Raw genomic sequence first — 60,948 nt, 5'->3', positions numbered from 1 at the left:
TTCTTAAAATTGCTTTCTTTGTTCCAAAGCAACTTAATTTACAGCTTTCTATATTTACAGTGTTTCATAAAAAGAAACTGTGTTTGGCTTTCTTGAATAAAAGCTTAACAGCTTGAAGTGAGGTATTTTCAAAGTAACAAGAATATTGTGCAAATACTTCAGAAAATCAAATAAAATAATCATAATCAAATGTTGCTCAATTGTATTTGGATCCTACAAGCTAAACTCTGATCAGACGTTTCAAGCAAAATGCTGCAAAAGCTGGGATGGGTTTACTGGTGTTCTCTCTTCTGGACCAAAATTGTAGAGATTTGTATTCCAGCTAGAATCATTCCAAGAACTTTGTGAACAAATTTAATCAAGTCTGCTTTTGATGCTACTATAAAAAAAAATATTTATTTAAAGTTAGGCTTTCATATCTTAGCTTTAGAAAGGTTGAACTGCCTTGTTAGTACTCATGGTTATGATTGCTCAGCTTCGTGTTACTACTTTTTATTGGCAGCCCCTTACATTTAGTGTTGTTTTTCATGATGCACTGTTTCACATTGCTAAGAATCTCATCTTTTGAGAAAAATGTAGGGGAAAGAGAAGACCAGTATGTCTTCTGAAAAATTATAGGCATTAGAATATTTTGGTATTAGCATTTCTGCTGTAAATTCTGTATTGTTAGAAAGAGACTCACTTTTGATTTACATTTCTCTGGGAAAGGTATGTTTCTGCTTCTTCTGTATTCCCTTTCTGACACAGGTGTGTTGTCTTCAAAGATCATCTTTTTTCATCTTCATCATTGGACTGTGATGGTTTGTGTGTGGAGGACACATGATACAGGACAAGACACTTTTTCATGTTGGTGTTCTTTTTCTTTCTGTTCTTTTCTGCTTAGACTATCCTGAAGTTTTTTCTGTGTGCTGAAGTTTCACCCAAAGGAAACAAGGTATGCCATTTTCGTCAGCATCCTGGACTAGAAAAATTGATAATACAATCTCATATCTCCTCTGTGTTGCACTAGATGCTCTGGTTAAAAGAGGGGCTTTCAAGAATGAACATGCTGTCGAGAGTGGTCAGAGACTTGTAGCCAAGGAGCAAGGGCTGAAAGGGTGAACTTGGCCCGTCCACTAATGCTTTGAAATCTGTAGGACTGAGAGGTGAATTTTGATATCTCTTCATGAGGAGAGCCACTTGCAAATGTACCCTCTCACAGTGCTCTAGTGCTTCCTTCTCTATGAAGAGCAGGCCAGTCTATATTAGTGAACATAACAGCAGAGTTATTAGGATAGTTTTTCTTCTAGTCTTTATTATTCTGTAAAGAAGTTTCAACATTAAGGGCGCAATTTTGCTTTAGAGACATTCTATAATTTTAGTGTTTATTGATACTTGTGTCTTGCATGATTAAAATGATACATTTTACTAAGGATTTAATTTCAATAAATACTTTGACCATTTCATAAAGCATAAGGTAAACAGGATAATTTCTTTTAAGTGATCTTGCTAGACTCAGAATTTATACTATTTTTTAATCTTACAAATGGTTCCGTGCGGAACTAGCTGAAAAAATCCATAGAGTTATAGTATGTATTTAAAGCTGCATGTGTTTATCTGGTTATAGACGAATAGAAAACTTGAATAATAATTCAGTTCAAAAAAAAAAAAAGAATCCAGAAGTTACTACAGTTTAGAATTTCGTATAATAGGAAAACTCCTTAAAGTTGTAGGAGCGGAACATAAAGTATTCTTAGTTACTAAATTTTTTTTTCTTTTTCTTTTTTTCAAATCCCATAGTTTAAGATCAAAACTGGGGTTCACATCTGAATCTTAAAATGTCTTCCTCTCCAGTGGGCCACACTATCCATGTATGACCTCCCATGTGGTGAAGTTTAGACACAGCTAAACCTTCTGGAGCCCTGATCCTCTCCTGACTGTAACGATATGGGTGAGCCAGCAAGGTGCCATTTGTATTTCAGTCTTGACTTTACTCGTATTACTGCACAGAGCTGCAGAGAACTAGAAGGATTTTATGACAATGTGGGTGACGTTGCCTTTGGGACTGGTCAGTGCACACACTCCTCTGCTCTGAAGGTGCTGTAGCCACCAGGATCAAGCTGCCTTGGTTTCCTAGTCCTACACTTCCGTTGGAATGACTGATGGACCTATCCATTCGATTTGCACCGTTCTTGGCCCTGCTCCTGCAAATCACTCAGCTCAAGAAGGAAGCAGGTTAAGATGAAATTCTAAATAATTGCTATTGGAAGGACACCTTTCATGTCTTACTAAGAAAGAGCATGGCATATGCAGGTAGGAGATGTTTTTCTTCATTCTAAGCCCTGCATAAACAAAATTACTTCTCTCTTTGTTCACTGGCTCCTGTGGGGCTACTCATTTGATTTAGGAAAGTAGAGTTTTGCCCATATGGAATTTGAGTCTTAGGAGTGACCTCCTTCTGATTTAAAAGTATTACAGTCCATCTGAGTGTATTTACAGTTCCAACTAATTCTTTGCAGGTTCTTTAAACTATATTATGTAATGTGTGTTTTTACTTTTATTGCTCTTCCTGAAACTCTAATGTTCTTGTTATTGCTGTTCTGAAAATAAAACATCTATGTAAGAAGACTATCATATTTTACATTTTTTGGGACAGTCTCAAATTTAAAAAGCATGTCAAGGTGAATTGCATAATAGAATGAGGAATGCAGACCTTCCTCATTGTCCTCATGGGAAGAAGATAATCATGATGCCTAATCTGAAGCCAACTGAAGTGATCTTGGAAAGGGAAGGGGAAGCTTTTCCACTGGCTACAGATCCATTGTGTTCTATATTAGAACAGTTTGAAAGCTGATTGCTTTCATCAACATCACTTCAAATTGTGTATTGAAATCTCAAGTCACATGTGGGAATGCAAAATTTCTTATAGTATGTCACTAAAGTAATTTCTGAGAAAACATATTCTGATTTTGGAACAATGTGTCCTGGATAAAGAAGATCTGGAATCCTTGGAGGTGCCTGGGGAGTTAATTGACTGAATTTTGAGTTAGTACCCCAGGAACTGCATGAATAATGGCACAGAGTCAAACTCCAGGAACCAGATGAACTTTACATAAGTTAGTTGTGAATTGCCAGAATGAATCACTGCAATGGTCATCCAGTCTTCTATATTTGCCGTTTTTATTGGCCTTTTTATAGAAAAGGAAAAGAAATTGGGCTTTTGTCCTGGTTTTTAGGGGTCAGTGCTGAAGCTACTACAGAAAAAGAAAATGAAAAAGAACAGAATAAGCCAACAACAGACAGATTGCAGGCATACACACAAGATTTCTCCATGGCCAGGAGGACTTACGATTTCCTTTTATGATTTTTTGGCTGCTGCCAGAAGAGAGAACATGTTTTGATATTTGAAGAAGTGCATAAATTCTATTAAAACTATTCCAAGAGTCAGAGAACACAAAATGGCTGTCATTCATTGACAAAATGATCATCAGATTGTATTACATTTTTTTTTTTAAATTTCCTGTTGTTAATGATAAATCTGTCCAAACTAAGATAGAGGTACTTCAACGTTATTGAAAACCTCATGCTGAGTATTTTGTGTAAGTTTGTCCCTCTATTTATCTACAGGGTGAGTGTTACAGTTCCTGATCACAAAACTGGGGCTCTCCACATCCAGTTGCTACAATCTGTAGTTTGGGATTTCAAGGTCATCTCTTTGAGGGTTTTTTTGTTGTTAATTTTTCTTACTTCTTTTAAAGTAACAACTATAGCTGAACATAAGAGAGATTATTAAATACTCAGTCTTAATCATGTGTGAGCTGTTGTCAAAATGTGGCTTCTCAGGCTTCATTCAGTTGCTTCTTACAGCACCAATCATTTCCAGAGTGTTCTGTAATTATACAGTGCCTGTGAAGTCACACTACAAAAATCATCTCTCTCTGTCTTCAAAGTCCTCTTCCATCACTTACCCTACCACTTACCATTTTGGAGTGATAGGCTCAAAGAAACATCCCCAGGAATCTAGAGCCCAGGAATTAAATTTAAGTTCTTATTTAATTCTATCTTACTTCCAGGCCCATCAGAAAAACTGATAATTGTTTTTTAAAAAACCTTAGTTTTTAAAAATCCACCTTATGGTTCATCCTTTTTTTTTCTTCAGGTTTTTTTTTTTCCCCCTCTCTGGAGATATTCTATTCTGGTTGTGTGCAGGGATGACAAAATAGAGGTAAGACAATAGCATATGCTTGACTCTGTGGTTCAGTTATAGTAGTTTTAATTTTAATAATTCTAGCTGGACCTAGTGAGAATGAAGCCATGTACAGTGCAGAAAGAGTTGAAGTATAGACTGTCAAATACATGTTTTGGTTAGCATATGCTGAACTTTACACCATTGTTTCTGCTGTGTGAATAGACATAAAAGTTAAATCCCAAAGTCTATTAAATTCTGGAATCCACTTCACCTTATCAGTATGAACTTTTGGATAACCCTTTTTATGCTTACAGAAAAAAAGTCTAATTGACTTAAAGCTTATTAAAATGTATAGCAGTTCTTTTTTTTCATAAGCAAAAAGATTATGTAACACCACAATGGACAACTCCTGCCTTCCTGCTCCAGTTAAAAGACTTACCAACTTCAGCAGTGCCTTATCTTAATAAAGGTTAGGCAAGTTTTGCTGGAAGTACTGCCAAATAGATGATGCACATTTTTTTTCTACTACATAGAATAGTTTGAGTATAAAAGACATACATCTCAATCTTTATTAAAAATAAAGGATGAGGATTTCATCCTCTTCTCAGGAACATCATGGACTGAAAAATTTCAAATAACATTAAAGACTTTCAATGCAAATCAGTCATTTTATGGTGAAGAAGTAATGGTAGTGACACTACATTGAGGAGTTCCTATTTATCTTCTGAATGCAGAGATACATGTCTGTATACACCTGCTTGAGAAACCTGCACTAAACTGACCACAAACAAGTGAATAAATTTGAGATGCCTCATGCAATACATGCTATTGCTTTTTGTTGTAAAACTAAAGGAAATCTGAGTCAGTGCAATCTTAGAATGTAATGCCAGACAAATGAGAACCAGACCACAAGCAATGAAGCCAAGTACATCATTATAGGTTGAGTAATGTGAACAACTTACATAAACTATGGCTGAAACTCAAGATTTAGCAAAAGACCATCACCCTTAATTGCGTAAGAACAATTAAAAACTCATTAGTCTGCAAGCTGTCCATCAGGAATAAGAATCTCATCAATTGAAGTCATAAATATTTAAGGAGGGCAATTTTTCATTTTGGTTTAGCTTTTTATCTTACCTTTCTTATGCTATGAATTGCCTTTCATTTATCCAAATGCTTCTCCAAAAAGGGGAAAAACTGCACTTTTTCTTCACCTAGTCTCCATTTCTAGCAAGCTTTTCCAGAAAGATTTTCCAGCAAGTTTTTCAGCCCAGGATTTTTTAATGAATTCCTCTGTCTCTCTGAAGACCTTTCTTGTTTTACTGACAGTGCTCTGTCAGGAGCTTAGTGTTAGGTTCCTCCTTTGCTGATCCATTGATTACATATAATAATAGTTCAGGTGATCCTAACATGCTCTTGAAAAAAAAAGTGTTATGGCTAGCAGTAAGGTCCACAGGACTTGTGATAACTTTGTTTCTACTCTTCATTTAAAAAAAAGGATAAAAATCACTTATCAACCAGGTCCTGTTAACGCTAGCTAACACCACTTCTGCTGTCTGCACTGGAAGTCATTCACTAAGAGGCACCATTTATAAGATGCACACCCACATGATGAAATAAACCACAGATTATCAAAGGCTTTAGGAGTTTTAGAAGACTTTGGATGAGACTGTGAAGAGACAAGGCATCAAACTGAGCACAAAATTTAAGTCCTGCAAGACAGTGTTGTAACATCTCCAGTGTGCTGTCACACAGCCACATTAAGAAACTCTCACTTCTTAAGTTGCCTCAAAGACCATGGAAATTATCTGATGGCAGGAGGTACCAGACACTGAAGTCTTACTAAGAGCAAATGCATCAGGGATTTTTCTAATGTACATTTGAAGTGGTTCTCCATGTGATCTAAATGTGTGGAGGCAGACCATCCCATAAGACATTTGAGTGTGGTAAACACTCTTGCTGGAGTCAGCTTAAGGGTTACTAAGATTTTCGAGAGATAATCCTAAAAATGTGAAAAGTCCACTGATTTATGAGCTCATGATGTTCCTAACAACAACAGCAAATGGCAAGAGATGATTTACAGGGGTGTAAGTACATTTGAAATGTACTAATTTCAACAAGTAATGTCCAGAGAGTTGAAGAAAAGAGAGCCTTTTAAAGAGTGAGCCACACTAAATTAAATCTGGCAATTGTGTCGTGAAAACATTCCTTGGATTTCATAATCATAGGAGAACTCATCATCAGAATTAATGCAGAGAAGAATTTGTTTGCTGCCATCATGGATAATAAGCAGAACAGAACAAACAGTCTCAAAGCAGTAGCTAGTTCAACTTTCTGCAGCTCAAGTTTTCCAGTTCCCATTTTAAATACCTTGAGCAGCAACAAATCTAATCTTACTTCTGAATTTTCTTCCTAACAAAATTTCTCATAACAACCACCACAGCATTTGAGTGGGAGGCAAGAGATAGGGATTTGTTGGCACCTGCTGAAGAGATATCTGGTGGAAGTGACATACTTTACAGGCTTGTTACAGCAGCTATTTTTCTTTAGTGTCCTTCCACCTGCTTTATTGTAGACGGATTACCTGGTTTTGGAAGAGAATTCAAATCTTGACTTACTCTTTGATGTAAAACAGAAGCTCTTAACCTAGTTCAGGGAGTCTAGAATCCAACTCAAAGAAAAAGCTCAAGGCTTAAAACCATTTTACTCTATTTGAAGGAGTGAAGCAGAATGAGCTTAGAGGCTAAAAGTGTATACACGTGTATGATTGCCACTGAGATATATGCGAAGTCATCTTATCTGAAGGTAAGAGGGATTCCCCACATAAAATCATCCGATCAATGTCAGTACTAACTTGGATGAAGAATACTTGAATGAACAACTTGTGCCCTTGTAAGCAACTCTTGCTGAAACATGCCTTGATAAATCCTGCTAGATTAAATATGCTGCTGAAAGTTTCTGCTCTAGTGAATATTGAGAAACTGGGCATTTGCTTTTCTTCTGTAACTGGTTCTTGATAACACTTGGTTTAGTATGTTCTCTCTGGGTTTCAACAGGAAGAAGATTTGATACTATTGATTAATTTCTCTGAATTCCAGACATAGCACAAACTGAAATATTAGAAAGTAAAAACCTAAACATACGATTTAAGGTTGAGGTAGCAAGGCATTTTATTTTCTACAATGAGTGTTATTTGGTCTACTTGAAGGGCCAAATGTATTTTTAAATCTGACAAAAATAAACTTTGAGTTTAAGTTAAAATACAAAAAAGGATTTCATTATGTCATTCTGATTTCAGTCATTTTCCAAAAATTACAGACATATAAAATTTTCTGGTTTAATTGCCTGTCGCTCTTCCAGAGATGGATGACACCAACCTGCTTTTCCGATTGAATTGCAAAAGAAATACTCAAAACTAATAACTATGTCAACTTTATCCAATGTCATTATTTTTTCTAGATATTCTGTGACATATACTTCTGACCCCTTCTTGTGTTTCTTGGCAATGAAGAGCTGCAAAGAGTTAAAGAGAATCAAGATATTTTCTGGGGTACTTCTGTATTCTTAACAGACAGCAAAGGTTTGTGAATCAGATAAAATGGCTTGTGCTATCTTGGACTTGACAATCATATATATCAAGATTTTTCCCAGAGTTTTTTGGTTTAGTTCCAGTTTTTTGTTTTGTTTTTGGTTTGGTTTGGCTTTCTTCTTTAATTTATAGTATTATCATTATTATTAATATTTCTACTGTCTTGCATTATATCTTCTTTCGATTGTAGTGTATGTGTCTGTCTGCCATACTATAGATTTTACAGTCCAGTTCTTAGAAATATAAATGGGGTATAGATTAAGCAGAGATCAGCCAAAGCACAGAGCCAGCATGCATGCTGATTCTGGAAAGACAGAGAATTTGGCATAAATCCAAAGAAGTTAACAAGTTAGTTAAGCACTATTTTTGGAATGCACCTGAAACACCATTATAAAATTAATGAAAGCCCACTTAGTGACTCATGGCTGCATGATCTTTGATCTAGAACAAGAAGCCTTCAGATTTCATTGTGTCATTCAACAGCAATCAAAACTGTGCCTTCAAATGGCTATTGCCCTGTAAAGATTATATATTTGTAGACTTACAAGTGAATTTTTTAAGTATATCTCGTCTAACCTAAAGTATTCACAAAAGATTACAATATTTATCCCAACTTTATAAATACAACATAAACATCAAAATATGATCATAAATGCAAAGACATTCTCAAGTGGCAGTGGAAAGCATTCAGAACTAGGCTTTCTTAACACCTAACAACACTTATTGTTAAAAATATTTGTCACTCAAAAAATTCCACTAAGTGTATCTGAAATGGGAACTAAATTCCAAAGACACTTAGTGACTGTAAAGAAGGACATAAGGGAGTGTGACTATTCTTTATCACCAAGCCAAAATACTTCATAACTCAGTGAATTCCTTAGTTCACCCATCTAAAACTGAGAGTCTGCAATGCAGATCAGCTTTTGTTTGTCCCTCTATTAAAGTAAAGCAACTCTTCTCCCAGGTAACAGGTGAAAGGACATGAGGATGTGGCTTTGAGTTGTGACAGGAGAGGTTTACACTGGGTAATAGGAAAAATTAAATCAGTGAAAGTGTGGTTAGGCATTGGAACAGGCTGCCCAGGAAGTGATGGAATCATCATCCCTGGAAGTGTTCTAAAGGTTGTGAATACGGCATTTGGGGATATGGTTTAGAGGTGAACACTATGGTTTAGTGGTTCTGGGTTAACAGCTGGACAGAATGATTTTGGAGCGCTCGTTCAACCTTAATTGTTCTATGACTCTATCTTCACATCATCTTTTGTTCATGGCCAAGTGTTTCAGATTCTTTTACTACTTTCTTAAATAAAGTCTAACACACCCTCACCTCTCATGGGTTCAGCTGATTGTCAGCTGAGAGCCACCCCACCCAGGGCTAACTAGCACAGTCCTATTTTTCGTAGGTTGGATATCCGATGCTATAGTCTCCCATAATGATGTAAATTTGTAGTAGTTTTTTTCTCAAATAAAAATACCAAGATTTTTGTTTTATATACAAATCTAATCCAAAGATTTCACAGAGATTTACAACATTAGTCAAGAAAACTTGCACCATCATTCTTTATCAGAGACTGATTTTTTGACTCAGGTCAATTTGCTTTTTATGTATATTAGTTCTTTTTCACAGTATATGTCATCACTAGTGTTCAGTTTGGCACCTTCATCCTCATGTTTCTCTGTTCCCCTAAATCCTACACCTATGCTTCAGTTACAGTAGCTGTTTGTAACTTCTATCATCTCTAGTTTCATATCCTGGACTAGCAGCTCTTCATCCATTTTTTCTCCCAGGTTCCTTGTGTCCATACAATAAAGGTTTCAGGTGTGTTGTATTAATCATGCCTAAAATTTCAGGAGAGCAAGTTTCCCACACACATTTGTTCTATGCAGACTTGGCTTCTAGTTTCATTTTAACAAGAATAGGTCTTTGTTCTTTTCCCTAAGTGTCATCAGACCATAAGCTATTTTTTGTACAGCAAACATAGCACAAAATCAAATAACATTCTAGGAGTATAGACAGGGCTATGACAACTGCAGTAGGAATAAAATTCAAGTGTCACTGAACCTATTTATTGAAAGACAGTATTATTCAGTTTTGGGTTAATTAAAATTAGACCTGGATTGAGAAGAAATGAAATTTTTATTCCAAGTCATAAAAAACCTCCAAAATTCTTATCTCTTAAATTAATTTTAAATACAAGGACTGCTCTATACTTGCTGTCTTACTGCCCTACAGCAGAATATGGAAGACTGGAAATATGCACTCACAGGTAGCAGGCAAGGCCAGGAAGCTCAGCCAAAAAGGGGCTGAACAGGGGACCTTGAGCAAGGGCCCTGCCTTGTTTGAAGGCTGCCAGCCTCCAAGGCTCTCCAGACTCCCAGTGCTGGAAGCCTTTCTTTCCTGCTACTTTCCGTATACTCCCCAGAACAATTTGCAAAGTCATAAATTACCATTTTCATCTTAACAACTGAAATTTTCTACAATCAAAATATAAACTCCTGCTTGAAAAAAAAATTCTGAAAGAAAATTCCAAAATAGCTCTGGAATACAAATTCCATTCAGAAATGTCCCTCTTGTATAGAAGTCTTAAACCTGCATTATATTTGTGAGTACTTCAAATCCATCACTTTGGCCCACAACTGGGGAAATAAGGACTATTTAACTTGCATTAATTGAAGATTTTAATTCCGATAAGGCCTGAAAGCATTTCGCCTTCCTGGAACATCTCTCCCGGAGCCATTAAGTTTCAGAGACAACCACCTGCAGCAGGTGCAAATGCAGCTTGCTCAGTTCATCTACCCTATATATCAGAGTACAATGAGACTTTATTTATTTTAATAATTTCCAAAGAGTGATAGCTGAAAGAGACTTCTAGATCCATAGGAAAAGGAATAGATCTGAATGTTAGCTGGGATCTCAGCTCAGGAAAGAGTTAATAATTTTGTTGATTATATGAAAGTCTGGCTCTAAACCTTGGTACAGTGCCCAAAAGCAAAAGCTATGACCTGAATTGGCTTTATGTGTCTGTGAAAGAAATTAGTAGCTAGTTAACAAAGTGATTATGAAATTCTGACTGCTGGCAATATGTCTCTTAAAGGTTTAAAGGCCATGGGTTTAATAGCTGCAGTTTCATAATTAAATTCATATCAATAATTAAAATACTCACTGTACTAATACAATCACAATTGTTTACAATGTTACCATGATTTTTACCTAAATACTAAGTTACTATTCACTCCTTAGTTGTCAAACAAGTGCAGTGAAAAACAATCCACTGAGTATTTTCAATGATTTTTTTAAAAAGTTGGGCAGATTTTTTATTAGAAGAGATGGAAAACCAATTCTGCTCTTCATTACAATGAAAATACTTAATTCATGTTTTAGTATAATTGAATTTTAGCAGTTGTAATTATTGTACATTAATAACACATTTTAACATCTGTGGTTTTAGTGATACTATATAAATGTAACAAAGACTAAAAAATTAGGTTATACCTAGTGCAAACTTTTCCAGCAAGGATCATATTACAAGTAGGAAGTCCCAGTAAAGTTGGAAGAACATTCCATAAATACCTACCTGTTGAACAGCACACATTTGTTCCCCTTCTAAATAAATAATTGCAAAATGAAAAATTTTATACTATATCTATAATTCTCATAATGTTATTTTTAGAATTTATGATATGATTTTGTAAAATCCATAAACTAATTTATTTTATAACATATATCAGTAAGATATTTATGAACATGATTTTATTTTTAAAAAAATGTATTTTCTAAAATAATATTATGGAATTGTGACATTAAATATTAATTTCCTGTCATCCTGTTAGACACATATAGAAAAGATACAAACCATAGACAACTGACCAGATGCAAAAGATTTGCCAACACCATAACATATTAATTTTCAATTTTTCAAAACTTTCTTACAGATGACCTATCGTTGGTAGAGCCTCCCTCTCCTATCAGTCAGTAAATAAGAGCACCCTTCTTAAGAAAATCACCATACTCCCACTTGCATCTGCTTGAGTTTGAGTAGGTGGTCTTTGAGGTCCTTTAGACTGGGCAGATAGTGTCACTGACCACACCAGGCTGGATGATTGCAGATTTAGCAAGGCAGAGTAGAAATAAAGGGCTGCAATTGCTTACCTTATGCTCGCTCGTGGCTGAAATTGGTGGAGTGACTCTTCAGTAGGGTGACCACTGAAGCTGATGACTGACAATGGTCTGTAGCTCAGAAAGAAAGTCGAGGAGGTAGCATTGATGTCCTTCTCCCCACTTCCTGAGGGGGTTGGAGCATGCTGAAGTCTTCTCTGAGGGACAGTTGATGCTGCAAGTACAGGTCATCCACCATGGGCTGCACTCAACTGCTGAGAAGCTGTAGCTCACAAATTAGAGGAAAGAGCCTTTCTGGAAATGAATGCATGTTCCTGCAACCACATTTAAAATTAATTTGTTAAAATCTATTATGAAAAAAACTAAATTATACCTTTCTATTTGTTGTTGGTCTTGCTTCTTCTCTATAGGGACTCCTGATCTAACTTCATGTTGCTCAACTACCAAGGCTGGTGGACACAGCAATGTGTGTCTTTGTCATTTAAACATGTCAGAATATGGACAGAGGGCTCCAACTTTTGTAAAAGTCTCAACAAATTAGTGATTATTTTGCTGACAGCCACTCTAGGTCACCTGCCAGGAATGATAAACGTTTATGGTGAATCTGATATTGATTTGGGCAGTTGTATTTGCCTTCACGGTCAAAACAGGTTTGGACAATGTATTAAGCAGGAACTAAAAAGTATTAATCTGTTCCTCGACAGGCATTCCTATGTGCTTAGGTAGATTCAGATTAAGGGTTTTGGCACAAATGAATGAAAAAATGAGCGCAGGAAAATTCAGTTTAATGACTGAGCTCTCTTGGGTAATCATCCAGCAGTTACAATATATGCCAGGTTTGGTAACAGGACGTAATGCTGCAAACAAGATACTTTAATATAAACTTAGTTATATCACTTTTTCCTGTTTACTAAGGTTCTGGCCTTAAGATAACTCAAATAACTGTACTTGAGACAATTGCTTATGATGAGCCAACTCTGTTGAAATAAAGAGCTTTTGAAATTTCCACTTGCTTTCCCTAGGGATTTCTGCTGTAAAAATGGATTATGATACGACTCTAAGAAAACTTGGTATAGCAGGAGCTTTAAAGCCAAGAAAAATTATGGGTTTTTGGTAAAATAACAATTTGAGAAGGAATTATGGACGAGGCAGTTATATTACAAATATTCACTGTATGTCCAGGATAACCAATTGCATTATTTTACAGTATAGATTTTAGTTAGTCATAAAACCTGTATTTTTGTTGGGATGCAAACTGAGAACTGTCCTAGTTCTTTGTTTTCACATGTTTACTGTGTAAAATGTGCTGAAATGTCCCATGTTAGGATCTCAGCCAAAGGAAACCTAAAGGAGTTTTATCACTTTTTTTTTAAAAAAAATCCTCTCACTAATAAATTTTACTTTTAGTGGAGTTACCAACCCTTTGCTATATAAAATAAAATACTAAATGCCTACAGATTATAAACATGCTTGAGTATTTTATCCCAGTTCCTTTGTGATTACTGGATTGGAAAATTTCTACTTTGTCACAACCTGTCTGACATCCTCAGATGTCTGAATTTTCTGCTACTGTAATAATGACTGAAACAAAGTTGAGAAATCCTTGCTGAATGCCATCGGCATCCAAGAAAGGTAAAAAAACCTGATAATGAAAACCACTATTCTTCCTAGCCACAGAAATGGGCTCTTACTAACTCATCTTTTTCTAATTGTGAACTATGTCTGTGACAGTTCCAGCGAGGATTTGTTGGACTGATCCTAGAGAAAGTACATTGTGATCTTCTAGACCCTGCACTCTTTCTTGATTCCTGAAATTCAGAGTCTTAGTCTAACACTGTGGCTGAAATGATTTAAACTCCTTCCACTCTTAGTGCTAAACCTCACATATATGGGCTGACTCCAAACCTACCAAAAAGTCTCTCTCTGCAGCACAGATCATTTTATTGCAGGAAGCATAATTTTAATTTCATGATTTACCACTGTTCTGTATTTCATGTTTGGTATTATAGTTATGCTTTGTATGTTATTTGTTTCCTATCTGGAGCTCACTAAAAACTGGTCATTACAATTGACGGTTTCTCTGCAAGACTCCATTATTTTAATATTTTTCTGTTACTATGGGTATGTTTGTTACAGTAGATACAAATAAACACTGATGGAATATTAAGTGTGAAACTGGGGCCTTAAGATCCCCTGTGTCTGTGAGGGGGAAAAAAAGCGACACTTTATTTATAACTGATTAAACTTTTTATTATATAAAGTGGTCTAACTTAGGCATATTTTTCAAAAGAAGAGGTTGTAGTTTTGGACTCTTACCAATTTTTTTCGGAGAAAGAGACTAATGAATAATATGGTTCCAAAACACTGGCACTATAAATCCCTGAAACAATTGTATATTTAAAATACTCCTTTTCCTTCTTCCACTTGCTCTTTTGCTGAACAAGCCAGTTTTAACTTTTCAAGACTTTTCAGAAAGAATTTAACCTCATTAGCGGCAGCCTCATCAGAAAGCCATAAATATGTGATTATGTTTCCAAATCAGTTTTCAAAGGGTAATAAAGTACAGCTTCTTCCATTTTAGCTGTTCTGGATAGACTTGACACACTGCAGGCAACTTATATCAGGCTGTGCTGGGAAGTTAGACAATGACTCATATTGTAGCTAACTAGTTGAAATAATGAAGTCAGTCATCTCTATTTTAGTGATCTCTGCTCTGGTAGTACTGCAGAGAATATTTTAAGTATAGATCAAAAATATACTAAAAGGGAAAAACACCATAAAGATAGAATTTGTAACACAGTTGATAACCTGGCAAGATCAGGTAGCAATAGGTCTGGTGAGGGCCCTTTGTAAAAGCTCTCTTCCTGCCAGAGAAAACAGTGCTGGCAGAAGCAGAAAAACCTTGGCTCACCACCCCAGGTAGGATGTGTGTTCTCCTAAGAGGGGTCTGTTCTTGCAATCTGGTGCTGGACTCTCCAGGAAATACATTATTTTAGTGTCTGTGCTCTGATAATGGGCTTACCAACATATAACCTGAAATTACGTGATGCAGTTTTACTCTGTTGCTTGTTTTGGCTACCAGAAACTGCATTTTCCTTCTCAATCACATTTAATGTACTCTTGTAAGAGTTACTAATGTAACTCTTACATTACTATACACTAGCCTACTCACTGATTTTTGATTGCAACTGAAGCTATTAATTAGTGGCAGCAAGTAAACTCTGTAATGGAGCTCGGAAGTTACTTGAATATTGACCAATTACCCAAATTGGTTTGAAATGGTTCACAGTGAAGCTGGCAGTTAATTTGTTTTTATTTTTTATGGGCTGGGGTAGCTGTAGTGAAATCTAGGTACTTCAGGTAGCTGGCCCATGTGCAACTGTGGAAAAACCTCTGGGCTTCCTGATGCAATCTCAGTCCCAAATCTCAACCAATTCCTCCCAGACCCATCTTCTGGACACCACCCTACAAGGCATGTGCCTAAGGGATAAGCCTCCACAGGCTTGAGAACAAATAATCCTCCCCCCTGGAGGGCATCTGGAGTCCAGGTGGGAAAGGCCTAGGAAGCTGAAAGATAAATTTCTTCTAATCCACTTCGCTCCGACTCTGAGGGAAGTTTGATGTGCCAGGGTGGGTGTGATAATGTGTCTGAGGCCATCACCGTAACCAGACCTACTCTGAATACTTCATAGCTCAAAACTGATTCTGGCTCTTTTTAAGGCATACTGCAGCTGTGGAAGACTGCTACCTGCTTAGGATGCTTTACAGAGTACTCACAGTACACCAGATACAACTTGGTTTTTCTTTTGTTGTCATGGATCTCAAATATACACTCCGATTAGTGATCTGCACATAATGCTTGTGTGCACCCACATTTCTCTCTCTTAAATGTGACTGTAGACATTTTCAAAGCTAAGAGCTCTAAACCAAGTCAGAGGTGCACATTCCAGAGACTCCAGCTGAGCCCTAAAAATGATAATGGTGTTTTATACAAATAATAAGAGAACAGAATTTCACCCTGGGAGTTTTCTGCTATGAGTACCACAAAAGTGGAACAGATGTTTTTGTCAAAAAACTATGCTCTGGAAAAGTATGATCTTGTATTTTAGATTTGACCAAAGGTGTTGTTTAATCACACTTGTGCTTGTGTAAATATGGAACAATTCACTTAAAACTGATGTAGTAGTCCTGGCGTAATTTCATGTAAGACAGATAATTTTCAGTTGCAATCAACTGCACACGCTTTTTTAAGTGTGGCTGTCTCAAGAAGCATAATTTTTCTTGAGATGTGATGTTTTTTCTTAACCTTCTCACCTGTTTTCCAGTGTGATACTATGTTTAAAAATTACTTCCTTCACTGGTAAAATTTACTGTTTCTTTTCAATCTAAATACAGTAAATTTCCCCAAATTTGAAAAAAAAAATCAAACCAAACCAAACCAAAGGAAACCAGTGCAGTGGGGTTATACTAGTGTAAGAATGAATCTTATGCCACAGCTTCATGTCTGAGAAGAACTCAAGTCACATCATTTGATCCAGATGTGGGTCTAAAACATCCTCAATCCAGACTCAGGAAACACTAAAATTTAAGACTGTTTCCACAGTGTTTACTTGGCCAAGTCATACACGTGTTATTTTCTATTCCTGGTTTCCTTATTAAATGGAAACCTTAATGTATCATTTTGTTATTTATGGTCTACCATAAAAACTACAGGATATACAACGTGAAGAGTTAAAACTAAGGAAGTTAAAGCTTAGCATTTGGCTTTCCTGACTTTGCATGAACGTTGCTTTATTTGTGTTAGCTCACATGTATTTTCTTACATAAATTTACTTGCTTTATGGAAATTGTAAGAGCTGCAAGGCCGCTTTTGGCTCTCTCAGAACGGTTAGTCTGTTACCTCCTTGCTCTTTAGAAATGATTTCATGTCTGTTTACGGCACGTCCCAGATGTGAATTCTGACCAAACGGTTAAATAAACAGTGATTATTCTATTTGACTAGTATGAAATCTACTATGAGGACAAGGCGAAAGTAATTATTCAGTTTAAACCATTGCTTGCTTTAAATCCCCGTTTTGATTCTGTAATAGACGGGACGGGACTTCTCCGCGCAAACCTGTTCCGCACGTATTGCTGCGTCCCTGAACTGCGCTGGGCAGCTCCGGAGGCCCTGGAGAAGGAGAGCTGTGCGCTCCCTCTGCCGGCATCCAGGATCGGCTCCTCCTGCTCGGGGAGGGGGGGATCAGCGGCTCGGGGAACCCCTCCTGCTCCCGCCTGCTCGCGCCTCTCCTCGGGCTCTGGCCCTGGTCCGCACCTCAGCCCTGCCGCTGTGATTCAGAAAGAACAGAGAAAAAGAGAGCGAAAGAGGAAGGAAGGAAGGGAGAGGGAGGGAGGGACAGAGGAGGAGAGAAGGAAAAAAGGAAGGGAAGAAGGGAGGAAATAGAAACACAAAAAGAGAAGAAGAAAAAAGAGAAAAAAGAAAAAGGAGGAGAAAGAAAACCTTGCTAGTGCAAAGGCGGGGGGGGGGGGGGGTTGTAGGGGTGGAAAGAAATAGCTGGTGGTAGAAAAGAGGAAGCAAGATTGCTTTTTCTGACAACCGTTTATGATTAGATCAGTTTAGTGGTAACATCAAGCTGCATCCTTAGATAAGAGCAGGACAGTGTAACTTTAGCTGCATGTTAAACTTATAAAAAGGGTGAAAAGTTACTTGTCAGAAGGAAACTAACAAGGTGCAGGGAAATGCTAATTTCCAGTTACTAAAAGAATCACTAGCAGTAATTCCAATATAGATATGAGGTATATACTTGAGAGTGCTAGAAAAGAGCACTATCTTCGCTGTCCTTGACTGGAGTTGGCTTTTGTGTGACCAAACTGCAAATGGAATGTCTGCTTTAGATATCAAGTCATTTAATTTATTCATTCCTGGTGTAACTCCAAAACATATTATTTATCAGAGAACATCTTCCATTTTGCTGTTCTACTGCATTCCTCTCTTCAAGCACTAATACAATGCGGAGGGAAACAGAAAACCCTAAAGCAAGGGGGTAGAAACTGCAAGACAAAATAGCCCTGAAAAAAATATTCATGCATCTAAACTAGGCTGAGTTTTGGTAGGACTGCTGTTTATGCTTCCATCCTGATAGACCCAGATTGACATTCTTGGATGATGGGTACAGTTCTAGCATGCAGAGTTAACTAAATTAATATGTTCTGCCCTCTCCATGACTCTATTTCTTTCCTCATCACTCTCCTTGCTTCTTCTCTTTGCTTGGGGAAAACCAAGAGAGCAACCCTTCCTGTCTGGATCTACTGTAGTTTTTTTCTTTCCTGGCTCACCTTGTTTCAGTCCCTTAGTGCCTCTCTTTTGCAGCTAGATGTCATTTCTCTCTCTGGGATAATTGTTAAACTGATATTAAAATTAGCAAGGTGTTTCCAAAGCAGATTGTGGAGCATAGCAAGGATAAAATGCAGGCTTTCAGGAATGAAATCAAGTACTGTGTAAAACAGACATAAATTATAGCACTGTTACACTGCTACTTACGGTATACAGTGATTTATGTTGTTTTTCTGGTTTCATGTTCTGTCCAATGTAATGCAAAACATATTGCTGAAAATTACCTATTTTGCTGTTATTTCAAACAGGCCTAAGATTTGTATTCACTTACTGCTCATAGAGCTACATTTTATATCGGTGCTGCAGAAATGGAAAAAAAGATCTTTTGGAGGACAGCTCTATTGTGAGCTTTGCTAGATTTTTTTTTTATTTTTTCTGGGACTCTTCTAATTTACATACCTTACAGGTGTGCCTGAAAATCAGTGTAGTGATCAGATACCTAAATCAGATACCTAAATGTATCTGATTAGGGGGCAAAAAATTATGCTCAGACTAGTCTAAACAGGAAAGAAAAAGTTAGGAGGAATCAACCTGAGGTAATGCATAAAATATTAATGGATTTACCTATTATTTGAGACCTCTTACAGAAATAAAGATGCTTTTATTTATTTAGTATAGGATTAGCTTAAACTCAAATAAAACCACCGTGGCCTTCAATGTGGCAGTCTAAAGGGAAAAAAAATCTTAATGCACCTGCACATTAAATTAATAATTTCAATTGATTTGCCCTATATTTCCTAAGAATACTTGTCTCGAAAAGATCTTTGTGATGCTCAGTGCACATACTACTTATACAAGCTATTCTCAAATTTCCATGACTTCTGAATTATTAACTAAACTATAATTAGTGTTGCACAGGAGTCACTGGAACGTGTCTTGATTCTTTATGCCAGCTTGGGAAATTATGTGGGAAAATGAGAAAAGAAGTGAACATTTTATATATTAAAATTCTTCCGGCAGTTGTCTTTTCCTCAGGCTGACTCATAGCAAGTTAACAATGTATTTTATTAGTATCCAACAGGTATCACTCAGTTAACAGTGTTCATTTTCCCGAATAAACTTGCCTAGAGGCCTGGGTTAGCAAGGCTGTCAACAGTGTTCTCTTCTGTTCCCATTTTGCAGGTTCAGTCCTTATTTAGGTCTATGCTTGCTCTGCAAGCAAAGCCTCTCCAACTTAGAATAGACTAACATCTCAAGTCTAGTAAATTTAGAGGGCTAAATCCATATCTGATTTAAAATACTTCTGTGAAAAGGTACCAGGATTGTATTAGACATGGAAATTAGTAATTTCCCTTAAATCTGTATAAGTGTGGGTGTAGGTGTTATGTCTACACACACACATGAAATATATGTTAGAAGTTATATAAGATCTGTTTGGTAAATATTTGTTGGTCACTTTTGCTTAAGCTATATGAATGAGAATTGCATTTAAATTTTTATTAAAAATACTTCTGGCACTACATCACTTATGGCAAAGTTAAAGGTAGCAGGGAACCATCAGAGGAGCTGTATTCTCTGCACCCTTGTCTTTGTTTGACTAGGTTTCAACGCTTGCCTAGTCTTAATTGTTTCCTATACTCAAAGCTCGCAATACACTAAGAAGTTACCTCCTCCCTGTAATCTAAACAATGAGCAATTACGTACCTTATGCTCTAACCCAAATAAATCAAAATTTCTTAGAGATTATGTTCTACAAAAACTTGTGCTTGTTGCCTCAGCATTTCCTCTCTACTCTCAAATATATTTAAATCTAAACTCTGTGAATGGCTTGGCTTAATATCTTGTTGCAGTGGGAGTTGTTTGTTTGTTTATATTTCTGTTTTGGTCTGGTTTGGTTTTCTTTTGTTTTGCTCCAGATCAGTTTGGATTAAACTAAAAGAAAAAATGATCCACGTGGCTTTTTTTTTTGCAGCAATGCAACAACATTATATCTTCAGCAACACAGAAAGTTTAATGAGGATCTAAATTCCTTGACACTGGGTTATTTTCTTTTTGGCTAGTACAACATACAGAAATGATATGAACAAAGACATTGTGTATAAATTTAATAATGAATAATGCAAGTCTTAAAGTAATACCTTAGGTATTGTCTCTGAAGTGTTTTGTGCTTCACTGAAAAATCTGCAAAAGCTGGCTTTCTATAACAAGGTGCACTCTACAATCTTGTTTGCAGGAAGCTACAGCTACATCTGTTCATACCAGACATATACCTTACTCTGGAAACATATAGAACTTTACATGAAGACAAAAGTTGAAAACAAGGTTCTAAGAAACTCAGTTGCACAAATGAAGTGATGAAATAAACGTAAATAGTAGGGTATTGAAATATTTTTTAAAGTGCATTCAATCACCCTCCTTAATGCTTGGGTTAGATGAGAAAGATTTGGTTTTTCTCAAGAACTAGTAGTTTGACTGTTGACCTACTCCACTTAATTCCATTCCACATTCCATAAGATAATGATAAATGTAATTGGAAAATAATTAGAAATTCTAGATTGGTTTTGTGGGATATCTGATCTGCTGCTTAATTCAACCTAAGTTACATTCAAATGTTTAAAATCTGAATATCTTTTACTCTTTCACATACTAAGGAGCTAACACAGCATCCATAAAAATTATGTGCTGCATAGAGATGACAAAAGTAATTTCATACATGTTTGCAGCACTTCTGATGGAACAGAAGTGTCTTTCTTTTGGAAGAAATAGAGGCATAAGCAGTAATGCATTAACTACTTTGTTTCATACTGGATTAACATTATCTCCTGTTTCAAGTCTTAACTTTAATGGAGATATACAATGTTTCTAATTTATAAAAGTTGCCTTTTGAATGCACTTGGTTTAGGTGCATACAAGGAAGAAGAGGGGGCCAGAATGACATCCTGTGTAGGATGGTGCTAATGTGTGAGGAATCAAGCTACACCAACCTGTCTTCTGCAACCAGCTGATGACCCATCATGCCAATATTCCACACTTAACTATCCTGCAGCTATGATTCAGGAACAGGAAGTAAGCCTTGGCAGAGCCAGACCACATGTTATGCCATGAACTCTATGAAATACAGACACGTTTATGCCCCAAACACACTCAGGCCTGAATGATGAACGCTTTCCTCAGCTGGCCTTCCTAGTAGTTTTCCTAATATTGTCCAGATACTAGTATTTTGTGCCAAATCAGCAAAACATTAATTTAGCTTCCACTCTACAGCAATCTCATTACAGCAGATTTAATAAAAATTAAAATAATAAAAGTACTGCTAACTACCACTGATAGGCCTCCTCATATACATATAGGGTTTTTTTCCATGGTTTAATACCTCAGATATGGCTCTGTATATAATTCTTGCTACTGAGTAGACAGAGCACAGATTTATGCCAGCTTGCAGGAAAGAAGCTATCTTATAAACAGCTGGACAAGTGTTATAAAAGCAAGTTGTATGACCACAAGATAAAGTATCTTCTTTAGCCTGAGTGATGAAAAAAGATTTTATTTTTGTAGGACTATATTTTTTGCCTGCAAAAAAGACTCAAGTAGAAACTGTACTTCTGGAAACCATTTTAACCAATAGTTCAGCTGAATGTTATTGGGGCAATCAACAAACCATGTAATTTCTCACAATAATAGTTGGCTGTTTTCTGAACTCTAGATATTCATGGTGTGTTCATGAATCTTTGAAAAACAGATCTCTGCAGTGGCAAAAGAAGTTATGTCAAAATAACCATAGCATATGGTAAAGTTTCAGTATTTCTAGATTAATTTCCTTTTTATATTTGTTCTATGAGAAGAAATTATAGTTTGAACAGCTGTGCTAAAATACTGAGAAATAATTTTTGATGGAAAATTGACAGCAATCTTGAAGTGGATATCAGTTAGGTCTAACATATGAATTAAATAAAAATAATAGCTGGACTGAAAATTGCATTGGACCACAGTTCAGTTTGTCTTTGAAGCAATCCTATGTATTGCTTCTTTGATTTCTACAAAATCTTTTAGTTGGTATAGTTACAGCACATAAATTTTATGCATGCCTCTGACAATATAGAAACAGGTAATAATGAGTTTTTTCTACATTCACAAGGAATTGGTCTTCAGACTCTGTGTCCTAAAACTCCTCGTGTCCTATCTTTGCAGTTCCAAGCTTTCTACATGAAATGTTCATATTTCCTTTATTTCCAGAGATCAGAGTTAACTGCTGGGAATTGCCTGCAGTCAGTTGGTTGGTTTTGTTGATTTTTTTCAATTCTGCAGTGTTTTTTCTAAGATCCATTGCCCTAAAGCTTCTTAACTTTCATCTCTAGTGCAAGATAGAAGTGCCTTTCCCTTTCTTCCTGTATTGGTATTCAGACACCACTGACCTGATCAAGTGTAGAAGCACCAGATACTGAGGAAGTCAACATGACTTCCATGGTTGCCAACATGACATCAACAGGAGTTTCGGTAGTATCATAAACTTTTACAGTCAGATTTCTTGTGTGAGGTTCTTAAAATCTTTCTGTTTACAATGTCAGTGGAGGCTTTTCTGTTTGATGAATAGGGTGTAAAAATGCTTTCCACATGAGGGTATGCACTGTTACAATAGGCAGTCAAAAGATGCCTTTCTTATGCCATTATTTCAACACTGAAGTACTTAGTCAGGCTCCACCCATGGTACATGGTATGTGTCTTCACAGTCTCAAGTTTGGCAGTAATTCATCCTGTGCAGACAATGCACCCTTCTGGTCATGGAAAGGATTTTTAAGTGAAGAACATTTCCTATTAACAATATTTGGATAAGCCCATAAACTAAACCTGAGTACCTTCTTGAGAAAGCAAATGTAACTTTGATTCAGCTGCACAAGTGTTTGCTATAATAGTGAATGATTACCTAAATAAGCTGAACCACACGGGGCTGTCTCCTGACTGTGTCTCAGAGGTCAATGTTTAGAGACCTGGATCTGAGGAGATTCTTTTTCCTGTTACTCCCTGCCTCCATTGTGACCTGTGTATACTGTTGGGGTGAGATTATATTCACCAAAACGTACTCTGTGGTGACAGTTTTGTTGACTGCGCAGTGATCTAAAGGAGTCAAGGAAGCAAGGTAAGAGGCAGTAATGCTAGACTCATTGCTGGAAAGTGAAGAAAAGGAAGCTTTTGGGCTTTGTTCATTCATGTGCACAAGATCCAGTGGTAGGTGAACTCATTCACAGGAGTGAAAGTAACAATTTCCATCTTGTGTTGCAAGTCCCAATTTCTGAATGAGTATTAGGAGACAGATCACACTTTAAAAAAAAGACAAAAAAGAAGTGTACTTTTCCTTTCAGTATATTGTAAAGAAAAAATGGAACTTGGCTTATAGGATAATTTTTTGATTGTTTTAATATGGTACATCATTTCTTCAATGGCATAGCCCTGCTTCTGTGAAATAGGTACTTACAGTAGATAGCACTGGCTATGTACTGTCTATCTCTTCAGCCCTGCATCATTCCTGTACACTGGAAGGTATAAAAATCAATCTGGGTTCAAGTTCTAAGCAAGAAAGTCTCATTAAATAGTTGCATGAAATCTACTAATGCTAGCCAATTTTATGTAAACAAACTTATGCCACAAGCATTTTTGCCTTGCCTTCCTCACAAACTGTTAAAGGAACCCAAACTCCCAACTTCACTCTCTAAGAAAATGCTGACACCTTTTGGTCTGGATTTTTATTAACTTTACAATTCTTAATGATTATTTTCCCCCCATCTTTCTAGCCAAAGAAGAACCTACAGGATGCTAAGTTTATATCTACTTTAAAAACCTCTCCAAATACCATAACATCTCTTATGGCAAGCAACATAACACTAGCCTGTGACCACTAGGCAACAAAGAAAGCACAGAAAGGTCCCTGCTGAGGCACTTGAGTCCCTGAGACTACATTTTAAAAATCCTGTAATGCATGGTACAAGAACTAGGAGCATCAGAGTCGTTGAATGAAAATCTAGACAAAAAGTCTGCATAAATAACACTGCTGAAAGCTATGGAATAATTCATTTATGGAAGATTTTTTTTCGTGTTGCTTTATGGAGACAACACTGACTAAACACATGAACTGAAGTTATTGAAAGCATTTTAACTATTTACTATGTGAATAGGCTTAGAGGATAATTAGCGATATGTTCAGGATGTAAATTAGAAGTTTTGGAAAACTGAGTGTGAGTTCAAGAGCTGGATGTCACGTTCATGTAGATAAAGCCTAAATGATATGAATAGGCAAAGATGGAAAAGAAGTATGGATCAAACAATAGACTTGACAAGAATGATATTTGGTGTGCCTTTTTCTCCATACTCCAGCAGCTCTCACATCCTGTTTTGCTTCCTACAGCAAGCTGACAAGAAACAGACACTTTCTTCCTTCAAATGGTAGATGGAATGAGGCAATGAATATCTGCTGCTGTGACTTTCCTCTCACTGTTTGAAATGGACCTTCTCTACATTTTAACTGCATAGTTCATAGTGTCCTGCAGAATGTGAGATTTTCTATTGATGAACTCAATGTCTATAGAAAATTATTAGGGTGTAGAGGTTCCAAATTAAGAACATTAGCTGTTAACTATAAGCTCAATTATATACAGCTAAAGTGAAAAAAACCCAAATCCAAATTGCAGTAAAAACCCTCAACCAACCAACTAACCAAACAAAAACCCCTCCCTTATATGCTGGAAGTAAAGACTTAGGACCAAATCTAAAAAAATATAAAATGGCACTCTATCTTTACAACAGAAACCATATTCGCTTTGTGTATGTATGTGTATCTAATCTGTGCTCAAATTTAGGCCTCAAGATCATATACAAACCAGAACACTTTGACTATACACACAATTTAGTTTTTTATCTTGTGTTTTGTCTCTTTTGATGGTCAAGTCCAACTAAATTTCCAGTCAAGGAAATTTAATTTTGAGAAGAGGGCAAGCAGACTGATTCATATTCAGATTTTTTTCCAGGACATGGCTGGGCTTGCCAGGACAAGGGGGAGGGACGACGGTGTGCCATGGAAGCTACCTCTATGCCATGCTGCTACCACCTTCTTCTTCCTCCTCCTCCTCCTCCTGCCTGCAAATGGACCACAGGCAGCCGCGCTGCAGGAAGAGGAGCACCTCGAGCTTCTCACTGCCAAGGCACAAGAGACAACAAAGAGAGCAGCTTTTCCTGCCTTCTGTGAGCAGGCAACAGCAGCATGGACAGAGAGCGAGGCAGCTGCCCTGCACTGCCCCTGCTACCCCCCAGCCGCTCTCCAAGCCAGCTGGACGTCCATACCCTCAGTGGGCAGTGGGCAGGGACAACAGGGGCAGCAGGCCTGGCAGCACCAGAGACCGAAGAGGGGGCCTTGTCCAAGGAGAAGGAAGACTGGCAAGACTACAGCTCCCACGACCTGTTCTGAGGGGAACACATAAGAGACAAAAGCTGGAGTTCTACAGAAGAGATGCTCCTTGTGTCCCTCACATGTGAGGCATGGGCAGAACACTGGGACCTCCAACTGTGCACAGCCACAGTCCATGGCCCAGCCCTACACATCAGAACCCATTATATTGGGGGAAAGACCATGACCTTGGCTCTGCTTTTGTTCCCTGGACACAACCTGCTGTCCACAGAACAGTGGAACCTGGCCCAAAGCACGAATGTGACAATGGCAGCAACATCCACAGCAGCAAGGGTAGAGAGCAAGGCAGCTGCCCCGCACTGCCCCTGCTGTGCTGCCCCCAGCCCCTCACCAGGCCAGCTGGACACTTGTGCACTCAGCAGGCAGAGCTGGCAGCAGGGGCAGTCCTGGCAGCACTGGAAACCAAAGCAGGGGCCTTGGCCAAGAGGGAGAAACAGTGTGAAAATAAGAGGCCAAGGATTCTTACAAAGGGAAGAAAAATGTGACCAACCACTGTCCCCTGGAGAAGAAAACAACAACAAAGAGCTGCTGTAGGAGGACTGGAAACACATCAATATCCACTACCTGGGTCAAGCCCTTGTACTTGGAGGGAGGTGATTGTCCCACTATATTCTGTGTTGGTGTCACACCCCAAGCTGGACCCAGGACTCGAGGTGGGGCTGCACCTGTCCCTAGAAGTAGATGCAGATGTGTCACTTAGGGTACTGATTTAGTAATGGACTTGACAGTGTTAGGTTAATCATTGGATTTGATTATCTTAGAGGTCTTTTGCAACCCTAAAGATTCTATGATTCTGTAATGGCTGATTAGGGGGAGAACAGGCATGTGGCATAAAATTTCAGCTGGCAGAAAAGGGACAAAACTACTGAGAACCAGAAGGCAAATAGCATGTTAGAAGCAATAGAAGCAACTTAAGAACAAACTCATCAGTTCCAGACTTACATATTTTGTTATTATTTCCCATTCACAAATATGTTGTTTATTTTCTAAAAAAAATATTTTCCATTTAATGATCACATATATTTGTTATGAATAAAGAGCCAAGGAGAAACTGCTGCATTTAAAACCAATCTCAAACTCCAGTTAATTTCAAGTCATATTTGTGATTCATTTGTGGATTCTTACACATGAATTTGTAACTGTTTGGTGTTTCATAAATCCCTTTTATTACCCTGTATGGTATGGCTACCAATGGGAAGACAGATAGTGCCTTAAGTGGAATCTGATGAAAAGTGGAGTGACTTCTTACATTCATATCACTGCTGTTCAGTGTGAAAGTTATAGATGATTGTGAACCAAGGATGATAGGGGAAGCATAGGTCAAAATCAAAATTATAGCACATTTCTGCATCTGCATAATAGACATAAACATTCGTCCTGTTAGGCTACATATGGAAAAAGAAGTGTTTCTTTTGAAACATGAACCATGTAATTTTAGCCCACTACATATTCTCCCTAAGGTTGTGAAGAAGCCAGAAAGAACCACTGCACTAAATCACGCAAGGTAGAGAGAAGAACTAAGAGGAAGCTCATTCAGAAAAACAACTAAGCAAATCTTTAAAATTACATCTCGTTTAGTACAATTCGTACAATTTACTTTCTTTGTTTGCCATCACAACAGTGACTATCTTGTTTGTGATGATTCTTGTTCAGCTGGAGCTGGCTCTTTAATACAGAGTAAGCCTGTGAAGCCTGGGTATTATCTTGTTTTCTTGCTGTTAACTTGATATATTCGAAAGCCCTTAGCCTCAAAATGAACATGCCTGAACATACACTAGGCATATGAATAAAAATCTATAGGAAGTGTAATGAGAGAGGCCACATTTCTGCCAGGATTTCTTCAAGTTGTTCAGGAATAGAATCACTGAGATTCATTATTTGTGAATATACAATGTAATGATTAAATTAGGGATCTCCTGGGATCCTTAGTTTGGGATGTTTCCCATGGAGACATCCCAAACAGCCTCAAGGCTAACTTTTGCTCATGGAACAATTCTCTATTTTATTTTCAACATGCAAGAAGAGCAAGATCTGGAAGGAGTAGAAAGTCAGCTACTTCTTTTGTACAGCTTAAAATTTTGCATGGCTGTGGTCCTTTTGGAGACCTCTGCATACTGCTATGCAAGTTTCAAAACCAACACAAATAATTTCACATTCTGCTTATCACCTTGTCTTCATATATGTCAGGACTTTTCTAGCTGAATATTTCAGATAGGCTTTCGTCTCTTAGTTTTTCACTCATATCTTCTATTATATTACAAACCACAGAAATTATGAATTATGTTCAAAGATTAATTTTAAAAAGCACATATATATTCAGCATTATCTTTATTTTGTCTCAAGCATCAGAAACTAGGTGAAATTGAGGGGATGCCAACATAAGTAAAGCAGCCTCATACTGAAATATGTTGCATTGGGGTGTCCTTGGGGTCTCATGCAGAAATACTAGCTTGTATCCAGCAGTGGTATAGCTATGTTATACAGTGTTCCAACTGAGCTAATCATCCCAGGAGGAATGCCATAATGATGTGACAAAAATATTTATGATTCTGGAGTTAGCTCAGGCATCTCTTCATCATGCTGCTTTGTAATATGTAGACATAACCTTCGAAGCTCATGATATGCAGGAAGTCAGATTAGATAGGTGACCTGGAGGCCAGCTCGGGCCCTCAGTTCTATTAATCTATCTACATATCAGAACAAACCATAAACATATTAGAGGAAGCAGTAAAATAGCTCCATTAAACACCACATTAAGGGAACAAATTTCCACACAAGCCCAGGGAAAAAAAAAGAAATAAAAGGCAAGACATTCAAAGGTTTGTGTTTAGATAAGGTCAGAAAAAGAGGAAAAAGACTTCACAATAACTTGCCCATTTCTTCTATGGTATATAGGGAGAGTGAGTCAATTAAATCGGGGAAAATGCTGCTGTGAAGAAAGGGAAAGAAAACCCAGAATTTTTTGCAGAACAATTGCACTTTCCTAGGCTTTGTTGCTGCATGTGTTCTATTCTACTGTATTCCATACGATATCTTATCACCCCAACATTTGAACACCTTCCAATAATGCATTAAGCAACATAAGTAACATCTGCCATATGTTCATTCTCACATCTTCTCCTCAGTGGCATATGCACAAGAAATGCTGTGTCTAGAGCTCGTTTCAGTAATAATGTTGCTGCATGTTTATAGTATAGGCAAAAAATAAATGCTGAAGAAATTACTTTAGAGCAGAAGGTATTAAACTAGTCCTTCATTTGTAGGTAAAGCATTATAAGCCATTGGATCATCTCCTGAAAATGCCTGTTGCTTCACAAACAGTCTTTAGCCTTTCTCTAGCAAGTGCCATTGCCTCAGGAGCAGGAATTTATTAAAGGAAGGCTAGAACTTTAGGTGATAATGTTAATATACTGGTTTGGGGTTATTGAACTCTTTCAAACTTGATGAGTTGTTATCTTTACTGTAGAGAATGGGATGCAGGTTTGAGTCATATACAGTAGCCAGTATTACTAGAAGGACAATCTGAAATGTTTTATACCACTTAGTGTTTCCTAGGCACTTAATGCTTCATGTTGAACTGAAAGGTGATGAGAGTTTGAATAATTTAGGCTAAATCATCATCTGCCAGTATGTGACAGAATTTGGACAGTGACACTCCAGAAAGCACAGACACTTACATTGTGTAAGTTTTTCATCAAAAAGGAATATAGGAGTAGTCCCAAACCCTGGACTGAATTGACCCGTTTTGGGTACAAATACCTTCAGACAAATAAGAGTTTAAATTTTACCAAGTCTTTTCTTTGCCAGAGCATTGGCCAAGACCAGCAGTCATTCATCTGGTAGCTCATCTAAGTAACTACACTACCAAGGATCAGCCATGATAAATATTCCTCTCCCTGTTTAATGTACTGTTCTGCTATTGATATTGCTATTTTTACTTTCCTTTTGGAGTAATTTTGTGCAAGCAGGAAAGCATATGCATGCAGTCATAATATGTTTGTTTTCAGAGCTTACTGTATTTTTGTCTGAACATTTTTTTTTTGTGCAGACTGAAGTACCTGTGCTAATAATAGTTTCTGCTTGGTGTGGAAAAGCAGCTCTTTGAAGCCACTTACCTAGGCAGACAGGTGGTCTTCAAGAACCTGGCTGTGTGAAACTGCATGCTTCCCTAAAATTATGAATAGAACAATTCCCAGCCCTTCTTTTCTCTTGCCCTTCAAAAATAAATGGTTCTTTATTTAGCTGTGACTGGGTTTTTTTTGGTTGTTTGTTTGTTTTTCTCTTTTTCTTTTTTTTTTTTTTTTTAGGTCTGAGTCCTATATTTCTCCCTGATTTATGACAAACCCACCTTTAGGATCTCCTTTTTCCTTCTGTTTGGGTGATCTATGGATGAATCTGTTGTGGGAAAAGTAGTGGTCCCAGACTTTCCATAACTAGACCACAGGAAAATAAGACTGCTAAAGAACTTAAACTGTACCATCAATGGAAAAGAACCCCACCAAAAAACCAGAACAAAACAAAAAAGCCAACCAACAGACCCAAACAAACTAACTTATGTCACTATGGCACAGGAGATTGTATTAAGCAGCACAGATTTGAGCAGTTGGAGCAGGATCAGAGATGGGCGGAAGCACTCTTCTACACAGCATGGGGGACACCTGACCCTTACTGCCAGAAAGTCTTCTGCAAGGAAATTAATCTAGTCACTTTTTCTGGAATGCCAATATCTGATCTCTGCCTTGCTCCCTCTGATGCATTCCACTGAAGATTGGTGCTTCCTCTTGTTTATTGTGAATATTTAGAGCTATGGTATAACAATCACAAGATAACCACAAAGGATTGTGAATCAGGCAATACATAACGTATTGTGTAACAACAAAAAGTTGCACCTCAGGCAAAATATATATATTACATATATTTTAACATTTTCCTAAATGTATGTTATGTTCGTACACAAAAAGTTCTATGATACATTCTTGGAATAAAAATGCATATAGAAATTATTTATTTTTATAGAGGATTCCCCCAAAGAAGTAAAGGAGAACTACATTTTAATCAGGAGTGCCCTAGTACAATAAACTAACTTCCGTTAAACTTCAATTGAGCCTATTCTACATTCTATCACTGTGTATTTAAACTCAGGAAACAAGGAAAGTAGGGACACTTTGGCGGGCTTTGAACAGTATACTCTTAGCATCCAAGATGACGATCACTTGTTAAAACAGAAAAGATTCCCAGATGTTTACTGGTCATGGGCTGTTCAGAAGACTCAATCTATGTGTAGCTCAAGTAAACAGAGTAGAGAAGGCTAAATGGTCAGGTTCATTGATGTTTCCACAGTCAAATGAACATTTGAATATGTTTTACATTTAGGTTTGATCCTACCTCATGGTATTCTGGAAAAAACAAGCATATAAGAAATAACAGCATTGCTTTTCTTGATAACCAAAAGAACTGAGGTAAAAGCTGACATCTCTGATTTATTTAACACTGGGTTGTTTTTTTTTACTACTATATTTATCTTTCCTCTTTGTATTTCCTTTCTTCATAATGTTCTACTACTTGCAGAGCATTTGCTTCTTTCCCATAGACTAATGAACATGGAAATTTAGCATTATGAGCTGAAATCCAGGTGAAAGCAATTAAGTAGGTCATCACACTTTCAAAAATGTCAGTTTCAATAGAAGATGCTGCCATCTCAGCCCTTTGGAAAAGTCTAATATACAGCAGCTTTACTGTAGACTCAGAAGCACAAATTTAGATACTCAGCTCGCAATAGCTTCCCTAATTTTCCTTTCATGTTTTTGTTTTTATAAGTTTATTGTAGTATGTCTCTTGGTTTTCCAGTTCTTTTGAAAGTATTGGAAAAAATATGATATGAGTCCAATACTAATTGTTTTCATCTTGGAATATTACTCATCTTTTCAGAGAAAAGCATCATTTCTAGGCAACATTGTGTTCCTTATTTGCACAGTTGTGTGTTGGCTGCATCTCACTCCCATACATACATGCCAAAGATGAGTAGCTGTATGCATCCAAATGTATTATTTGTTTATAGTATGCGTGCAAATTGTACAAAGTAAATGTACTGAGTAAGTGTATTTAAGTCCTTTTCTTCTAATCTTGTATTTTCCTTAAAACATGCATTTCCTTCCTCAGTGATCTTCTAGCCAAGATTTTGAGAGTTCACAGCTAAGTAGATGAGTAGAAAAATGTTCTAGAGTCCTTGATTTGCTGTCCATGGATTTTCGTAAGTGAAATCTCCATTATTATCATCTTTCTTATCTTTCCTCTACTTAGGAGGAAGAATTTCGGATACTTCCAATAAAGGAAAATCTAAGTTTTATATGCATCGCAAGAAAGCATAACTGCTTGATTTGATATTTTGGTTTCTATGTGATTTTGTTAAACAGAGAACATTCACATTTTTGTCTCTTTGAGGAGTTGAATTATTTGCTACTCATTTATTTAGGTCAACCTTTTTAAAAAGGACAAAGATATCCAAGATCAGAATCAGAATGTATTATGTCTGTGTACCCAATAAAGCTGTTGATCTTCTTACTCCACTCTTCTGAGAAGAATCCATAGCTGGAAATGAAAGAGCAGAAGGAAAACAAAGGCCAAGAATAGCAGACCTCCCACTGGGATCATAGTCTTTGTCTCGTTCTTTCCATTACAATGACTTGGAATGGTAACAGAGTCCATGATGTATCATTACATGTGACTGGAGAGTCCCTGAAAGATGGTCAAAGACACTTTTGCTATTAGAAATAATTATTCATTTTGTAGATGAACAATATAGTGCTACTAAAATGTCCTTTAACTTTTAATTAATATTTCTAAGTGAAGGATTTCTTCTTCTTTATATAAACACTACTGATGAAAGTAAAATTTCAATTTTGAAACTGTATTTTCTAAATTGACTGTCTAGTGTACTATCTTTAAGGCAGCTTTAGGGCCATATAATGACTAATAAGAACAATCTGCCACATAGAAACTGACAACAAAGGTAATTTTTCTTAGATGAATTGTGATCCATTGTCTAGTGGTGATGCCATGAAGATTTTTGCCTTTTCTTTTATACCCCTGTTATACCTTTTTACAACTTCTATATTCTTAGTGCTTTTTCCCCTACATTCTTGGACTTGTTTGTTCAGCTAAGAGACTAAACATTTTAGAAGCTTCGTAGCCAGGGATCAGTGTGCCCCAGACCCCAAGGTCCTCTCCAGATCACATTCTGTAAACTAAGATAGAACCATCCAGGGGAAGGCTCCTCGTGGAGGGGGGCTCACTTGAGCCTCTCATTGGGGAATCTTTGATAGATATTCTAATTAGTAAAACCTATAATGTTATACCAGATCTTTTGGGGTGGGCATTCGGCGGGGTGCATTTCGATGCATATGACCCAGATGTGTGCACCTAAGGATCCTTAAAATAAATACCAAGGTAAAATCCCTTTTCCCCTTCTAACCGTGTATGTCTCTTGATTTTAAGACCAAGAAAAGGCATCAATGGTAGTCACTGGAAGTGATGTTTCTGCAAATATTGAGTGTTCTGAAGGATGTTTGTGTTTGTAACCTGTTCAGATGTACGCTAAAACACAGACCTCCTGTCTTTAATGAAAACCAACCACTTATTAAGATTTCTCATCTATAATTTTGAAAGTTACTATTTTGCAGACTCTGAATAATAACAAAGTATTTCTAACAATATAGTGAAAAAGCCAATACATAAGAACGAAAAACAGCTTTCAAAGTCTTTTCCAGAGTTACCATCTGAAAAAGTAACACCTGGCACGGAACGGGGCCTATCATGTTGGCAGATGCTCCAGATTCTACAAGAACATGCACTGCCTCCTCCCAGTAGTGATACCAAATTCCAAAAGAAATCATGGGTGACTTGAGTCAAGAACAGATTTTCTTTCCATATCCACCCAAATGACGACTGAGCATTTGTGGAGTCCTCAGGCTTGTGTAGTCCCAAGGTTACAGTGCTGTTGATTAGCTGGTTTCCTCTGGGATAGAAAGATTTTGCTTTACATTAGAAATGATAGTGTGCTCATTTCTTGTTGTCCCCTTATGTAAGGCCCTTCATCCTAAAGCATGCTGTTCAAAACCATGTTCTCAAGTAATGCTGACATTTCTTTCCAAATAATCTTTAGAAAACACTGTAAAGTCTGCTTAGTTATACTACATCCCAAATGTTGCTTTATAGGTGATTTACATATTTAATGATCTGCAAAGTGATTTTTCAAAAATTAGTTATATTACTGGTCTGTGTAATACCCCTAGTGTACTTTGTATTATCCAAGAGATGACTCAGTCATAGTGAAATCTAATATTTTAACTTTTGCTGTGTCCCCTACTTTTGTCCCACAAGTATGAAGTTGCATTATTACATGCCGTTTTTCTTCTCTGTTCTTCACCCTTTTGTATTTAAATACACAGAATCTGAACTTAAACCTGAAATGTAAAAACATTTTTACAGAGTAGATCCATTACATAAGAAAATTCTCTACTTAAGGGCGACTTCTTATTTCATGAATGTGAGGTCTTTAGGTTAGCAAGCTAATATTCCTACTGGAAAAAGTGACTGCCAGATGGAAATCTAGAGGGTAACACAGAATCTCGACCCAGTTTCCACGTAGACTTAACAAGAGAATTAGTAAGACATTCCATATGAATGTTTCCAACTGCTTTTAGCCAAGTCCCACTGATGTTGCCTTTTCTTCATCTATGCCACTGGGTAATTACCTCCTAATTTCTGCTGCTGACTCCTCTCTCCAGCTGCAGCACAGCTCATTAGCTCAGGCTCTGTTACACTACCTCTCTGTCTGACTGTCAGTGCCATAGATTATAAATCATTTGAGGTCATGACTGGTACTTTTGTATGTTTTCTACCAGGCAAACCAAACACGACCACCAAACATTGGCATTAGATCATATTAATTACTTTCATGAGCCTTTAAATGAATTTTTCATTATGGTATTTAATCTGGATATATATTAAAAGGAAAGTTTGAGTAATTACGTCCTTATTTGACAGAGACACTACATAAAGAAAGTATATTTTAAGTCTTGTACATACAGGAGTCAGAAAAGCGTAAGTGTCATTGACGACTCACTACACAGCTTCTATGAAAGATGGAATCCAGAAACACAATCTGCTTTTGGAAATTGACAAAGTGACCAACCAAAAGGGGTCAAACCAGTTCAGTCCCAGAGCAAGGAGCAGATCCTAGTAATTTTCCCAATAATCAGACTTTCCATAGCAAATTTGACAAACAAATGTACCTAGTGTTAAATGCCAACATGGAAACTTCAATTAGATGCAGCTAATGGGAAACTATTTTGCAGGCCCTTCAGCAAGAGTTGAGTAAAAGGTCGGGATGTTTCTTTGCTGAAGTAGGTTTGTCAAAATTAGCGACTTTTCTTTTTAATTTTATATGCTTTCAAAAGAGTCACAAAAATGCAAAGAAGTCCTGCAGCAGAGAGAGAAGCAGCTTTAAAAAAGTCAAGTGAATTCAGCTTAAATCCTCCTTTCAACTGTTTTGACCACTAAAATGCTCTCTCTCTGTCTGCAAAATGTAAAGCTGCTTCAGATGCAAAACATTCACAGCATCAGCAACAGAGTAAGACAGGTGAGATATGTTCTTCCCAACTGGCATTGTCCTGGGTAATTATATTTTAAGGATCCATTAATATGAATTCTAGGGTGAAATACAAAATATTGCTTTTGTCAGAGGATACTGGAATATTTCAAAAGCAAAGGAAAAAATGCCTTGACAAACTAGATCAAAATGCCAAGCTTTGCCTTCCTTAAACTGCCTTTTATCAGATGGATTGATATGTTACAACCATTTGAGAAGACAAACCAGTCCATGTAACAAAAACAAAACATCTGATTGAATCTGGTTTGACTTTAACAGCGAAGGGAAATGGTTTTTTCCCTTGTCAGTAGGCTGACATAATTAGACAAATATTGGCATATGGATTATTTTAAATGAACGTCATTAATACAAAAATCTATTGAGAAAATTACCAATAGCAGAATGGACAGTGGCCTTTTTATCATTTCAGTCTTCCTCTCCCCCCCATACCCTCAAGCAACCATGACTTACATGAAAATTTTTTTTCCTTAAAGCTAGCTGATTAAAATTAAGTTAGTAACTCTTTCCACTGGCCCTTTTCAGACAGCACTATCACTGCTGTTTTTGTTTGCATTGCAATGTCGATCAGATTAAAAGTCATAAAGCTTAGAAAGATTTGTCTAGGTTTTCCTGTATCTGAAAATTATATAGCTAAATATCAGCACTATTAGCCTACAGCCCTACTGATACACACACGGGTGGTCTACGGAGGAAAGATTCCATTTTAATAATGCAGCTGTCAGTTTCAGCCAGGGCCTTCATTAATAACAGAAATGACAGATGCATGCCACTGACAGGTTGCTTCTTGGTCACTTCCTCTTTCTCATCTAGCAAATAATCTCACATCACAAATAATAATATCAAATAATATTTCCAAATCTGTTGCATTTCTAATGTACAGGCATCTCCATATTTCCTACTAATTAAATTTTTTTCTGTTTTTTTCAAAATAATTTATAGTAAAGGCTATGTTTTGTAAAAACAGTTTACCCTAAAAAACCTCACTCCCTACATGTTGCCTGTAAATGTCAACATGATTGTCAGCATTGTGTAATAGATGAGTAATTGCCATAGAAATCCTAGTTATGGAACATCAAATTCAGGGCAGATGATGTCCTTGAAGCACAAGATCACTTAGAAATGATAACTTAAACTTGAAAACTCTTCTACTGTGTATTTACCACCTTATTATTGTGTGATATTTTTCATGCATCCTCTCATTTTATCCCAAGAAGATCTGTCACATTCTGGGGAATAGGACCAATTTAATTTGCTGACTATCTCATCACTTTGACAAAGCTCGGATTTGTTCTAAACGTAAAAATGCAGATAATGAAAGAAACTGCTTATATAACAAACAATGTTGATGATGCCAAGGTACTGACTTGAAATTAAAGTGAAATGAAAGCAATAAAAAGATAGAAAATCTTATAAAACAAGGGGAGATATTCCAGTTTCTTCTTTCCAAACATTAAATTTTTGATAATACATATTGTACTCTCTGATGTAGAAATTTACACCCCTCCATCTGTAAACAAGAACAATATATCTTCTTTTCCTAGCAGAAGCAAATGGAAAAGAACGGAATAGCTGCCCATTTCTTTTCAGTTGACTGTTGGACAGGGACTTGTGCAGGTCATGAACACATGTTGAAACATGCATCAATTTGTCATGGAACATACTTCATTTAAATGCAATCTTACTAAAGAAGGAATGAAGAAAGTTAATTTTCTGTAAGGTTTAAATATCATTTGTGCATTTGAAAATCATGCTTAGAAATGTTTCCTCTAATCAAACATAAGCAGCAAACCCTATTTTGAGGGGCAGAGAACTATTTAAAGCACATCCAAAGCACAAGAGTACCTAACATATGAGACAGAATTGAGCAATCACAGAGTCTCCCTTTGGCTCTGGGATAGGACAGTGAATTTCTATGCAAAAATATTTCTATGAAGTCCTGAATTCCCAACACATATTAAAAAGTTCACACATATACATTTTATTGGGCCCACTTTTGTTGAACTCCCAGTACAAACAGAAAAGTGGGCTCAGACTGTCTTTATATCAGTAATGTCAGGGTTTGTTCCCTTTGGTTTTTCCTGAATATAATCAAAGACATTAGTGGTGAGATCAGGAGGAGGGTGGGGGAGAAATACAAGTTGCTGCAAATAACATGGCCACTAAAAGAAAATTTAAGTCACTGTCCCAAAGCTAACCCACCAAAATCTGCAAAAGGGTCAGGAGGGAGAAAGGGCAGTACAAACATCAGCTAACCCCCAAGTTCTGATTTTTTGATTCTGTTCTACATGCTTTCAAATAGTTAACATAGTTGATGTAGTGAGGTGAATTAGTACCTATTGGTTAGGATACCATTTTACCACATATTTCAGAAAGCTGTACTAAAGAACATCAGCATCATAGGGGTTGCTAGATAGTTGGAAGGGATAAGAAAAGTGGTTGAGGGGAAAAAAAGACACACACAAGAACAAGGGAAAGATTCACTCACGTTATACAGCTCTAAAGAAACTTCACCCTTCTTTACTGGCAATCTACTGGTCTAGCTGCTGATTGAAGCCAAATCTCATTTACAAAAACTTCATTTTTATATCCTGATAGACATGCAACCCAAAGTTTCTATGTAAATGTTGTTTATGGAAGTCTGCTTATGCAAGAAGTGTGACTCTTTTTCCAATAAGAAAAAAAAAGAAGGAAAAAGAAAAAAAAGCCTTAAAGAATGTCTGTGGGACAGAGAAACAGTGTTGATCCTATGAGCCAAATGCAGATCTCTATCTCCAGCACAACTAAGGAGCACTATGAAAACAACTCAGAAAGGTCTCCTCCATTAACAGGATGTAGAGAAAAAGACTGGCTAGAACATGAGGAAGAGTCAGCTTAGGGGATGGATTAAATGGAAGTCTTCTGTGGCCTCTGAGCTAATTAACTGTAAAGTTTACTGTAGAACACTTTAGATGCTTACTTTCTGGCATCAGGGTTGTATTTAGAGGCTAGGGAATAATATCTTTAGCTGTTTTTAGAGTTACAGAAAGATTTTGGTTCAAACACAGAATAAGTCCAGAGTAATTGGCAACAGATTGACTGAAATAGTCAATAAATATTGTTTCATCTAACTTTTCATACTGCAACAAAGAAAGAGTTTTCCCCTAGAGAAATGTCATTGTAGGTTTCATTCTCATATAAAATAAGCTTTTATTACTCATCTAATTTAAGAAACATTAAAAAAAAAAAGAATAAGCACAAATGTAATCATCCTCTTATATGCTACGAGTATCACATAATTATGCTTTACTTCCACGTTATTACATATGGAAACTATCAATTCAATAGAAAACTCTCTCCCTGAAAAATTTAAAGTAATCATCCCAGTGCTTTAATATTGCTTATATGTTCATAATTCTATATAAGATCTCTTATTTTCAAGCTAAAACTCAGCAGGTTATCTGAAGATATTTTCCTCTGCCTTGTAAAGGAGTTTGTTTTTCACATGTATCATACCGTATCAAAGCTTGTGATATGAATTTTAATTTATTTTACTCTCTCCTTTATGTTTGATGCTAATGACCTCTGGATTTTTTTAAATGCACAGAATTTTTTACTATCCCATTAAGTCATGATGAAGTTTACAATAGCTGAGACATCTGGCCTGGATGCGATATATATGAAAGGTAGTCACCTCACAAATCAGCAGTCTGTGGTGCTTGAGAGAGATTAGTCAGGAGGGCTACTTTAAAGCTTCCTTGGATAAAGAGATCAGACACATCTCCCAGATGTAAAATGCCTCTCTCTCTTCTGGAGAATATATTGAAAGGTGACTATGAAGGAGAACTGGGTGGCCCAGGAGGTATGGTAGTAGACTGTGGATCTATTAATCTCCAAGCCATTTTTTGGAAACTACAAATGGCCTGTAAGATTTTATGCAAAGCCAATGAAATAAAAATTGTTAAATACACTGTTGAGTCCTATTGCATTTGTGGAGGCTCTACTATAGCAGTTAACCTTAGAAACCAGGAATAACATGCATTAGAAATTACAATGCGCAGTATCTAGCATTGCTTGCAAATCGTTGGGGTTAGGTCCTGGTAGGATTTTGTAGCCCTGTTTTCTCTGACATTTTTAAATAAAATTGAGCATAACAAAAAAGGGAGGAAGTGTCCATGCATGGCATTTTGTACATCACCTCCTCCTTCAGTAGAACAAAGATTGGCTTCATGGAATTGAGAAAGCAGCACAACAGCAACAGTCACTTGTTCAAAAATACAAGGAGAAGGGCAGGTGTCCCGATTTATTTACAGCATTTGTTCAGAAAGTGTGGGGATGCACCTCAGCCTGGAGGCTTTAAATAGTTAAATTACCAGAAGAGTGCAACAGTCAGGCAGCCAGGAAGTAGTTTAGATAAGTAATGGCTACTGAAGCTACAGGAATTGCAGGGGGAGAAGACCGTTTTCTCTGACAGTGCTTTGGAGGGGGAGAGCTGATGCTGGATAGTTGATGTATTTCACTCTACACAGCCAAACCCAGCTTTAAAACAAAAACAAACTCCAGGACTAAGGAAAGATTGGAGTTTAGAACTGATCACACTGTCTCTAGCTCTCTTTTCTGTTCATCAAAGGAACCTTTCATTTGTGTGTGGTTTTTGGTGCTAGCCCACTTAAGCAGCCAGATACAGGGCAGTGCTCATGATGCCTTTGTAGCTCAGTGGTTAAAACATTTTTCCAGGATCTGGGTTTGAATGCACTCAAGCTACTGCCAGGTAGTCCCAAGCCTCCTGTCTTCCAGATTAGTGTACTGAACAGCATTTTAGATGATTATGTAAAAGTAATAGCCAACACAAGCCCTTTTAAAATGAATTATTCCTGCTCATATAGGTACCTAGATTAGGTAGTAACTTGACAATAATGGATGCATCTAACATTTTACAGATTTAGGCTTGACAGAGGCATGGGAATTGCCTCCTACAGACATACCCCTACACTGAGTGTTCCTCGATGCCTGACTTTAAATGACTTCATACTCTGTGTGAGGTTTTTGAGGAACATTTTTCAGTGGTGTCTGTATTGACATACTGTGTATATAAGGTGCCATCTATTTTCTTATCTGCTCTAAAGTGGGCTGGTGTCTGACATCTGAGAACATGTCCCTTGTTTTGGAAAAGCACAGAGCATTGAGGTGCTGGACCATGTGCCAGGAGTTACAGAATCTGCAGGGTTCTGTGAAGTAGAGACACATCCCCGTGTTAAAGAATCACTGAGTAACACATAATTTCAAGAATACAGAATTCTAAATGCTGAGGCTCTACTTCCACAATTCCCAAAGCAGGTGATATTTATAGAGCTTTGCTCTGACTGTGTCTGTGCTACGAATAGCCTTATAAAACAGGACCAGTCATTCTAGTGCATTTTATAAGCATTTTTTATATGGATCTTACTTTATTGCCAGATTTAATTAATTTTTGAAAGGAATATAGGGCAAATGGGTTAGATATTCAATTAGCTGGAGAGAACATAGGTATGGGAAAAATAAAATAACTGTAAGGGTAGAGGGGAAAATGGAATGAGGCAGAACAAACATGCTTTCTCCATAATTTTTCTATTGTTTTGATGAAACTGAAACTGATCCACAGGACAAATGTCACTGCAGCCATTTTGGACTTTTTTATGTCTTCTTTCTCTCTATAAAACTGGAACCAGAGATCTTCAGGGAATGGAATTATCACACACTTGGTGGTTTTGCCTCAATCTCCAACTATTTTGGAAATGAACACATGTTTATATCTCAGAAATAACTGAAGAGCCTCTAGTATTTATTAATCAGCTATTTACTCCAAAGGCCATTTATCTTCTTATTAAAATGAAATCGAATCAACTGTTGCTGTTGGCAGCTCAGTGTGGAATAATGCAGTTTTAAGACAAATGAAAGGCCTTCAGAGTATGAAAAATGTGGTTAGAAAAAGCAAAACAGAAGCCTTGAGACCCTTTCCTTGGAAAAAGTGTCACAGTAGTTTAAGGTCACTTTGTGTAGCTGTATAACAATATCATTCATTATTCCCCTTCTAATCCTACCAAGTTTTTCTGAGTAATTTTAACTGACAATACATTTCTACAAGTTGGGGGGTATGTTTATGCTTTATGAGCCACCAAACAAGGTTGTTTGAGATGGATATGTTTAATGATACTCTGTTTTATGAACTCAGCCTCTGAGCTGGCCCAGTTTGGCTTCTTTCTGTCACAGAAAGATTGAGACTAGTAGTGGGTAGTTTGGGTTTACTGCGTAAGTGGAGCTGACTGCCAGTACGTTTGTATTTGAAGTTTGCCCAAAACAGATTCCAACTGATACGGAAAGCAAAAGTAATTATGGAGAGTTTTATGTGAAGAAGCCAATTTTACAGATTTTGGCTTTGGAGGTTTTTACTTGATTACTGGAACATAATAATAAAGGATCATCCAACTTTTAGCTATCCTCAGTTCTCAAGAATAATAAGTGTAATCAAGTATGGCTTTTGATTGCACACACTAGTCACTCAAAAGACCACATAAAAAAACACAGGGAATGAAAAAATATATTACAGGAGATAAAGAGCAAATGGAGGTAACACTGAAATTTTTCAGAGACCAGAGAGCAGACCTGGAATGAAAAAGACTGTCCAGATGCTGCCTCTTCTAAGAAACCAGTTTTCCTTTTTGATTCTGCTAGACTCTTTGCATTTAATTTGTGGGTTATGACTCAAAAAGTGTGTCTGGAATGATCCATTCCATTGTGTCGTTTACCTCTCTTTGGGAAAAAAAAAATAGAATCAAGATGTCATGATTTTTCTGCTAATAATGACATTATTTCTAGCTGGCCTCTTTACTGTAGTCTTCGGCCAGGCTGCATTCTTTCAGGCTGCAAACACTCAGCTTATATGAGTTATACAAGTTGAGTTTATGCAAGCAGTGTTGATTAAAGATTTTAAAGATTTTCCCTGGCCTAAAGGGTTGCTTAAAGGGTATGGTAAATATTTGGCATTACAATATCAAGCCTGAGATCCTGAGTAATTTATGACAAAACACCTGCACAAATGAGCTGAAAGAAACTGAGCATGCTGAATTATTGCATGAGTTACTAAACTCAAATAGCTTCATATGGCCACACAAGAAAGCTGAGAGGCTAAAAATATAATTACTTTCAGTCATTGTGAGGCATGAAAAATAGGTCTGTTGTGTGGTTTGGTGTTTTATTTTCAATACAAAATCACAAGTCTGTCTGATAGAGGATACTGTTTTTGATATTCTATTCCTAAATTTCTCCAAGTAAAATGACTGTACTCAACATAAAATTTTGATTAAAATCGTTGTATCAAATAAACATAATGAAGTACACATTCATACCCTTCTAAAGGAATGGAGAACCATGCTATTGTTCCCCCTCCCTCCCTCACCCTCTCCATTGCCTTACAACCAGAGACCCACCTGCCAGGTAAAACTCAGCGAGCAAAACTGTATTCATTAGCTGCTGCCAGGATCTCTGCTCTGGACACTGGAAAGAAAGAGACCTATGATGTGGAAAGTAGAAAAAATTGCAATATTGACAAAAAAATGCTAATTTGTGAACTCACAGTTCACATGTTGAACATGTTCATCATTTTGAATCCTTTAGCTGGTGGAACCGTATTCAGTTTTCTTTTCCCCGGTAAACAAAAGCTTTCAAGTTTTAATTTAACACTTATTTTACAGGGGTTTAAGTAAAATGGGAGAGCCAGCTGCTTTTGACTTTCATAGAATTATTTAATGACTAAGTGCCTGAAGCTTAGTAATGATGTCATGTTCTTTTCACCTTTTTTGATCAAGTTCTGTGTGTATACAGTATCAAACCAGAAGAAAGAGAAGGAATAGCACAATACATGGAAAGGCTGCAACCCCCGATATCTGAATCAGAAACATCTATTGGAAGACCTCTACACTACGTAAGTCCATGGAGACCCACAGTTTGATGGAAGCAAAAGACCTTGTTGAGTCATCTGCAAGAGATTCCTGGGAAGCATAGTTATGCAGTTGCCTGTGTAATGTAAGATAAATCTGATTCAAAGAAAGGAGAGATGGGGAGTAAAAATCAGTTAAATAAGTGATTATCTCATTTTTTTTCCACAATTCTAGTTCAGGTAGTCATTTGCTCAGAGCATGCTGCGTTACCCATTTCTGTTTGCCATTATGAGTTAGGTCTGCTGGTATACGTAAAATAAGGGATTCCTTTTGTCTGCCCTGGAACAATAGTGTGTCACTCTACAGACGCTGTCAAATGAAAGAGCAGTTTCCTCAAACCATTTATGTTTGACCAGGCTGTCAAAGCCTAAAGACAGAGAAGACCCTTGTGCCTGACCAGCCTGTCTATAACCTGTTATGGGGACCCCACTAAACAGCCGGATGTATCAGAGGGGCTTCTGGGCTGTGCACTGACAGCTTATCAGAGTCAAATCCTTTATATCAGTTTAGAACAGAGATCCCTTTCTGGATTTCCCCACTTTTAGTTGCCAAATAACCAGTTTTTTCAGGTACTTTGTTGACTGTCAATGACTGCTAGAGGCTTTGAAGGACTCACACTAAACACTTTATAGAATAACACATTTTATTAACAAACACAGTGATAACAGTAAACTGTGATAGATTAAATTGAGAGATTGGTGTTGATAGTATACTGACTGGCAAAAATGAATTTAAAGCAATATACAAACAAGTTCTAATGCCCAATGAAAGAAAGCTCAAGATAATTATTTAGCATGCAGAGAATAAGGTTCTTACCCTATAAATGTCCCTGTGGAGACAGAAGACAAGACAGGTACAGCTTGTCAATGATGCCAGAAGTTACAACAGAGTCTACTCTGACCTCCCTTCCCACTTAAGCTATATTTATATTATTTTCTTTGAGGGAGGGGGAAGGTAAAGTTACAGTTGATGTAATTTCATGTTTAGGTGGATTTTGACTGACTTTAGTCATTAGTATTTGTAGAAACATGAAAATTAATATGTATTTTCAAGTTAATGAAGCAAAGCTCAGCTTTCATTCACCACCTGGCACATTCCTTTGGCTTTTTTCCCATTAGGTACATTGTTTTCATCAGAGCATGATCACAACCCCATTGTGTTGCTCCATTCTCTGTGTCACATGTGCATTGATTTCAACAGAGCATGACCACAGTAGCTCCGTGCCACTCCATCCTTTGTTTCATGTCCCCCTTAGAGCAGTACATCAAGCTTCCTTGGTGTTCCTGCTTCAAAGGTGTACAGACAGTTTGTCCCTAGTAAACTATAGCCAATGTATACATTCCTTCTTGCTGAACTTTGCTTTTCAGTATTTTCCAAACAGTTGCAACACTTTAATTTTCATCATCCCTTCTCATTGTTTCAGCAAATGTGGATTAGTAGGCCGTGGAAGATTGGCAGTGCACGTTAAGAACTGTGGTTGTTGGCAACATATATAAAATGATGTACTGAAAATGGATGATTGAAGGTAGGAAATCACTGGTGCACCTAACACATAAGGAGCGGCTCTGAGAAAGGAGTAGCTTTCTTTTGGTTTGGATCTATGAAAATAAGGCAGGAACAGATGTCCAAAATACTCTAGCTCTTTGAAGTGGAGGTTTTCTAGACAAAAAACCAAAAAAGGTTCTAACTGTCTCTTGGTCCCAGAGATAGCCTTTTTACACAGATGGACCCCAAATGAGAAGGGCAGTGTTTGATGGAGTGGCTCCAAAATCCAAAGAGTGTATTTAAATCTGTATGTGTACAAAGCACATGCATGCACATGTAAGTACATTCATATAACATGTTTCCACCTAGGCTTTAAAGTCTGAGCGATGCTTTACTGAAGGCAACTCATGCTTTGCTTACGTTGGTCTATATTTGAAGATGTATTTTGTGTGCACTAAATGCACTGGGCATTTTGTATGAATGTATGGATGAATGCAGACTATAGGAATGACTTCTAACTTTCTGAACCTGAACATAATCATCTGGCCTATTATCAGTAGACCTGACCCCGTAATACTGAAGGAAAAGCAGATCTCTATATGATGTAATAAACTTCTGATTATTACATGGAAACATTCCTTCTTTTGCTTTTAAACAGCTGTGGGAAGCAGAATATCAGCTCCTGGAGATTGCTCTCTCCAGGAGCCAACAGATCACTCTCTTTTGCCCACTCACTGATAGCACTGGATCCTACTATCCATTGAACTATTCATGCCAGGGAGAGTTAGCATCAGACATTGTCCAAATTCTGCCAGTGCCCCTAAATCTAATTAGGTGAGAAACAGACAAATCAGCAAGCAATCCGTGCTTAGCACTACAGAGGAAGGCAGAAAGTCTTGCCTGGCAATTAATTCCTTCACGGTTGCAAAACTAGAAATCTAACTTTGAATATGTGAGCAGAAGATGTTGAACAGGTGTCCCAGGGAAAGAACTCCTTGCATTGCCTGAGACTAGTTATCAACTAAGTGCTGAAGAAAATTGAAAAAACTTAAAATGTAATCACTTTTAAAAAACACTAGAGAAAATACATCTACTCTAATCTTACCAGCTAATGAACTGATACCTTTAAGGCTGAGACTTCACTAACTTACAGTTTCCAGGCTCCTTCATGAAACCAGGGTTAAAGTGGGGAGTTTAGTGACTCTAAGCTCAAATATGACTGTGCAGACCAACTGCTACACTCCTGAGCCACAAAACTTCTCACAAAAATTAATAAAAACATGTTTAAGAAAGATTTATATAATAATAAAAACTCCATGAACTGGTGACTTTATCCATTCTCCTTTTCTTCCAACTTAAACTGCTTTTGCTTTCATATTCCAGTTAAATTAAAATCTTACTCAGTATCCTACTGATCTATGATTTTTTTTCAGCCAGAACGAACAACCCAACCTTCCGGAAACAGACGTGCAAGGACCTATACACAGAATTCAGATAATCCCTTAACTGTATTTTGATGATCTAGATATATCAAATATCATACCATAATGACTGTTTTCTAGTTTCATTAACATTTATTTTTATGTTGTTCTTTTCTTCCCTCACATCTTTAACAATTTCATATTTAAATTTGAGTACCAGGTCTAGAAATGACACTAATGTCCTAATTTTGATTGTATCAATACTGTGGCAAGAATTCCTGCTTCTATTGCACATTTTTTGTCTTTACGTAACCAAATATCAATGGAATGACATTCTCATCTATGACAGTAAAAGACCTGTCCAAATCAGTTGGTTTTACATCATATTCTCATTCTTTGTAGATACAAATTGTGGACTTCATGCATGTTGTCTGGTACTGGTATACAATTAGAAATAATTCAAAAATCTGTTTCATTTGAAATCAGTTTCCCAAATAATTATAAATCAGATTCACTCAGTTCTTCTGCGCAGAAATTGAATAATTCAAAAACACTGCAATTTTGAAAATTTTGGCCAACGAAAATTTTTGCCTTTCATCTCAGGTTTTGCACCAAAATACTTAGGGTTAGATTAAAAAAAAAAAGGTTATACATAAAATAACCCTTTTAGAATATCTGAGAGAAGGACAGTAACCAGACCTAAAATTCAGTGGGGGCATTTTTTTCCCATTATTTCATGTCTTTGACCTAATTCTGAGAGGGAATCACACTGAATGGGAGTACCCCCCATCTGCCAGCACTTCATCTCTGGTGTCTCACCTTTCCTAATACCTGCTCATGGAAGAACCTTCTTAAATGTGGGAGGAAGGAGACACACAAAAAGCCCTAGGTTTGCTCCCTCATAAATCTCAAATTAAAATCATGGTTGTACCCATCCATCTCAAACTTCATTCTCCAGTCTTTGGAGAAGCAAAGACTTTGCTCATTTTAAAAATAGGGGAATTGGTTCTAATTGAACTTGACTTTTTTGTTTTATTTCCTTACTCTTTTGTTGCTAGTATCTCTTTGGACCACCCAACATAACTCAGCTATTTTTCCTTGGCATTCATGCAGTCAGAATCCTTGCAAATGTCCCTGTTAGTCATTGCTTGGCCCAGCTACAACTGGCATAGTGAGGTTTTTGGAGTATATTTTTAATTTGCAGTCAGTTCCTTTTGACTCTTGGACATGAAACCAAAGACAGTATATCATACACTAAATCAGTGTAATAATTAGCTTGATATATGCTTCTTAATTAGTATAATTTTAATTGGCAAAAAACTCTTATGTTTTCATGACACAGGGGTTAATGATGTATATAAATTATGGTGACGCTGTCCCATTAGTTGGAGTCCCAAAGACATCTCAGTGGAGGGCATACATAGCAGAGCTGTAATTCTCCCAATGGTCTAGTTCTATGGTGGAGTTCTAGGATCTCAGTAACTTGCAAGAGCCTGGGTGGCCAAAAGTCACCATTTGGGTGGCCCATGGAGAAGAATTTCACTGTTCTGAGTAGTCATGGTGTGTTTAGACTGACAGTGTAAATGAACACAAGAGTCCATCACAGGCACAGAAGACTGGGATAGCATGCAGCTGAAGGCGCATTGCTCCTCCAGGATTTAAAAACTTCCAATTTAGTACATTGTCTACTTCTAATCCTGAACGCACATGGCATCAGAAATAGTTGTGCTTAAATTAGAACCAAGACAAGATGTACAAGCTGAGTTAAGGCTCCTGCAGTCATCCTCCATTCAGGGTTGCGGACAGACAGAACTAAATGCATGTGGTTCTATTTCTGCCTCTTCCCTTTGCTAGCTGAAACCCATATGTGAATCACAGTGTGCTTGAGATGTTCTGCTATTATATATCATTGTTCAAAGTGCCATGTGTGCACTTACTTCATTTAAATCTCTGTGTTCCTTAAGGGATAGTTCATTTAAAAGTTGAGAGAGGTAAGATCCTCCTAAATGTGAACTGTTCAGGTATTTCCAGATGAACTGGCAGATATGGTAAGCATTTTGATGAGACCTGAAGTCTAGCACAGGCTTCTGGAAGCCAAGTGGATGATTTGCAAGTTATCAGTGCAATTTGGATCAGACTCTTCTTGAAAGAGAAACGTGCTGTGTTGGTTACCGGTGGTACTAAAGAGCATAGATGTGTTTCTAGAAGGATCAAGCAATGCGAAATCAGAACTGGAGTTTTTTGCTGAATGCAAATAGGGTAACAGGAGATCACACAGATAGCAAGAAGCTAGTTTTTCCTAAATATGTGGTAGAATCTGAATATATATGGAAATATTTGACTTAACCTAAGCTGGAAAGGCACAGAGCTCTCTGACATTGCAAAAAAGCAAAATATTTCTGGCCATTTTTATATTTTTCAATTGCTGTTGAATGTTGAAAGTAGGAGTATGTTGTTATAAATATGCTCAATTCCTTCCTTTGTGTCCTACATACTTAGCATTTTCCAGGAAATGTGGGTTCTCTTGATTTATGAAATTCAAGTCTCTGCGGACAATCTCTTTGCTTGCAGAGGACCATTTGGTTCCCTTGGTAAAACACCTATCTCCAGAGGAAAAAAATCAGTGAAAGATTAAAACTGACAAGCATCATTTATATGTCAAGAACTTTCCCCTGAGGTTACTATAGAACAAACCAAGCTGTATGCTAGATTCTTTGTTGTTTTTACTATACTGTTTTTCAAAAGCTGTGAATTTTCAACATAATTGTGTGTGGTATAGTTCTCATCACAGCAACCCAAAAGATCTGTTAAAAAAAAGAAAAGAAAGCCAACTAGGCAATGTACTTAAAATTGCGTTCCTGTGACTGTGTGGGGTCTTTGAAGTGTTTTTAAAATGGCAAAATGGCAACATAACTGTGTTTCTATGACTGTATATAGGCATTGGCTCCAATTCACAAATCCCAAATTCCACCCAATTCTCAGTGCCTGGTGTTTTCTATTGGCAGGACACTTCCTGCACCCTACAGCCAAGCAACAGGAAATATTAGGGCTTGGATGGATTTAAGATGCCTAAATCTGGAACCCACTTGTGTTGAAATTTTTGACCCTGCCTTTCAGTCTCAGGTGTGAAACAGAAAACCATTAAATTCTGTCCCTACCACGCCTGTCTTCTATCTCCTCTTCCTCTTTTAGCATACAATTCAGTTGTTTCAGTGGAAGAACAGCAAGCTGGAGGGCAGTGATTGATATAACAGCACATACAAATGGTGGTCAAGAACATAATAACTGTGCTGCTGCTATCAAGAGACTGAGCCAATTAAATGCCATATTTTAATACAAACTTTTGCCAGGACTGTATTTGCTTTATTGAAGTTTCTAACAAGCCTTTAATGTTGTTACAACAGGATATTACTTTTTCTTCAGATAAAATATAAATGTTCTGCTAAAAAAGGAGTAAAAATTGTGCTACAAGGTTATGTGTTAAACAATTTCTGCATACTTCCAAGCAATGTAACTTAATCTTAGCATAGTAGGGGCACAGGTTTTCTATGGTGCAAGATGTGAAATGTTTATATAAACCACAGTTAAAAGAATTTCTAGGCTCAGTTCAAGAGTTTACACTTTTAAAGTCATTCCACCAGGGCATTCATCATGATCACACAATTGCTTCGTCTGAGTTCTTTAATTCTTTCACCCCTCTGAAATTGTGTATTTAAAAACCTATGACAGGATTCCTAAACAGACAAGGTCAGCTAGGTGTTGTAATCACATCTCTTCACTAAAAAAGCCATATGTAATTGGTTGAGCTTTGGCTCCAAATTGTTGTAAACTACCAACTCATATGAGTATTACTGGGAAGAGACCTAGGGAAAATGTCTGTAATATCCACTGTCTGTGTAATAAACAGAGTTATGCCTATCATTAGCACTCAAGCAAGTAAATGTTGGTGCTTTTATGGTACCTAAATAGTTTTTTTCCAGTGGTGGTCAGGACTGTTAGCCCAGCTGGTGCTCAAAGGGCTTGGATACCCTGGCCCTGGTGTCTGGATGCTGAGAGAGTAGGAGCTATGCCTTCTCTCTTGAAGCATACAATTTATTGGCTTTGAGAGGCCAGGTTTTGGTAGCAAAGGGGCTGCAGGGGTGGCTTCTGTGAGAAGATGCCGGAAACTACCTCCATACCTGACAGAGCCAACTCCAAGACAGATATGCTGCCAGCCAAACTGAGCCAAGTGACAATGCTGGCATTCCTCTGGGATAACATACTCAAGAAAGGTTGAAAACTGCTGCACAAGAGCAGCTATGAGAAACAAGTGAGAGCATGTGAGAGAAAGAGCCCTGCAGACACCAAGAGCAGTGAAGGAGGAACAGAGGAGGTGCTCCTCCATTCTTCTATACCCTCCCAATCTTTTCCTTAGACCTCCTTTACTATTAATGTGCATTAAAAAGACCTTGTTGTCTGACACAACACTGGCCAGCCTCAACTCTTAATTGAGCTTTGCTCTTTCATATCCTCTCTCAAAATGTATGAACTACAGCTCGGTAACTTTCCTTCAAAAATTCAAAAATTTCCTTCCTGACCTTACTTCGACACACATAATTTCCTTTCCCTCTTGAGTTTCAACATGAGTTCCTTGTTCAGCCTGACATTGGACACACTGGAATTGCCTGGTCCTGTGCTTTTAAAAGGTGGTTCTTAAGAACTGACTGGCACTCATGGACACACAAGCCCTCAGAGGCAGATTCCATTGGGACACTGCTAAGTAGCTCCCTGAGTAGCTTGAAGATTGTCCTTTTGAAATCCAGGGTAACCACTCTGATTACCTCTTTTTCTCATCAACCATTTTGTCACCACTGTGGCCAAGTCACCTATCACTGCAGCCCCCAGAAGTCCTTCTCTATTGAGAAACAGCAAATTTAGGAGGGCAACATTCCTACTTGGTTCACTGAGTACCTGTGACATAAACTTCAGGAATTTGCCAGACTAGTCAAAGAAGTATAGTATTTGCAGTAGATCTCTGGGAAGTTGAAATCTTTGGTAAGAGCTTCCCATTCAGAAATTTACCATAATTGCTTACAGGAGAACATATCATAAGACGAGTGGAGTTTCCTTCCCAAACATGGAATCTCAGAATCACAAAATGTGTACCTGAAGGAGGAAGTGGTCAACAAAGTCAGAGGAACTCACCAGGAGTGTTCAGCAGGGCCTACGGCCTGGGGACAGCCACCGTGCAGGACACCCAGCACCCAACAGCAGGGCAATGGGAAGAGAAGCTTGGGAAGGGGTGGCCTTAGCTCAGCACCCAGAGCTGCTGCTCTTCCCAAAGCTGACACTCAAGCCCAAGCCCAGGGTCTTGCTCAGGTGTGCACACTGTGGGTGTGCCCAAAGGAGCCCTGAGCACAATGTGAGGATGGAGGCAGTTATGGTACATGAGGCCCCTTCTATGTCAGTGTGCTCTGTGGCTGCACTGGGTTTGCAGTCCTTGCATACCCATGGTGGAGCCGTGTCATGCTTTAACCCCCAGCCAGGAGCTCTGTGCCACACTGTTGCTCACTCACTGCTTGGTGGGGGAGAGGATTGAAGGGTTAAAGGTGAGAAAACCTGTGGCTAGACATAAAAGCAGTTTAAGAGGGAAAGCAAAAGTCATATATGCAAAGCTGGCCCCACCCTCACTTCCACAACCACTGCCATTGCTGCTGCAGTGGGCTCCTCTTTCTCTGGTCTGCCTAGTCCCACCTCTCACTGAGTATGACAACCACACCAAGGGGAGAAAGTTCCTGCTTTACAGGATTCTGGCTGTCATCACACGGCTGTGCCTTATGGTGGGTTTAGGGTTTAAGCACAGGCTGGTTGCCCAAGCAGGAGGACCTGGTGGTGTAAGAAGTGTCTGTGGTGGGAAACCCCCAGAGATGACAGAGCACTTAATGCTGTTGGGGACCTGTGGAGACTTTCTGATCCCAAATCATTGCAGAATCAGGACTACCTAGAGCTGCTTGCCCAAGCCACTTGCCCAGTCACTTGCCCATGACTGTGTCCTGACATTTTTTGAAGTTGTTCAAGACTGGTGATTCCACAACTTCTCGGCAACCTATGGCAATACTCAGTCACCCTCTCACTAACAAATCTTTCCTGTGGTTCATTTGGAACCTCCTGTTTCAATATTTGCCCATTGCCTTTTGTCCTGCCCAATGGACATCTCTGGAAAGAGTTCAGTTCCATCATCTCTATATCCCTCCTTCATATATTTGTAAACCATGATGCAATCTGCCCTGAGCTTGCTTTCTGGTAGACTGAACAGCCCTCTCAGACTTTTCTTTTAGGGAAGGTTCTCCAGTCCCTTAATCATAGTTGAAGCTCTTTGCTGGATTTCATCTTCAGTGTATCTCCATCTCTCTTTTGTACTAGAGAGCCCAGCACTGGACCCAGCACTCTTGAGGTCACCACACCAGTGCTCAGTAGTGGGGAAGGATCACTTCTCTTGGCCCTAGCAACACCTCTCCTAAAGCAGCCCAGTATACCACTGGCCACCTTTGCTACAAAGGAACAGTACCACCTATGGTGGCTCTTTCTAATTGGACACCCAAAGGACAGAAGTCATGAAAAACCTGGATTCATGCAGTGTCAAACTGCTTTAAACTCCACATAACATACTTGCTGTTCAGCTCATCCTACTGTATGAAGATACTGCTTCTATGACTGCCTGGAACGTCCAGGGACTAGAGATGAACCCTGATTTCAGCATGTGTGTGTGCGCTTTTTTCCCAGGTTCTGTTTGATTTGCACTATCTGTAGTAGGAGGAGGTTCTTTCTAACAGATAAACCAACAAGGTGGAATTCCTAAAATAAATTTTAATCTTCTTAAATTAAATCAGAGCAGCAATACTTTTGAATTTTTTGACTTCTTGTTTAGTCACAGGGTGCACAAATATGAAGTCTTTTCCTGGCAAAATAAAAGCTTAGGAAATATAAAAATCTGAAGTGGTGCTCGACTAAATTTTACTAAGAGTAAAAATACATGTAAATAATTTAGAAGTCTAAACAAGAATCCCAGAGGGCTTGAGATACCTACTGCTGCATTTTCAAAGGTAGTTCAAGTTGGGGCCTAGAAGTATTACAAAGCTAGTAGCTGTCTTTGGGTATTAATTGTAACTAAAATCCATGACTGCAGAAATCCATCTTCCTGGCTTTCCATATATATGCCTTGGATTTGCTAGGCAACCACTAACAAACTCTACCAGGTGCACAAGGGTGTAACTCCATGCTCCTCTGGTCAAAGTCATTTCATCTTGGTAGCTATGGGGGAAAGGGAGAGTTACACAAGCCATGTTCACCCAGCCTGACAGTTTATGTGTGTTTTTCACAACTACAAGGGTTTGTGAATTGTGGCAGTCGGAATAGGTAGACACCCACTTCTTCTGACTCCACTACAGAGGAAATAATCGGCAGTACAGGAGGCCTTTGTTTTAGTACCCTCTAGTTCCTGAAACAGTTCAGGACAGCTACATTCATTAGTGAGTAGATTTCCATGGGAGTGAGGTGTGTACATTGAAGCTGATGATTATTATCTCTGAAAAGCTCAGTTTGGTGTAATCTGGCCAATTTTTCCCATAAGCTTTTCTTCATCTCCTGGCATAGGTACAGCTGCTCATCTGTCACCATTTTCCTCAGTGATGACCATCTCCCTGAGGAAGAGAACGACCACACAAAGGTAAAAAAGGAAGAAAAGTAAAGCAGAATTATTAAAAGAACATTATATTGACCTGGTGATTTCAACAGGGTGGGTCCACCTGCACAGAGATGTTCGCAGCACTGGAGCCAAAAATGTGACAAAACCAAGTTTTCCTTGCTTTCAAGTCTGCAGATGATTATAGAAACAAAAATGGTACTAGAAAGCTGGAAGCAAGTTTTAAGGGCCATAATCAAAACCAAAAGATGAACTGAGAAGTATTTTAACCTGCCAGAATTTGTGTGCAAAAGTTCAGTGTTTCCTCTGCATGATGTGATAATATTTTTCCCACTTAGCAGAGGATATTGCAAATACTGGTCTGAGTGCAATCAGAAGATTAAGCAAAAGGCAGCCCTGGACATGAGCATTGTCAGTCAGGTAGTGAAGTAATTGTTTTTAATATTTTATTTTTATAGGTAAGATCATAATTACAGACAGCTCTTCAAACTTCTTACCTCACATTTAACTTACTGATTTGCGCTCCTTTTTTTTCACTTTTCCTCTAAAATGTACACTAACTTTTCTCCTGCTTCCTGTTTTTGTTTAGAATCATTAAATTAAGCAAGAATGTTGTGGCATGCTATTTCAAATTATTCAAAGACTGTCAAAGGCAGAAGGATTTTTTAAAAAATCAGGTTTGCATTGGTTTAAAGGAGAAAGAGTATCTAATTTTGAAAATTCTACAAGGCATGTATTTATACTCTTAGATAAAAGCTTTGACGTATTGACCTGTAGTTTGCAAATTTAGTTCTTAATCTCAGGAATAGAACCTATTTAGTCCAATTTCTGCTGATTTTTTCATTAAGGAAAAACCCAGCTGATAAAGTTTATGATTTTTTTGTTATCTCCCTACGTTGAAGTACCATAGAAACAAATCGGTATATTGAAAATTTTAGTTTTATATACTTTTGAGATAATGGTTAGAATAAAATTTTCAAATCAAGATTTCCATATCGTAAGATTAAAAAAGACCTGGGAGACTAGAACTACAAAGGTTACTTTTGGAAAAAGTCACATTTGTTTTGAATTGTCTGGTGTTAATTACTTATTTAGTAATCCTAAATTTTTTTTTTTCATTGCAAGATATGACAGTAGAACTACTTCACGAAATTTCAATGTAAAGTAATGACAGGCACTAGATCAATGTAACCAGAAAAGGACTGAAACTATCAATTTTTAGCTATTATAGCCTGTCTGATATATTTTTAATGATTTTAGATAACTGTTATAATAATTTAAAAGTATTTAATTTAGTTTTACAACAAAATGTTGCTCTTCTAGGTTCTCTTTAAAGAATGAAAAGATTTTTAATATGAGGTTGGTATATTCATTAACCTTAGTTTTTTTTCTTCTAGTACATGAATACAATCTCTAATTGTGATATAAATCTTTTTCCTTTCTATATTTTCAAACTAATGATTTCAATTCCGATTTCATCTTTGGGTGCCCTTCCCTAAAAAAGTAATTGATGTACAAATGAAAACATCTTTTTAGGTTCCATTAATGTCTTGAATTAAATACAGTAAAACAAGTTCTGTGTTGGTTTGGAGCCTGCATAATGAAGCCACTTCCGTGAGGATTTTTCAGGTTGTAATTCAGTACAGTATCTAGCCTGAGTTCTTTTAATAAGATGCATAGGATAAATGTTGGTTTATCAGAGCCATAATTCAAAATTCTATCTAACCTATAGCTGAAGATTTGCTCATATAAGACAATATCTAGTTTTAAAATATGCATTTATTTCAATGAGTGGGTTGAAGTGTGTTTACTGTACAGAATAATTTTAAATTAGTTATTTTCTTTTGCTACATAAAGCTTCTAATGGGCATTTTTGCTCACCCTGGTATTATCTAATCACATAACTATAATAGGTATATATTTCTGAGTATTTGGATGCAGATTGCTATTTTCAAGATTGTGGGGTTTTGGTATTGTTTGTTGGGGTTTTTTATAATCCAGTGACAAACTGAAACATCTTTTAAACTTCTTTGATTTTTTTTAGGCAGACTGTGAAAAGCACCCACACTGTAACTGGATATACTGCATCTGTATGTCTGAAAATATCTTATTTTCCTATATTGTCCAGTTTTCATATAATTTGTTTATTACCAGCTTCCATTTTTTTTCCAGATTTATCCTGAGTCCATGACCTGAGTCTTTTACTTCATAAATTTACAGCATATAAGTATCACCATATTCCAAACAATTTACATCCCTAAAGTGATGTCTAATACTCAGCAATGGGATCTTTTAGCACGGCTGAATTTTCTCATCTACATATGCTTTGCATGTCTTCTTCATACAGCCACCCATAAAACAGGTACTTATATTGCACGTACCTCTTAAAATAAAGTATTCCTAGAATAGATCTTCCTGAAAAACATTTCTAGGAACTATATTGAGCTACCAGAGTTTTTGTCAACTGCAGATTTTCAGAGACAACACAACAGTAAGAATTTGGGGTAAACAGGGATGTAGCATTTGCTGACTGGTGATCATTTGTCATGTTTCAGATAGAATGAAAATGTTCCTTGGCTTTGTTTATTCCCCCTTGTTGTAGGAGCTGATTGGGAACAGGACACACTGGCGTAGAGAGACACAAAGTGAAGAGAGCTGGTGAGTGTGAATGCAGATTCACTTCTTGAACCTCCAGGCCCTGCATGCAGTGCAGGGGTGCAGACTCTGCCTATCCTCTCTTCCATGCAAGAGAAGACAGGCGTCCAGGCAGGGTTTGGGCTAAAGGTCCCGAGGCCTGCCTCAGGTCATACAAATAACATGGGAAACCTCCAAGCCTGTGGCTGGGAGAATGTCCAAATATTCAGAAAGTGCTAATTACAATATTAGAAAAATTCTCTGGACTTGTGAAAATTGTGGGTGCAACCTGATTACCTCTGCAAACTGTAAGGGATCTGAGACACATGGGCAACCACAGTGGAAATTAGACTTGAACCATCAAGTCCGTTCCCCTGCAGCTATACTTGCATGTCTGCAAGACATTTGCTGCAGAGAAGTCATCAAGATCACCCACTTCCATACCTGTACTCAGCCTCTTTCAAAATCATGTGCCATCCTGCAGAGAGTTATGTAATCACCAGAATTTGTTCTTAATTTGTAGCATTCCTCTGTCTACAGTCCCTCAGACCACTGTCCTCTTTCACCGAACACTTTAGGGGTTTCCAGGGAAAGATGTATCTATGTCCAGCCTTTGTAGACCAAAGCCTCCAGTTCGGGTCCTATAACTGGTCAAACAGGGGAGACTTGTAGCTCTTGGAGTAGAATTGGTTGTGATCTTTTCTGCTTGTTTTGAACTTCTGACATGTTTGAGGCTGTGGCTCCATGGTGCATCTGTGTCAACGAAAAAGATTTGTCACAGCATCTGCTTTGCAGCCATTTACCTGTTCGAACTATTCCATGGACACACGAATATGAGCTGTTGCAGTGAACCATGACCAAGCCCAGGGCCAGCCCCAAAAGCCTTGAGCATTCACAAGGCCGGGAAGAGCACCCAAACCCGCGGCTCCGCTTTCAGCCGCGCCCCGCCCTTCGCCACGCCCGGCCGCTCGCGCACAGCGCCGCAGGGCCCGCTCCGGCTTTCTCGGCAGCTGATTGGTCCTCGTGACTGCTCCCCGCCTACCGCCTCCCCCATTGGCTGTAGCCGCTCTCCCCGCCCGGCAGCGCCCCCTGGCGGATGTGTCGTTGCTTACTCTGCGTTTTCCGCGCCTGCTGCTCGGGGTGCGGACCCGCCCTGCCCGGCCTCCTGGTTTGCCTTTCCTCGTGGGTTTTTGGCCTGCTGTAAGCTCTGCTCCCCCACATGGAGTCCCTCCGCTTTGTCCTGCCTCCTTCGCACACGAGCCATTGGGGCGCCAGGCAAACACGATCGGAGTCCATCTGTCCCGCTCAGAGCAGGCAGCAGTTTGCTCGGTACCAGGACAGTGTGCTAGCTCGGGAAGGTACTGTAGCAATGACCCAGTCCTCTGTTTCTCAGGGGGGAAGCTGTAGGTAGCTGAACCATCTGATTCAAAAGCAAACATGCTGTTCTCCATTTCATATGGTGAAAACTCTGCAGTAAATGAACTGAAAGGAACATGAAAGACATACCAGAAGGAAAAGTGTTTGCAAAGCTGTTGTTTCTTGGCATAATATGGGTAAAAGAGCTGTTTTACTGTCACTGGCTTGTACAAAAAGATGAAAAGGTATATCCACCCCGTCCTTGTATATTTTTCTTTTCCACACAGAGCTTTTCTTGGAGACAGATGGGGTAGGCCTGAAGAATAGAGCAGGTCCCCTTACTGTGTTACATGCACATATGGGCTGAGGCAAGCGAGAATATGAATTCCCTAGTCTACACTGATTTCTCCTCTTCAGCAGAGCTGAAAGAAGTACAGCACCTTAGCATTCAACTGTGCCTGAAACATAACAGATCACCTAGTCTGAACAATTAGTATCAACACAAAATAACATCTTCAAGTATAAACAGTATTACGCATGAGGGAATATATTGTGTCAGTCACAGCACCTGTGCTTGACACTAAAAAAACAGTATCAAGGTATTATTTAAGATGGAAGTGCCAGATGTTGGCCAAGCTAAGGCTCTGTTCTCAAAGGATTTGAAAAATGAAATCTATTTTCTTTACTAGTCAACATGGAGAGGAGGGGTGTGGATAAAGATTATACCAACTTTTATTTCCACACTGATAAACTTTTAGGGCTTTGTATGCCTTCCCCCGGTAAAATCTTCTTCTGCTGAGACCATAAGCATCTCAACTTGAGAAAATGGTTCCAGATGGGAGATGAGCATATTGCTCTGGAGGAGTTTATAGATACTCTACTAGAGAAACAATCTACTAGACAGAAGGTCTGTCATAGTTTTTCCTCTTTTTGTCTTTTTTTTTTTTCTTTTTTATTTGCCAAAGTGAGTAATGATGAAATACAAAACTAATTATTAATGAACCTAGTTAGCTGACTATCCAGAGTGGACTGCAGCAGGTTCAAGTGCATGGGCTGAGGAAAGTCCATGTACAGTGTTTATGCCAATAAACAGTGACTATGAACTGTGTAAGATAATCAAAATCACTCTAATAAATCAAAATGTCTGCATGCTTATAATATCCTGCAAAGCAGCCTCTTTTTTTACCTTCTTTGATTATATCAATGAAGATTGAAAAATGTTAGAGGACAGTAAAATTTTACACCAGAAAGTTCACAATATTCTATACTGTTTGGACCATTTTAACCAAGTGAGACCAAATGGATTTTCCTTAATTTTAAATTACTTGATGTTACTTTTATTTAAAAAGGTATATTACAACTTTAATATATATTACAACTGCATTTTTCCAAGGTTTTTCTACAGACCAAGGTAGGTCTAACGAGCAAAGTCTTCAAAATATAATGTGATTGAATCTGATGAAATGATCTGTAAGCCTGACTCAGTGGGAGTTGTCTTGGTAGATCAGACAAAGTCAGTAAATAGGGGATAAGGACAGAATTGATTTACAGTACAATAGCAGTTTTGTGATACTTACATGTGACTGGTTCTTGATTTCATTTCACATATTGCACCAATGAACTACCCTCTGGATATTTCCCTCATAGTCCATAGACTAGAAAAGTAGTGTGTATACCTTAGGGCTTAAGCTTCATACTCAGCTTTTACACAACCAAAATTGGGTGAGAAGAATGTCTGCCTGAATGGGAAGCACATAAAATAAACAAATTAGGAGAAACAAATTGGTATAGAAGAATAAATCAAAAATTTATTCTGTGATCCAATCATCAGAGCATCTAAACTCACAGAAATTCTAGTGGTGCTTGTTTATCTGCCTGTTTATCTAACTTACACAGCAAATCTTCAGTTTGCTTATATGGCTCGTACAATATGCTTGAAGAAAGAGGCCTGTAAAGTATTTTAGAAATGACTGGATTTATGTTTCACCAAGACTTAGTTAAAAAATTAGCTCCCAAAAGGGTTTTAGATTCCAGAAACATTAAGAAAACGAAAAAATTCTAAAAAACATTCAAAATGTTATTTTGAGAGTCTGAATAAATAAAAAATGTCTGGCAGATGTCTTTGCAAACTTTCCAGAACAATGTACTGTCAACTCAAGGTAAATGATTATAATATTTTATCCAATTTTTAGTAGTGGGAAAACCAAAATATGTCCCATAATGAGAAACAAGCTTACTTTGTTTATGATATTCTCCTTTAGCTCTGATTTATCTTTAGGACAGCTAGGGTTTGCTTTATTTAGAATTTAAGATTTATAAGCAGTTAGTGAAATATGCTTACAAAATTATTATTGGTGAAGTATTTCTATTGCACATTCATTTCAAAATGATACTTACTTAAAAGATCTTGTTTTTTCTTATCCTACTGTGAAATGAAACCAAATGTCAGAACCTTAAAATATTTCACTATGTTGATTTTTCTTCATTATATTGCTTCTAATTGCTTAATGAAAGTACGTGGAATTACACCAACAGGATGCTTTAAAAGCTCAGACCCAAAACGTTCCTAAGATTTGCCGTAGTTTGCTATGCAATAGTATAACAATAACCTTGTTAGTATCACAGAAGATGTGTCCTATGCCTGATTAGCACTTGAGGAGCCGAATATGCACTAATAGTTAATCAAGGCTATAAGTCCTCTGGACTGAAATGTTTGCGCCTATTTGTAATTATTTACTAATAGGCTGCCTTTTTTTTTTTTTTTTTTTAATGTAATGGACACCTACTTATTATGTTAGTTTTCAGAGATGAACTTTACTACTGTGGAAAACAAACATAGACAGCTACATTTTCCCTTATTGTTCTGGTCATCCACTACAATAATTTCCATGAAGGTGTTTTTGTTCATTTTTGTTTGTTTGTTTGTTTCTTTTCCTTTCAAATTTCATACCCCAGGTCTGTGATCTTGTTTGTAGGAGAAACTACAGAAGTAAAGTCTGCTTTCTTTGGGGAAAGGTAACTATGAGTTGTTCTGACTGAAGTATACAAAATTCAGAAGCAAATAAGAAGGCAGATGTGAGGTTTTGCCA

At 37.7% G+C, this 60,948-nt stretch overlaps 2 long non-coding RNA genes across 2 annotated transcripts; both read left to right on the top strand.

Moving 5' to 3' along the window:
• Positions 1 to 878: 878 nt before the first annotated feature.
• LOC116438497 lies at positions 879 to 31,676 on the top strand. Its single transcript, XR_004237780.1, has 5 exons — positions 879 to 934; positions 1,780 to 2,292; positions 4,139 to 4,204; positions 7,628 to 7,748; positions 23,994 to 31,676. It is a non-coding gene; the product is annotated as an uncharacterized LOC116438497 (long non-coding RNA).
• Positions 31,677 to 43,161: 11,485 nt separating this feature from the next.
• Positions 43,162 to 57,380, top strand: LOC116438201. Its single transcript, XR_004237625.1, has 4 exons — positions 43,162 to 43,266; positions 53,821 to 53,893; positions 55,914 to 55,959; positions 56,472 to 57,380. It is a non-coding gene; the product is annotated as an uncharacterized LOC116438201 (long non-coding RNA).
• Positions 57,381 to 60,948: the final 3,568 nt, after the last annotated feature.

The sequence above is a fragment of the Corvus moneduloides genome, chromosome Z, assembly GCF_009650955.1.
Source record: "Corvus moneduloides isolate bCorMon1 chromosome Z, bCorMon1.pri, whole genome shotgun sequence".
Taxonomy (NCBI): domain Eukaryota; kingdom Metazoa; phylum Chordata; class Aves; order Passeriformes; family Corvidae; genus Corvus; species Corvus moneduloides.
Note: the sequence above shows the minus strand (reverse complement) of the source record. Positions and strands in the feature narration are given on the sequence as shown.